Consider the following 72,089-nt stretch of genomic DNA (forward strand, 5'->3'; position numbering starts at 1 on the left):
GACATCGCCCCAACCTCCATCGGTTCTCCGCCGTCCGAGCAGACCCTCTGGGGACTAGGAGCTGCCATTGCAGGAATCTTTTCATCATTAACCCTGGCACGCAGTCTCCTGTCCACATGTATAGCTAATTGCATGGCTTCACTTTCACTTAGACGAGCAAGAAAAAAACATTTTAACGCCGAATCATTCCATTTCACTTCTGAGGACCACCTGACCCCTGCTTCAAACGTCTCAGCTCTGTCTCAGCAGATGAGACTTGATCAGGATCGTCATACAATAGCCCCATAGCAGAAAAAAAATCCTCCACTGACCTAAAACACAGATCATTAGGTTGGAGAGAAAAGGCCCACCCCTGTGGTACCTTGCACAAAAGTGACATGATAAACCCAATGCGCTGTGATTCATTCCCAGAGGACCTTGGTCTCAAAAGAAAATATAATAAACAAGCATTTTTAAAGGAAAAAAAATCTTGTTGTTTACCATAAAAAATATCAGGCAGTCCTACCTTGGGTTCCACAAAATGCGCTCCAGAGCAGCTACTCACGTGTTGCCGGAGCTCGGACACCTCCAGAGACAATCCCTGCAGGCGTTGAGCCAAATCTTGAACAGAAACCATACTGATCCCCGGATTTATTTCCTTAAAGTTTTTGTTTGGGCTGGACTTACTGTTATGATCTGCAACATAGGCTAAGGAAAGATGGGGAGAGCTGTCCCTACAGTAAGACTAAGCTGAGCCCCTACGTTGTAGCGGGCAACCTGTTCCTTGTGAAGAGACCCGCCTTCATCCTCAGCTAGTCTGAACGGAGACCTATAGAGAAAGGGAGGGATCCCTAAAAGAACTAAGGACTGGGACAAGGTGGGACACCTCCTAGCAGAAGTTGTTGCAGAGCAAAAAGATAAACTGACAAAAAGTACTAGAGGTCCCGGAGGACCAAGCGAACTAGACAGAGATAGGCACAAAAGCACCTGGCTAAAGAGACAGTCAAAACAACACTGAAGTCCAGCAAAGCCAGAAGGGTGGAGCTGGAATATATAGGCAGATGGTCACGTGACCGCAAAACACAAGATAGAAACTAAAACAAACAGGAGGGTTCTAACAGGCATCACACGTTACTCGTAGTGGTGATCGCGAGTGTTGAACACCGTCTTCCATTTGTCTCCCTGGCGAATTCGGATCAAGTTGTATGCTCCACGAAGATCGAGTTTAGTGAAGGTTTTAGAGCCTTTAAGGTGATCAAACAACTCGGAGATGAGAGGCAGAGGGTACTTATTCTTAATAATTATTTGATTTAGCCCCCTATAGTCGATACAAGGCCGAAGAGAGCCGTGCTTCTTCTTGATAAAGAAGAATCCTGCTCCAGCTGGAGATGTGTATATCTGGATAAATCCCCTAGCAAGATTCTACTCAATATATTCAGACAATGCACAGGTTTTGGCCAGCGACAGGAGGTAGATATGTTCACGGGGAGGTGAAGCTCCGGGGATGAGGTCGATGGGACCGTCATACGGCCTATGAAGAGATAGTTTCTCGGCCCCTTTCTTGTCAAAGACGTCAGCGTATGACCAATAGGATGTCTGCAAGCCAGGTAGATTTGATGGAGTAGACGGAGGTCAAGCGGGACAAACGGAAACCAGGCAGGTTTTGTGACACTCCTGAACCCAGTGGAGTACCTCTCCAGAACTCCAGTTTAAGACCGGCTCGTTTCTCCGTAACCATGGCAGACCTAGAAGCAACGGATGAGAGAGGTCCGAGTACAGCATTCCTACCTGGAGAACCACAGGCACGATGACGAACAACATGGACTCGGAAAGGGGCCTCTCATCCACCGAAGAAACCGCCAACGAAACCGGGAGACGTTGGATCGGAATCTGATACACAATGGCTCCACAATGGCTTGGTGGATAAGATTCCCTGCAGCACCAGAATCCAGATAAGCACCTCTCCAAGCAATCCTAGTCTCTGGAGTTTCCCGGTCAGGAGCGGATTACAAGCTCCGAACTGCCCCAATAAAAGCATCTTCCCTCGGCGCGGCGGACCTCCTGGCGGTTTTTGACCATCGTCACCTGGTTAACTTGCATATACTCAGGGGTGGATGCAGAGGCTTGTTGCGAGACTGGTTTTTGAAAGGTAGGTGCAAGGCATAGAGGTCTTTCTCATGGACCCCTCCTTGAAACGCACCTAGAACCCGATGTCAATCTGCGTGGCCAAAGATACTAGGTCATCCAAAGAAGAGGCTATGTCACGACCGGCCAATTCATCTTTGATCCGCCCAGAAAGGCCCTCCCAAAAGGTAGCCACCAGAGCCTTGTTATTCCAGGCGAGTTCAGACGAGAGGTTGTGGAAACGTACAGCGTACTGGCCCACTATGAGGTTCCCTTGGCGCAGATGGAGGAGAGAGGAGGCTGTCAAGGACGCACGACCAGGCTCAAAACCCTCCGGAATGCCTCAAATGAAGCATGGAGATTAGACACCAGATGGTCCCCCCTCTCTCATAGGGGGTTAAGCCACACCAGCGCTTCTCCTGTGAGACATGATGAAGGCCACTTTGGCCCAGTCAGATGTAAACTGATGAGCCAAGAGCTCGATGTGCAGTGTGCACTGACTTACGAAACACCAACATAGGGCAGGATCACTGCCAAAACGTGAAGGAGCAGACAGTCGGGGTCCAACACCGCCACTGGATTGCGATGCCACCGGAGTTGTTACCGCTTGGGTAGAGGCAGGCACGGGCAGGGTAGTTAGTGCATCCAGGCCTGTGCAAACTGTTACAGGGCTGGGTGGAGGAACCACTGTGTCGTGTAACAAGGAGGGACCGGAGGGGCATAACTAGGGACCTCACCCAGACCGACCTTGGCTATACGGCGGCTATTCAACTCTGTGAACCAAGGAAGGACCGGGAAGGTGGACCAAGTGCTACTCCGGGACCAACCTCATGTGAGAGCAGGCAACTCCCACGGGACTGGTGGCGGGCGCCGACAGGCACGGCAGATAGGCAGGTGGATGAGCACAGCTGGTAGGCAGGCAGGTGAACACGGCTGTTAGGCAGATGGACACGGCTGGTAGGCAGGCAGGTGAGCACGGCTGATAGGCAGGCTGGCGGACTCGGTTGATAGACAGACTGGTGGACACGGCTGATAGACAGGCTGGCGGGCACGGCTGATAGGCTGGCATGCAGCACTGGGACCTGAGGGCTGACAAGAGTGTTAGCAACAAACTTTCATCAAAAAATGCATCAAAAACGCTACGTGTGAACATAGCCTAAGGTATGGAGGAGCATTTTTGTTTTTGGTTATTTATTTTGCCTTATATATAAGTCAATGCCCTGGAAAGGATGTTCCTTAACATATTTCCCAGGAAAATCCATTTTGGTTTCGTTTTTGCATGTTTTATTGTGAGCCTGTAAAAGTGGAGTAATACCCTGACAACATTGTTCACAGCACTGACCTGAAAGTCAGGATGCTTCCAGGGGTCTTCCCCATGCTGTTCCCAAGTCATTTCAGTACTATTCCCTCGATTTGGGCAATTTTTAGGCCCCCTGCAGACCTTCGGGGGGGCGCCAGAAAAATGCTTGCGTTTCCCATAGACTTACAGTACATTGGGCTCGTTGCTCGAGTCGAGCTCCAGAGCATTACAATTTGCTCGACCTGAGCATCGAGTACCCGAGCATTTTAGTGCTCGCTCGTCACTAATGATCACTGAATCTAATCCACAATTACAGAGCAATAAATTATCATCACATGCTCTTATCGACTCTGAAAGATTAGTTTTACAATGGGGACTTACTTTCTCCCAATGCAACCAATTGATAAGTTTATTTTACTAAAGGATCTTTACCCCATCTGCAGGAAAATCATATTGCAAGCTTTACATCACAAACCAGAATTACTTCCTGATCCATCTTCGGTAGTGTTGAGCGAGCATGCTCGACTCTGCTCAGTACTCGCCCGAGCATCACGCTACTCGGGATGTTCGGCGAGCACCGAGCATTTCCGGGTTACTCGGGCGGGAGCTCGGGTCTCCGCCCTGCATGTTTGGCGCTCTTTACAGAGCCAATGAACATGCAGGGATTGCCAGCCCGTCACTGTAATGCTGCAGCCATGTTGGTTGTGGGCATTACAGTGATTGGCTGGCCGCACAGCGTCACCTCGAGTATTTAAAACCGGGCGCCGCCATCTTGGACACAGTCGCTCCGGATCAGACAGTGTAGGGACAGCGCTGCTGATTTAGGGAGAGATATATCCTGCAAAATAGTTAGTGTAGGGTCTGTAAAGGCTGCCAGATCAAACAAACAGTCCTTTTCAGGACTAATATCCATCCCAGATACCAGGCAGGCAGGCTGTATAGGAGACACAGTGGTTATACCAGCAAACGCTGTATTACAGTCCTGTGTGCTCCTGTTGCTGAAATTGCTGGACTTAGCACCAGGTGTCGGGGGCCAGGAAAAATCCTTATTTTCATCTAAATCCTCCTTTTTTTTTCCTCCTTCACACTGTACAAATACCCGTCTTATTAACCTTTTGGTGTCCCCCCCCCCCCAAAAAAAAGCGTGTCTCTGATTTTTCAGACACAAATATAACTGTTGAAAATAGTCTGGTGTAGGCTAGAGAAACAGAAGTGTTGTTTTGCACTTCCACGGTTCAAACCTCTGTGTTATCCATTTTGGGCCATTTGTATCTAAAAAAAAAAACAGTTTGAGTGTGTCGCTCACTGTTCAGCCGCAAATATCTCTGTTTAAAAAAGTGTGGTATACCCCAGTAAGCAATAACTGTGGTTTTGCCATCCCACGGTAAAAAATCTCTATTATTCAGCTTTTGGTATTTTTTTCCGTAAAGAAAAACAGTAGTGTCTCCTGATTGTTGTGACACAAAAATATATCTGTTGAAAATAGTGTTGTGTAGGCCCGACATTCCAGTGTGGTTTCGCAGTTCCACGGGTCAAATCGCTGTACTATCCAGTTTTGGGCCTTTGGTATCTAAAAAAAAGCAGTTTGAGTTTGTCGCTCACTGTTCAGCCGCAAATATCTCTATTTAAAAAAGTGTGGTATACCCCAGCAAACAATAACTGTGGTTTTGCCATCCCACGGTAAAAAATCTCTATTATTCAGCTTTTGGTAGTTTTTCCATAAAGAAAAACAGTAGTGTCTCCTGACTGTTGTGACACAAAAATATATCTGTTGAAAATAGTCTTGTGTAGGCCCGACATCCCAGTGTGGTTTCGCAGTTCCACGGGTAAAATCGCTGTACTATCCAGTTTTGGGCCTTTGGTATCTAAAAAAAAAACAGTTTGAGTGTGTCGCTCACTGTTCAGCCGCAAATATCTCTATTTAAAAAAGTGTGGTATACCCCAGTAAACAATAACTGTGGTTTTGTCATCCCACGGTAAAAATCTCTATTATTCAGCTTTTGGTAGCTTTTTCCGTAAAGAAAAACAGTAGTGTCTCCTGACTGTTGTGACACAAAAATATATCTGTTGAAAATAGTCTTGTGTAGGCCCGACATCCCAGTGTGGTTTCGCAGTTCCACGGGTAAAATCGCTGTACTATCCAGTTTTGGGCCTTTGGTATCTAAAAAAAAAGCAGTTTGAGTGTGTCGCTCACTGTTCAGCCGCAAATATCTCTATTTAAAAAAGTGTGGTATACCCCAGTAAACAATAACTGTGGTTTTGCCATCCCACGGTAAAAAATCTCTATTATTCAGCTTTTGGTAGTTTTTTCCATAAAGAAAAACAGTAGTGTCTCCTGACTGTTGTGACACAAAAATATATCTGTTGAAAATAGTCTTGTGTAGGCCCGACATCCCAGTGTGGTTTCGCAGTTCCACGGGTCAAATCGCTGTACTATCCAGTTTTGGGCCTTTGGTATCTAAAAAAAAAACAGTTTGAGTGTGTAGCTCACTGTTCAGCCGCAAATATCTCTATTTAAAAAAGTGTGGTATACCCCAGTAAACAATAACTGTGGTTTTCCTCTTCCACGGATCTAATCTACTCTTTATTACCCTTTTTCCATTGATAGTGCAAGTGTAAGCTATTTTACTTCATTTACAATGGGCAAAGCGCGTGGCAAGGGACGTGGAAGTGGACATTCTGGTGATGGCTCGTGCAGAGGACGGGGCCGTGGCCAAGGTGAAAATGTGCCACAACCAACAGCCACATCTTCTCGCTCCCACTTCTTGACCGAATTACTAGTGAAGCACAGAACAACACCAGTATTGAGAACTGATCAGTGTGAACAGGTTATTAATTGGATAGCAGATAATACTTCCAGTTACCTGGGCACCACCATCTCTGGTCTGTCTTCCACATGGTCAACTCTTAGAAGCCATGAGTCTCGACCGCATACTCCTCCTCACCCTGATGCTCCTTCCTCCCACCATGCCGAGTGTCGTCAGACAGCAAGTGATCCCACACTTGGACATTCTGAAGAGCTGTTCACTGGTCCATTTCCATATTTGGGCCTCTCGCCTGATACGCTTGAAGTGGTGGAAGAGGAGATCCCATGTTGCGATGCCCAAATATTTGAACAGCCACGGCCACAGGAAGTCGACGTTGGCAATCTGTCACAAGAGGTGGACGATGACGAGACACAATTGCCAGGAAGTGAGGAGGAGGATCGTGGTGCGCAAGTGGAAGAGGAGGAGGTGGTGGATGATCTAGTAACAGACCCAACGTGGAAGGGGGACATACAGAGTGAGGCCAGCAGCACACAGGGGGAGGGAGGCAGAGTACCCCAACAGGCAGGAAGAAGCAGTGTGGTGGCCGCAGACAGAAGGCAGGCAACCGTTCCCCGTAACACCAACACGAGGGACGTTGCCAGTACAAGCGGTAGGTCTTCCAGAGTCTAGAATTATTTTAAAGACTCTGCTGATAACCCCAAAAAGGCCATATGTTCCACCTGCCATGCCAGCATCAGCAGGGGTGACAAAACTACCAGCCTGACCACCACCAGCATGATCAGGCACATGGCAGCAAAGCACCCGACTTTGTGGGGCGAAACCCAGGGTCCACGACCAGTGTCAGCGGGTGTCACCACTGCTTCTTCCACTGTTGTGCGTGCAATAAAACCCCCTGTTGTGTGTGCAAGGCAATCCCCTGTTTATACTGCATGTAAAGATGCCCCCTCCTCTCAGTCTTCACTTGTTATGGCAGTTTCTCAAGAAACAGCATCAATGTCCACGTCCACGTCCCACCACAGCGTTCAATTGTCCATATCCCAGACCTTTGAACGAAAGCGAAAATTCGCAGGTAATGCCCCACAGGCCACAGTCCTAAATTCGCACATTTCATTACTGCTTGCATTGGAAATGCTGCCTTTTAGGCTGGTGGAGACGGAATCCTTCCGCAATCTTATGGCGATGGCCGTCCCTCGGTACTCGGTCCCCAGCTGACACTATTTTGCCCGGTGTGCCATCCCCGCACTACACAAGTACGTGTCCCAAAGCATCTGCCGTGCCCTCAACAACGCAGTTACTGGGAGAGTCCACCTGACAACGGACACGTGGACAAGTGCTTGTGGCCAGGGACGGTACATCTCTCTGACGGCACACTGGGTAAACATAGTGGAAGCCGGGACCCAGTCGGACGTTGGGACGGAACACATCCTCCCCACACCGAGGATTGCGGGCCCTATGTCAGTCAGAGTTGCCCCCACAGTGTACAGCTCCTGCGCATCCTCCTCCTCCTCATGTTCAGCCTCCATCTCAGATATCACCACATCAGTTACAAGCTGGAAGCATTGCAGTACTGCCTCCGCCAAGCGGCAACAGGCTGTGCTGAAACTCATAAGCTTAGGTGATAAACCTCACACTGCTTGTGAGTTGTGGACAGCTGTGAAAGAGCAGGCAGATCTGTGGCTGAGACCGCTGAACCTACATCCCGCATGGTCGTGTGTGACAATGGCCGTAACCTGGTGGCGGCTCTGAGGCAAGGAGAGATCACACACGTACCATGCCTGGCTCATGTGCTTAACCTCGTGGTTCAGCGGTTTCTTAAATCGTACCCCGAGTTGCCAGATCTGCTCGTGAAAGTACGCCGCCTGTCAGCTCATTTTCGCAAGTCGGCTACAGCTTCCGCCGCCCTTGCTGTGTTGCAGCAGCGTTTGCAGCTTCCGGCACACCGACTGGTGTGTGATGTCCCCACATGTTGGAACTCTACCCTCTACATGTTGCAAAGGATTTGTGAGCAGAAGAGAGCAGTTGTGGAGTACCAGCTGCAACAAGGCCGTCGATATTCAGGTCAGACTCCACACATAAGACCCATAAGCATCCCACTTTTCTGTCTTTTGCAACGCTCTCTGCAGAGAATTAAAGAGGAGGCATTGCAGCCAGAGTATGATGAGATGGATCAAGAAGCCGTAGCGGGCGATTACACACAGCCCAGCCTCATCTCATCCCAATGTGCATTAGGGGACAATGAGGGAGAGGAGGAGGAGGAAGAACAGGAACTGCTATCATGCGTTGTAGACGGTAGTACATGTACAAGTGTCATACCGTCGGTTCAGGGTGGGTGGCCTGAGGACAGGGGGGAGGAGGAAGAGGAGGAGGAGGAGGAGGAGAGCATGGTCAGTCGTCATCTTGGTGAGGACACGGAAATCTTGACCGTTACCAGTCTGGCACGCATGGCTGACTTTATGTTACGCTGCCTTAACCGTGACCCTCGCGTTGTCAAAATGTTGGGTGACAGTCATTTCTGGTTGGTGACACTTGTAGACCCTAGTGTTGAGCCACCCCCGTAGTGTTCGAGTTCGGTTCGGTTCGTCGAACACCCGTGTGTTCGCCGAACTGTTCGTCGAACTGTTCTTCGAACACCTTCGAACACCGTTAAAAACAATGGCAGGCAAACAAAAACACATAGAAACACATAGAAAACACCTTCAAAGGTGTCCAAAAGCTGACAAACTGCTCAGAAGACACAACTAACACATGGAAAAGTGACAAGTACATATAGTCATGCGAAAAGAAAAGAGGTGGAGGAGTAAAAGGAGGGGGAGACACAGATATAGGCATGTCATGCCCTTCTAAAATCCAAAAAGTGAGAAGCCGAGACGGCCAGTCCGCTCCTGCCCGTGCCACCTCCGTGTCGCCGGGTTTGTGCCAGAGCCGCGGTGAACCCTGACGGCCAGCCCCCCTCTCCCAATACTGGTGCCTGTCCGCTGGTGGGTCGAGAGAGCCCCCCTGTGGTGGAGGCAGCTCTAAGCTTTTTAATTTAAATTGTCCCTCTAATTTGAATGAATACACTTTAAATCCATTTACAAGGATCTATTGGAGGGCAAGTCTCATGCCAGCAGCCGCGTAATTCCAGCTCCAGTAGCGTCCACTAAAGCTGCTGCAGTTAAAAAGCTTTTATAAGGATCGAGCTCGGCTGTCCACCGCAAGGCATCCTAGTGCCAGTCCCAGCCCCTATGCCTTGGGGTGCCTCCTGATGCTCTTCACTAAGTATCCCGTGGTCCCGAAGCATTTCCTTTGAAAAAATTAAGTGTCCAAACTACAGGTGGTGTAGCTTGCTTAACAGCCGGGATAATCCGCTGACTAGCAGACACTGCTACTAGGCACAAAGTATTTCCTGGGCTAGATGCAGTTAAAAATTTGTAAGTAGATACTCTCGTTGGATGCTGAGAAAGCATTCCATAGAGTCTCCTGGCACGCCATATATGATTCTCTTAAAAAGCTTGGGGTAGGGGTCTAGGGGACCCTTTTATAGCCAAAATCACGGCCCTGTATCACAATACGTCACCTAGGCTGAAGATAAATGGAACTGTAGCACCGAGGGCTCGGTTGCTACAGACGTATTGCACCTCACCCAGAGGTGTGATATCTCACTCTCAGATAAGGATGGAGTGTGGATCAGGACCCGACACCTGCATGCATTACACCACATTGCCGTGGGGCAGGGCGACCAATATGCCCCTGAGATGGGCACGACAGTCCCTGTCCCTGGCTGGAGTGGGGGGAGGGAACACTGAGGAAGGGGAACCCTGCAGTGCAGGAGCAGGGAGGAAGCAGTTCCTGGGTGCATTGAGAAGGGAGTATAAAAGGTGGGCACCATCTTAGTTCAGTGCAGAGAAGTCTGAGCAGAAGTGGCAGGGAGCAGGGGCTCTGCATGAGCTCTGCTCCGGAGGCGGGCCTAGTAACAGAGGCCCAGGCCTGCAAGAGGGAGAAGGAAGGAAGAGGAGCGGAGAAGGCTCCAGGAACGAGGAATGAAGGGATCCCAGGGGTGCGGACGGGCGAGTCGCCACCGCACGCCCGAATCCACCTGCGTGGAGGGGTCAGGCCAAAGGGGGAGACCGGTCCCCGAACTAGTGGAGGCAGGAAACGACCCTCAGCTAGAAACCGGAGGCTCTGACATTTTATGTGGCGCAGCCCCTTGCTCCACCCGCTAGGAAGGCACCACATAGGGTCAGGGAAACTGGCGCCAAGTTTACCAAGAGGAGGCCCGAGGCAGCCGGACAGAAGTGTTGGTAAGAAAGGCCAGACAAAGGACACACAAAGGGGGTCCTGTGAAGCGCTCCAAAGTTATCTGGGAGTTGTCTGAGCCCCTCACCTGGTGAGCACAGTACGACGTGGGCAGCCGTTACCTGCAGACGTGGTCTGGATAATAAGAACTGTGAGTAAGGGCCCTGAACTGCATCACTGACTCCGTGTCGTTACTGCTGCTGCCCTGCACCATCACCCCCATCCTCCGCATACACTGCCCTGAGGCTATACTCCTCCCGTGGGGAGTTATGCTACGCTCTGCTGCACCCACAACACCAGCCTTAGCGGTCTGCCCTGTAGCGGCGGTTCACTCTGACCGCAATCCACGGGTGGCGTAGTCAGACATTTAAACATCAAAACCACATAAATAGTTCCGCCACTGGTTTGACCGCCCTGAGCCACGGAACCGGATCGCCGCCACGAAGACTACAACCACCAGCATCCACCAAAAAGGGTCCGGCTCCGGGTGTCCCAAGGCCAAGGGGGTGCGTCAGAACATTTTCATCACCTTTCACAATCACCAATGGGACAAGGCAGGGATGTCCTCTGTCCCCTCTCTTATACATCCTAGTGACGGAGCACCTGCTCTCATCAATTCGCCATAACCCCAATATTAGGTGGATTGAGGTGGGAGGCACCGAGTACAAGAGCTCTCTATTTGCTGATGATGTCCTAGTATATATCACTCAATCACATATATCCATCCCTGCTGTTATGGCTGAAATAGATCACTTTGTTACATGGTAAAATTTTAAAATCAATGCAGCGAAGTCTGAGGCCCTCGATGTCTCCCTCCCTAAATCCATATAGGATTCCATCCAGTCCAACTTTCCCTTTGCCTGGCCCTCACAGGGTATCAAATACTTAGGAATTCCTATTCATAGAGACCTCTCCCATCTATGTTATCTTAATTTTGGGCCCTTTATTGAACAATTCCATACAGACCACGGTTGGCAAGTTAGAACTGTAAGATTCACTACGTGAACCACTGGTGTTTTGTGGAAAAGCACATGTACACCGCGTTCCAAATTATTATGCAAAAAGTGTTTAGGAGTGATAAGGGAAGAATTTGTTTGTTTGTCAGTTAAACTCATTGATGGTGATGTGTGTCAGGGCTCTTTATATCACTGTAAGCAATTGCAGACACCTGTGCTAATTAGTTTGGCAGGTGTGTCCAATGAAAGGCAAGACTACTTAAGAAGGCTCTCTCACATTATTAAGCAGCCTACATTTTCTGCCAAAATGGGAAAGAAAAAGGATGTGTCGGCTGCTGAGAAGCAACAAATTGTGGAGTGTTTAGGTCAAGGCATGACTACAATCAACATTGTGCGATGATCAGGATGAAGTGTCTTGGCAATCAAGAAGTATGTAGCTGATTCACAGTACACACGTGTGCGTGCTGATAAGGGCAAATTGAGGACTCTTTCCTACAGGCAATTACGTCAGGTTGAAACAGCAGCGGCAAAAAAGCCTTGTCATAGCAGCAGACAAGTTTTTGAAGCTGCTTGTGCCTCCAACGTCCCCCGAACAACAAGATGCAGGGTCCTTCAGAGGTTTGCAGCTGTGCATATGCCATCCTGTCGACCTCCTCTATCCACTTCACACAAGCAGAAACGGCTCCAGTGGGCCAAACATTACATGAAGACTGATTTCAAAACTGTTTTGTTCACGGATGAGTGCCGTGCAGCGCTCGATGGTCCAGATGAATGGAGTGGAGGATGGCTGGTTGATGGACACCCCACGCAAACACGGCTACAGCGCCAACAAGGAGGAGGTGGAGTAATGTTTTGGGCTGGAATCATGGGGAGAGAGATTGTCGGCCCCTTTAGGATCCCTGAAGGCGCTAAAGATGAACTCCATAATGTATGTGGATTTTCTCAAACAGCACTTCCTGCCATGGTTCAAGAAGAAGAACCGTGTATTTCACAGCAAGATCATTTTTCTGCATGATAATGCACCATCTCATGCTGCACATAAAACATCTGCATCTCTGGCTGATATGGGCATAAAAGGGGACAAACTTATGGTGTGACCCCCATGCTCCCCTGACCTCTACCCCATTCAGAACCTTTGGAGCATCATTAAAAGGAGTGTCTATGATGGCGGGAGGCAGTTCACATCTAAGCAACAGCTCTGGGAGGGTATTCTGTCCTCATGCAAAACAATTGAAGCAGAAACCATCCAAAACCTGACAAATTCAATGGACGAGAGAGTTCAGAAGCTCCTTTCGAACAAGGTGTCCTATGTGAAAATGTAACATCACCTAGAATAAAGTTTTGAGTTGAAAACTGTTTGATTTCAGTTTCTAACAACCTGCTAATGCTTATAATTTCAAAAATGACCATTTTTTTGGTCTTTATTAAAATGAAAAGGTTGATCGAAAAGTTTGGGGGATCTAAGAGTGTGGCAACCCAGTAGTCATGATTACTTCGAATTCTGACAATATGAGGGTCATGCTGCAGGTAGTGCAGCAAGAAGGCACTTATGTGTCTTGCGCATCTCGGAGCCCCAAAATTATTTTCCGGGCTAGATGCAGCTAAAAATTATTTTTAATTTTAAATCTGGTGAAGCTTATTATAGATGGCCTAATAGGATCAGTGCTGCACACTGCTACAAAGCCCAAATTATTTTCCAGTCAAGATACAGATAAACATGATTAGTAATTTGAAAGCTTAAAACGGTTGGTAGGGTGATTTTAACCAATCATCAAGCTTTTACTCTCCCCAGGATGACACAGGGGTAGAAAAGTCGTTTCGGATCCATGATTTGTTCATCTTTATGAACGTGAGTCTGTCTACATTATCAGTGGAGAGCCGCGTGCGCTTATCTGTCAGCACACCACCAGCAGCGCTGAACACACGTTCAGACAGAACGCTGGCTGCGGGGCATGACAAGATCTCCAAGGCGTAAGTGGCTAGCTCCGGCCATTTATCCAGATTGGAAGCCCAAAAAGAGCAAGGGTCCAGTGACACAGTCGTGGCTTCAATGTTTACTTGGAGATACTCCTGTACCATTGTCTCTAGGCGTTGACTATGTGTCAGACTTCTTGTCTCCTGTGGCCTTGCAAAGGATGGGCTAAAAAAGTGGTGAAATGATTGCGCAAAATTGATGTTACCAGCAGATACTGTGGTTCTGTTACGGTTTGAGTGCTGAACACTTGACGGTCCCACGGTTGGCAAGTTGGAACTGTGAGATTCACTACGTGCACCACTGGTATTTTGTGGAAAAGCACATGTAAGATTCTGCAACCGTCTCTGCTGATACTCCTGCATGCGTGCATCCCTTTCTATGGCAGGAATAATTTCTGCAAATTTACTTTTGTACCGGGGATCTAACAGTGTGGCAACCCAGTAGTCAGGATTATTTCTAATTCTCACAATTCGAGGGTCATGTTGCAGGTAGTGCAGCAAGAAGGCACTCGTGTGTTGCGCATCCAGGAGCACCAAGTCCCTGTTGTGTTGGTGGCGAGGTAGCAATCATGCTTCCTTCCTCTGTCCTCTCCCCCCAACCTCGCACAACAGAAATGTGATCAAGGTCTCCCTCATCTGATGAGTCTTCCATCAGTTCGTCCTCCACTTCTTCCTGGGCTCCTGCACCTTCCTCACTAGTTTGGCTGCTACCATGCGCCCTGGTAAAATCATCTCCCCCACCCTCACATGCCTGCCGCCTTGGTGCTGCCAACCGTCTGGACCTTGCAGATGTTAGCCCTTCCGCATACAACTCCTCCTCCTCTACTTCCTCCACCTCCTCCTGTGCCACCACCTGACTCCGAATTCTGTTTAACATGTGCTCCAGCATGTAAATCACCGGAATAGTCATGCTGATAATGGGATCGTCAGCACTAAACATCTTCGTCGCCATTTCAAAACTGTGCAGAAGGGTGCATAGGTCCCTGATCTGAGACCACTCCTCCAGCGTGATTTGCCCCACCTCTGAATCTCGTTGGCCCAGGCTATACGTCAGAACGTATTGCACCAGGGCTTGTCGGTGCTGCCACAGTCGCTGCAACATGTGCAGAGTTGAATTCCACCGGGTAGGCACATCGCATTTTAGCCGGTGAAGTGGCAGGCCCAACGACTTCTGTAGAGATGTAAGTCGCTGAGCTGCGGGATGCGAACGGCGGAAGTGAGCACACAGCGACCGTGCCCTCTGCAGAAGGCCATCTAGTCTGGGATAGTGGGCTAAAAATTGCTGGACAACCAGGTTCAACACGTGAGCCATACAAGGCACGTGTGTGACATTGCCCCGGCGAAGGGCCGCACCCAGGTTTGCAGCATTGTCGCACACGGCCTTCCCTGGTTTCAGGTCCAGTGGAGACAACCATTCATGAAATTGGTTCTCCAGAGCTGACCACAACTCCTCAGCTGTGTGACTCACATTTCCCAGACATTTCAATGTAAAAACCGCCTGATGACGTTGAGCCCTACTGCCAGCATAGTAAGGAGGTGTGCAGGATCCCTTCTGCGCAGTTAGAAAGCTTGTGGCATGACCAGACAGGCTTTGGGTGCAGGTGGAAGACCGAGAGGAGGTTGAGGAGGCAGAAGCAGTGGAGGAAAAATGACATAAAGAGGATTGACGCACAACTCGTGGGGACGGCAAGACTTGGACAGCAGCCCCTTGTCCTGCTGTCACCATAGTTACCCAGTGCCCAGTCAGCGACATGTAACGCCCCTGTCCATGCCTACTCGTCCAAGTGTCTGTGGTGAAATGCACCCTGTCACACACAGAGTTTCTCAAAGAAGCTGTGATGTTGTGTGCGACATGCTCGTGGAGCGCAGGCACACCTTTCTTTGAGAAGTAGTGCCGACTGGGCATCTGGTACTGGGGCACTGCGACGGACATAAGGTCTCGAAAATCCTCTGTGTCCACCAGGCGGAAAGGCAGCATTTCTGTAGCCAAGAGCTTGCAGATGGTGAAATTCAACCTCTTAGCTTTCTCATGGCTAGGAGGAAATGGTCTTTTACTTGTCCACATCTGAGGGACCGAGGGCTGGCTATTGTGCTTAGACGGGGTTGATAAGGGTGTCCCCGGCAAACTGCCGGTCTGTGAGGAAGATGCAGGCGGACATGTTAGGTTGCCTTGATCCAAAGGTGGTGCTATCGATGTCGGACAGCGCTCAAGACCAGCTGGTGTTACCACCTCCAAAGAAAATGATGACCTGCCAATCACGCTGGCTGTTGCGGGTAAAGAGGTGGCAGGTCTGCGCCCCAAAACAGGTGTGACTGCTGTCCCCCCAGTCACAGAGGATGAAGAGGCCGCGGATGCACAAGATATGGCAGACGGTGGTTGGCCCGGCCGGCTAGACCGCATTGTAGCACACTGAGCTTCCCACTGCAACTTATGCTTCATGTCCATGTGCCGGTTCATGCATGAAGTACTCAAACTATGTATTTTTTGGCCTCTACTTAGCTTTTGCTGACAAATGTTACAGATAACACGAGTTGGGTCATCTTTATCGATCTGAAAAAATGCCCAGGCTATGCAAGGCTTAGCACCCATGCGACCTGAAGAGCCACCACGACTTGTGGTGAGAGGCAGAGTTGTGTTTGAGGATGCAGTTGTTGACGTGCTTCCAGTACTACGTCTCTGTCCAGGAAGGCGCAACCTGACCTCGTCGTCACTAGCATCTTCCTCCACCTCCTCTGCTGACCTCATCTCCTGGCTGACTGTGGGTTGACAGTAAGTGGGATCTCCGACCTCATCATCATCACCCTGTGCGTTATCACACCCGTCGTCCTCAGAGCCAACCTGTTCCTGCCCTGACAAAAAACTAAAGTTTTCGCTCCAATCAGGTATTTGAGTCTTATCATCGTCTTCCTCATTGTCTCCACCAACAGGAGTTACAGTTTGGGAATGAGGGTCTACATTATGGTCAGAACCTTCTGCGTCTGGTCCTGGATCCGACTCATAAAGATTCTGGGCATCAGTGCAGATCATTTCCTCGTCTGGATTCACAGAAGCGCTGGAGTCGACCTCTGATTCCCAGGCTATAGTATGAGTAAACAGCTCTGCAGACTCAACCATCTGTTCTACCTCATACTCAGACGGGCAGCTGGAGATTTGGGAGCTGTGAGGAAGCAAGTGCGATTTGGGTGACACCTTTGAGGACTGGAGTATTTGTGATGTTGAAGTTGATGTGGAGGAGAGCCCACTTAAAGGAGCACTTGATATCCATTGAAGCACCTGCTGTTTTTGTGCCTCATCTGGAATTTGTAGCGATTGGCGTGGCCGTAAGAAAGGGATCTTATCACATTGTCCGCTAAAAGAAGTAGACATTTTAGTTTGGCTGGAAGATGGTCTTTCTTCTGCACCTACCCCACGGACACAACCTTTTTTCCCCTTCCCAACACGCCTATTCCCCTTTCCACCAGCAGCAGGCCTTTTTCCACTCATTTTGGTGGTTAACTAATTCACAACTCTGGAGTTGTTTGCACAAAAAAACAATGGATGGTAACCGAGCAGAGCTGAGTGGCCAAACTGTGGTATTAGGCCAAAACTATTGGCTGGGTTAGATGCAGAAAAAAATTATTTTTAATTTGCAACCTGATGGAGGTCAGTATAGATGGACTAATAGACCAAGTCCCACACACCGCTAGAAGCCCAAATATTTTTTCAGAGCTAGATGCAGAATTTTTTTTTATTCAATTTGCAACCTGATGGAGGTCAGTATAGATGGACTAATAGACCAAGTCCCACACACTGCTAGAAGCCCAAATATTTTTTCAGAGCTAGATGCAGAAAAAAATTATTTTTAATTTGCAACCTGATGGAGGTCAGTATAGATGGACTAATAGACCAAGTCCCACACACTGCTAGAAGCCCAAATATTTTTTCAGAGCTAGATGCAGAAAAAAATTATTTTTAATTTGCAACCTGATGGAGGTCAGTATAGATGGACTAATAGACCAAGTCCCACACACCGCTAGAAGCCCAAATATTTTTTCAGAGCTAGATGCAGAAAAAAATTATATTCAATTTGCAACCTGCTGGACGTCAGTATAGAAGGACTAATAGAACAAGTCCCACACACTGCTAGAAGCCCAAATATTTTTTCAGAGCTAAATGAAGAAAAAAATTATTTTTAATTTGCAACCTGATGGAGGTCAGTAGAGATGGACTAATAGACCAAGTCCCACACACTGCTAGAAGCCCAAATATTTTTTCAGAGCTAGATGCAGAAAAAAATTATTTTTAATTTGCAACCTGATGGAGGTCAGTATAGATGGACTAATAGACCAAGTCCCACACACCGCTAGAAGCCCAAATATTTTTTCAGAGCTAGATGCAGAAAATTTTTTTATTCAATTTGCAACCTGATGGAGGTCAGTATAGATGGACTAATAGACCAAGTCCCACACACTGCTAGAAGCCCAAATATTTTTTCAGAGCTAGATGCAGAAAAAAATTATTTTTAATTTGCAACCTGATGGAGGTCAGTATAGATGGACTAATAGACCAAGTCCCACACACCGCTAGAAGCCCAAATATTTTTTCAGAACTAGATGCAGAAAAAAATTATATTCAATTTGCAACCTGCTGGACGTCAGTATAGAAGGACTAATAGAACAAGTCCCACACACTGCTAGAAGCCCAAATATTTTTTCAGAGCTAAATGAAGAAAAAAATTATTTTTAATTTGCAACCTGATGGAGGTCAGTATAGATGGACTAATAGACCAAGTCCCACACACTGCTAGAAGCCCAAATATTTTTTCAGAGCTAGATGCAGAAAAAAATTATTTTTAATTTGCAACCTGATGGAGGTCAGTATAGATGGACTAATAGACCAAGTCCCACACACCGCTAGAAGCCCAAATATTTTTTCAGAGCTAGATGCAGAAATTTTTTTTATTCAATTTGCAACCTGATGGAGGTCAGTATAGATGGACTAATAGACCAAGTCCCACACACCGCTAGAAGCCCAAATATTTTTTCAGAGCTAGATGCAGAAAAAAATTATATTCAATTTGCAACCTGCTGGACGTCAGTATAGAAGGACTAATAGAACAAGTCCCACACACTGCTAGAAGCCCAAATATTTTTTCAGAGCTAAATGAAGAAAAAAATTATTTTTAATTTGCAACCTGATGGAGGTCAGTATAGATGGACTAATAGACCAAGTCCCACACGCTGCTAGAAGCCCAAATATTTTTTCAGAGATAAATGAAGAAAAAAATTATTTTTAATTTGCAACCTGATGGAGGTCAGTATAGATGGACTAATAGACCAAGTCCCACACACTGCTAGAAGCCCAAATATTTTTTCAGAGCTAGATGCAGAAAAAAATTATTTTTAATTTGCAACCTGATGGAGGTCAGTATAGATGGACTAATAGACCAAGTCCCACACACCGCTAGAAGCCCAAATATTTTTTCAGAGCTAGATGCAGAAAAAAATTATATTCAATTTGCAACCTGCTGGAGGTCAGTATAGAAGGACTAATAAAACAAGTCCCACACACTGCTAGAAGCCCAAATATTTTTTTCAGAGCTAAATGAGGAAAAAAATTATTTTTAATTTGCAACCTGATGGAGGTCAGTATAGATGGACTAATAGACCAAGTCCCACACACTGCTAGAAGCCCAAATATTTTTTCAGAGCTAGATGCAGAAAAAAATTATATTCAGTTTGCAACCTGATGGAGGTCAGTATAGATGGACTAATAGAATGATGCTATGCCCAAAAGATTTTACTTCACTAGGTGCAGTAAAAAAATTGGTATTCTATACACAGGTGGTATATCTTGCAACACAGATAGGCTACTCCACTGACTAACACACTCTGCAATAGGCCAAAAAGGATTAGCTTTGCTAGATTCAGCCAAATGCTGTGAAAAAAACTTGCACAGCACTGGCACAGACCTGCCTGGCAAAAACTGATAGGAACTGATGTAACCTAGTCCTGAAAAGGACTCCAATTACAATTAGTCTTTACTCCCACAATCTATCTATTTAAGAGCACAGACCTGCCTGATAAAAGTCGTAGGAAATGCTGTAACCTAGTCCTTAAAAGGACTGCAATCACAACTATTCCCTACTCCCAAGCTATCTGTATATTTGTGCGAAAATTGGCTTGAAATTAACAAGGTATAGAGCACACAGCAACAGCGGTGCCGTCTAACACGCAGCTGCAGCAGTGAGAAAATGGTGGCGACGGGGAAAATGGCTTGGTCTTATAGGGCAAGGACATGTGACATACACTGCCAATCACACATGCCCTTGCTTGTGTGAAAAAAAGCACTTCGCTCCGTGTGTGCGCTGCTGATAGGCTGACAGATTGCACCTCCCCACTGCAAATGCGGGAAAGAGAAAAAAAAATGGAGATCTTCATTGTTCCTGCAGAGATCCATCCCCTGCCCCTCCCCCCGCCCCGCTGTACACTCAAACTGCGTATTAACATTAATTTTCATCATTACTGAGAAAAAATCCAGTTATGATTTTGGTGCACGAACAGTTATCGAACATAACCTCGAACAGCCGAATTTTTCTCAAATTGTTCGTGTTCGCCGATCGGCTCGAACACCGCCCAAAACAGCTCGAATTTGAGATTGGCGAACAGTTCGAGTAGAACAACGCTCATCTCTAGTAGACCCCTGCTACAAGGAGAACTTTCACTCTCTTATTCCTGAGGTGGAGAGGTCTACAAAAATGGGGCAGTACCAGAAGGCCCTTGCTGCAGAACTGTTAAAAAAATTCCCATCTGAACACGCTAGCGGCAGAGGTCACATTTCGTTGCCCAACCAAGGCGTACAGGCGAGAGAGATGCAACTCCAATCCAGCAGAGGCAGGGGAGCACTGTCAACATTCTAGGACTGTTTTCTGAGACCTGCAGAGCTTACAGGCCCTGAGGCGCGGGTTACTCTCACAAGGAGTGGAAAGTTTCAAAAGATGGTGAGGGAGTACCTTGCCGACCGTACCAGCGGCCTCCGTGATTCCTCTGTGCCTTTTAATTATTGGGTATCCAAGCTGGACACTTGGAATGAACTCGCTCTGTACGCCTTGGAGGGCCTGGCCTGCCCTGCCGCTAGCGTGTTATCGGAGCGTGTTTTTAGTGCCGCTGGGGGAATTATAACTGATAAGCGCACTCGCCTGTCAACTGACAATGCTGACAAGCTGACCCTTATCAAAATGAACAAGGGCTGGATTGGGCCAGACTTCTCATCACCACCAAATGACAGCAGAGTAACATAAAGTCAAATCCACTGTGTTATTTCGGGAGGTGTATTCACATGCACCGCTTCACACCCACACATGGGTATACGCTTCCTCGTTTCGGCTGTTTTATCTTCTTCTCCTTATCCTCAGCCTCCACCACCACTATACCACCAGGGTGCTAGCATTGCAAGTTCCTTCATCCTTATTTTTGGCAGCTTTTGCTTGCAAGGCATAAGCAAATACTATGGGAGACCCACTCCCCAATAATGGGACTTATGTTTGTAATATGCTGTACTGCATGGCTCTTGTAAGGGGCATTGCAAGTTGCTCTGTCCTAATTTTTGGCAGCTTTTGCTTGCAAAGCAAAAGCAAATACTATGGGAGACCCACTCCCCAATAATGGGACTTATGTTTGTAATATGCTGTACTGCATGGCTCTTGTAAGGGGCATTGCAAGTTGCTCTGTCCTAATTTTTGGCAGCTTTTGCTTGCAAGGCACAAGCAAATACTATGGGAGACCCACTCCCCAATAATGGGACTTATGTTTGTAATATGCTGTACTGCATGGCTCTTGTAAGGGGCATTGCAAGTTGCTCTGTCCTAATTTTTGGCAGCTTTTGCTTGCAAGGCACAAGCAAATACTATGGGAGACCCACTCCCCAATAATGGGACTTATGTTTGTAATATGCTGTACTGCATGGCTCTTGTAAGGGGCATTGCAAGTTGCTCCATCCTATTTTTTGGCAGCTTTTGCTTGCAAGGCATAAGCAAATACTATGGGCCACCCACTCCCCAATAATGGAACTTATGTTTGTAATATGCTGTACTGCATGACTCTTTTAAGGGGCATTGCAAGTTGCTCCGTCCTAATTTTTGGCAACTTTTGCTTGCAAGGCATAAGCAAATACTATGGTACACCCACTCCCCAATAATGGGACTTATGTTTGTAATATGCTGTACTGCATGGCTCTTGTAGGGGGCATTGCAAGTTGCTCCGTCCTAATTTTTGGCAGCTTTTGCTTGCAAGGCATAAGCAAATACTATGGGAGACCCACTCCCCAATAATGGGACTTATGTTTGTAATATGCTGTACTGCATGGCTCTTGTAAGGGGCATTGCAAGTTGCTCCGTCCTAATTTTTGGAAGCTTTTGCTTACAAGGCATAAGCAAATACTTTGGGACACCCACTCCCCAATAATGGGACTTATGTTTGTAATATGCTGTACTGCATGGCTCTTGTAAGGAGCATTGCAAGTTGCTCCGTCCTAATTTTTGGCAGCTTTTGCTTGCAAGGCATAAGCAAATACTATGGGAGACCCACTCCCCAATAATGGGACTTATGTTTGTAATATGCTGTACTGCATGGCTCTTGTAAGGGGCATTGCAAGTTGCCCTGTCCTAATTTTTGGCAGCTTTTGCTTGCAAGGCATAAGCAAATACTATGGGAGACCCACTCCCCAATAATGGGACTTATGTTTGTAATATGCTGTACTGCATGGCTCTTGTAAGGGGCATTGCAAGTTGCTCCATCCTAATTTTTGGCAGCTTTTGCTTGCAAGGCATAAGCAAATACTATGGGACACCCACTCCCCAATAATGGGACTTATGTTTGTAATATGCTGTACTGCATGGCTCTTGTAAGGGGCATTGCAAGTTGCTCCGTCCTAATTTTTGGCAGCTTTTGCTTGCAAGGCATAAGCAAATACTATGGTACACCCACTCCCCAATAATGGGACTTATGTTTGTAATATGCTGTACTGCATGGCTCTTGTAGGGGTCATTGCAAGTTGCTCCGTCCTAATTTTTGGCAGCTTTTGCTTGCAAGGCATAAGCAAATAATATGGGAGACCCACTCCCCAATAATGGGACTTATGTTTGTAATATGCTGTACTGCATGGCTCTTGTAAGGGGCATTGCAAGTTGTTCCGTCCTAATTTTTGGAAGCTTTTGCTTGCAAGGCATAAGCAAATACTATGGGACACCCACTCCCCAATAATGGGACTTATGTTTGTAATATGCTGTATTGCATGGCTCTTGTAAGGAGCTTTGCAAGTTGCTCCGTCCTAATTTTTGGCAGCTTTTGCTTGCAAGGCATAAGCAAATACTATGGGAGACCCATTCCCCAATAATGGGACTTATGTTTATAATATGCTGTACTGCATGGCTCTTGTAAGAGTTATTGCAAGTTGCCCTGTCCTAATTTTTGGCAGCTTTTGCTTGCAAGGCATAAGCAAATACTATGGGAGACCCACTCCCCAATAATGGGACTTATGTTTGTAATATGCTGTACTGCATGGCTCTTGTAAGGGGCATTGCAAGTTGCTCCGTCCTAATTTTTCGCAGCTTTTGCTTGCAAGGCATAAGCAAATACTATGGGAGACCCACTCCCCAATAATGGGACTTATGTTTGTAATATGCTGTACTGCATAGCTCTTGCAAGGGGCATTGCAAGTTGCTCCGTCCTAAGCTTTTGCTTGCAAGGCAAAAGCAAACACTATGGGAGACCCACTCCCCAATAATGGAACTTATGTTTGTAATATGCTGTACTGCATGGCTCTTGTAAGGGGCATTGCAAGTTGCTCCGTCCTAATTTTTGGCAGCTTTTGCTTGCAAGACATAAGTAAATACTATGGGAGACCCACTCCCCAATAATGGGACTTATGTTTGTAATATGCTGTACTGCATGGCTCTTGTAAGGGGCATTTCAAGTTGCCCTGTCCTAATTTTTGGCAGCTTTTGCTTGCAAGGCATAAGCAAATACTATGGGAGACCCACTCCCCAATAATGGGACTTATGTTTGTAATATGCTGTACTGCATGGCTCTTGTAAGGGGCATTGCAAGTTGCTCCGTCCTAATTTTTCGCAGCTTTTGCTTGCAAGGCATAAGCAAATACTATGGGAGACCCACTCCCCAATAATGGGACTTATGTTTGTAATATGCTGTACTGCATAGCTCTTGCAAGGGGCATTGCAAGTTGCTCCGTCCTAAGCTTTTGCTTGCAAGGCAAAAGCAAACACTATGGGAGACCCACTCCCCAATAATGGAACTTATGTTTGTAATATGCTGTACTGCATGGCTCTTGTAAGGGGCATTGCAAGTTGCTCCGTCCTAATTTTTGGCAGCTTTTGCTTGCAAGACATAAGTAAATACTATGGGAGACCCACTCCCCAATAATGGGACTTATGTTTGTAATATGCTGTACTGCATGGCTCTTGTAAGGGGCATTGCAAGTTGCTCCGTCCTAATTTTTGGAAGCTTTTGCTTACAAGGCATAAGCAAATACTATGAGACACCCACTCTCCAATAATGGGACTTATGTTTGTAATATGCTGTACTGCATGGCTCTTGTAAGGAGCATTGCAAGTTGCTCTGTCCTAATTTTTGGCAGCTTTTGCTTGCAAGGCATAAGCAAATACTATGGGAGACCCACTCCCCAATAATGGGACTTATGTTTGTAATATGCTGTACTGCATGGCTCTTGTAAGGGGCATTTCAAGTTGCCCTGTCCTAATTTTTCGCAGCTTTTGCTTGCAAGGCATAAGCAAATACTATGGGAGACCCACTCCCCAATAATGGGACTTATGTTTGTAATATGCTGCACTGCATGGCTCTTGTAAGGGGCATTGCAAGTTTCTCCGTCCTAATTTTTCGCAGCTTTTGCTTGCAAGGCATAAGCAAATACTATGGGAGACCCACTCCCCAATAATGGGACTTATGTTTGTAATATGCTGTACTGCATAGCTCTTGCAAGGGGCATTGCAAGTTGCTCCGTCCTAAGCTTTTGCTTGCAAGGCATAAGCAAATACTATGGGAGACCCACTCCCCAATAATGGGACTTATGTTTGTAATATGCTGTACTACATGGCTCTTGTAAGGGGCATTGCAGGTTGCTCCGTCCTAATTTTTGGCAGCTTTTGCTTGCAAGGCATAAGTAAATACTATGGGAGACCCACTCCCCAATAATGGGACTTATGTTTGTAATATGCTGTACTGCATGGCTCTTGTAAGGGGCATTGCAAGTTGCGCCATCCTAATTTTTGGCAGCTTTTGCTTGCAAGGCATAAGCAAATACTATGGGAGACCCACTCCCCAATAATGGGACTTATGTTTGTAATGTGCTGTACTGCATGGCTCTTGTAAGGGGCATTGCAAGTTGCTCCGTCCTAATTTTTGGCAGCTTTTGCTTGCAAGGCATAAGCAAATACTATGGGACACCCACTCCCCAATAATGGGACTTATGTTTGTAATATGCTGTACTGCATGGCTCTTGTAAGGGGCATTGCAAGTTGCTCCGTCCTAATTTTTGGCAGCTTTTGCTTGCAAGGCATAAGCAAATACTATGGGACACCCACTCCCCAATAATGGGACTTATGTTTGTAATATGCTGTACTGCATGGCTCTTGTAAGGGGCATTGCAAGTTGCTCCGTCCTAATTTTTGGCAGCTTTTGCTTGCAAGGCATAAGCAAATACTATGGGAGACCCACTCCCCAATAATGGGACTTATGTTTGTAATATGCTGTACTGCATGTGACGCGCCCCCTGGGCCGTGTGTACACGTGTGTGCGATACCCGATGCCGGATCTCTGGGGTCTGTCGTCTCCGTGGCGGTGTCCCGGTCCCGTGGCTCAGGCTGGTCAAACCAGTGGCAGTCTTTCTTAGGTTTTGAGGTTAATTGTCCGACTGCACCACCCGTGGATTGCGGTCAGGGAGTACCACCGCTGCGAGGCAGAACGCTGAGGCTGGTGTTGTGTGCGCAGCAGAGAATGGGATAACTCCCCACGGGAGGAGTATAGCCTCAGAGCAGTGAGTGTGGATGATGGGGGTGATGGTGCACGAGTGCAGCAGGAACGACTCCGAGTCTTTGCAGTGCAGTTCAGGGTCTTTACTGATGATTATAAGGTAGACCCTCCCGGGAGTACTGGCTAGCATAAGAGGCCTGGTCAGTCTGTGAGCAAGCAGAAGTTCCCCTGGCCAGGTGGAGTTGTAGGCCTCCCCGTCTGTCTGCACTCTTCTTGGCTACCTTGCTGTAAGCGGGTAGAAGTAGCCCACGTCCCTGAGTGTACCGTGTAGTGCTCACCCGTATGGCTGGTGACTTGGGGCCTTCTGTTAGCCTCCGCTCCACGACGGCGGTGCTGGTCCCTTGCTTGTGACTGAGCCTCCGGGCTTCTATGGCCAGAGGACCTGAAATCCCCTGCCGGCTGGTTTCTGCTGCTGGATATATAAGTCCTGACAGCCTCGGACTCCTGTGTCCGGTTCCTATTGTCTTCTGCCAGGGAGAGCTCTGCTCAGCTTCCAGCCCCTAGTCTTTAGCTCCTAGCTCCTACAGAGCTCCTTGCTGTTACTTTCCCTTGCTCTCACTCTGACTCTGACTGTTCTCTGTTCTCTGACTCACTCAACCCCGCCCCAGATCCAGTTTATAAGGGCAGAATTCTCCCCTCCCAGGACTGGGGCAGGAGGATGTTGCATGTTTAAGGGATCCTGACCAGGAAACCTCCCACTTGCTCTCTGACGTAATATCTCTATTACTGTGGTGACCAGACCCCTGGGGTGCCACACATGGCTCTTGTAAGGGGCATTACAGTTCCTCATAATTTTTGGAAAGCCTTAAATTCACTGCTTAGGCCAACAGTGCACAGGAGACCCAGTTGCTAAAAATGGAAAAAAAAGGTTTAGTTAACGCCCTCTGACCTCCATGTCATTTCCATGGGGCATTGGAGTGCCTCGAAATTTTTGGTAGGCTTTGCACTCACTGTATGCCCTATAACTGTGTCGCCGAACCGCTCCTTTTGTTACAGAAACATATCCTACAAGATATATCTGGTTGACTGGCCTGATATTGATGTGAATGGTCCCTGTTCCTCTTGCTCTTTCTCCTTTGCCACTACCTCATCCATCATTTATCACCTGAAGCTTTGTTTTAACGGGAGTCATAGAACTTGGATAGTAGCAGGAAAACGTCCAGCAATCCTCGGAGGAGGTAGGATATGCGCCAAAACGCTGACCACCTCAGGCCTAGCCGCTACTACATACATGCGCTTGCATTACAACAAAACAAAGCAGATGCTAACTTCTATCATCCTCATCATGCTCCTCACCTTGGCACTCTCAACTCCCCTGATGGAGAAGCCAGGGCCCACTGGAGGAGTCTGATAGTCCGGTGGGCTCGGCCAATGCTGCCCTAAAGCAGGCCAGGCTAAGAAAAGTGTGGGAAAGGTTACCGGGACAAATAGGGGTGGCTGGGGACCGAGTATGGACACCCGGCCACCAGGCGGCTGGGGACTGAGTATGGATACCAGGCCGCCGACACAGCCATGGCGTGGTGGCCAGATTCCGCCTCCACATGCCTAAAAGGCCCAATTTAAAGTGCAAGCAAGCAAGCAGTATGGTATTGCAGCCTGGGGGTGGGTGGGTGGCAGACTGCATACTTGTGCTTGCATTGCAAGGAATGGGAGAGGTACAATTGAACACTGCCCTGGGACAAGGACTTGAATGGGGATAGTTGCAAGTCTGCAATGACAGGTGCAAGGTGGGAGGCATCTTTGCATGTACCATGAACAGGGGTTTGGCATGCACACACTACAGCGGAATAGGCTCTCCTTCCCACTAAATGCACTGGGGAGGGCACAGGTAATGTTTTGGTATACACGCTTAATCTTATGTATAAGGCACAACAGGACTAATAAGGGCGGCTGGGGATTGAGTATTCATACCTCGCTGCCGAAGCAGCCATGAGGTAGTGGCCAGCTTCGGCCTCCTCCAAATTAAAAGGCCCCATTTCAAGTGCAAGCTAGCAGTATGGAATTGCAGTCTGGGGGTGGGTGGGTGGCAGGCTGCACACTTACACTTGCATTAAAAGAAAACAGCAGATGCTAACTTCTGTCATCATCATCATGCTCCTCACCTTGGCACTCTCAACTCCACCGATGGAGAAGTCAGGGCCCACCGGAGGAGTCTGGTTCTCTGGTGGGCTCGTCCAATGCTGCCTAAAGCAGGCTGGGCTAAGAAAAGTGTGTGGGGGGATGTTCCAAGGAGAAATAGGGGCGGCTGGGGACCGTTTATGGACACCCGGCTGCCCCCAGGCGGCTGGGGACCGTGTGTGGACACCCGGCCGTGGGGCAGCTGGGGACCGAGTATGGACACCCGGCCGCCGGGCGGCTGGGGACTGAGTATGGATTCCAGGCCGCCAACACAGCCATGACATGGTGGCCAGATTCCGCCTCCACATGCCTAAAAGGCCCAATTTCAAGTTCAAGCAAGCAAGCAGTATGGTATTGCAGCCTGGGGGTGGGTGGGTGGCAGGCTGCATGCTTGCACTTGTATTGCAAGGAATGGGGGCGGTACAATTGAACACTGCCCTGGGACTAGAACTTGCATGGGGATAGTTGCAAGTCTGCATCTTCTGATGCGGCAAGGATCACTTATGATGGGCACACTTTTAGACAGTGACCTGGGAGTCAGAGATGCTTCCAGGGGTCTTCCCCATGCTGTTCCCATGTTTTCAGCACTTTATGCATGTGTCACACAGCACATGGCCAGATAAGGTTGTAAAATGTTAAAATGACATTTCCCGGTGAATGCATTTGTCATAGTTGAAAGCAATACAAAAGTGCAAAAACGCATAAAAAATGCTACTTGTGAACATAGCCGAAGGTGTGGAGGAGTATTTTTGTTTTTGGTCATTTATTTTAACTTACACACAAGTCTTTTCCCTGGAAAGGATGTTCCTTAACATATTTCACAGGAAAAAAGTTTCACTTTTGTTTTTGAACGTTTTATTGTGAGCCCGTAAAAGTGGCTTAATACCTCTGACCACGTTGTTGACAGCAGTGACCTGGGGGTCAGAAATGCTTCCTGGGGCGATCCCCATGCTGTCCCCATGTCATTTGAGCACTGTCACTATCGTTTTGGGCACTTGTTAGGCTTTTAAAAGACTGCCGGGGGTGCCTCCGCAAAAATGCTCGAGTCTCCCATAGACTAACATTGGGCTCGTTGCTCGGGTTGAGCACCCGAGTATCACGGCGAGCTCGGCCCGAGCTTCGAGCACCCGAGCATTTTAGTGCTCGCTCAACACTAATCTTCGGCCATTGATAGACAGATCTTTCTGGATCTCCTTGATCTATTGTGTTACAATGAGACACCAACAGGTAGGAAACGTTTCCCACATGAATCTCCATCTTTGAGCACTCCTCCCCTATCTTTGATTACAGAAGTTGAGACTTTTTTTGATGTCATCAAACCCAAAATTCAGAATCTACCTTTAGATCATCTCAGGGATCAGAACCTGACTTTATCTGATAGACAGGCTCTTTATAATTTACAATTCAACAACATGTTTCTTATTAAAGAAGCAGATAAAGGGGGTAACATGGTCATTTGGTGGGTAGATATGTATCTATATGAGGCATTGAAACATTTCAACAATCCAAGAAATTATCTGAAACTACCTTTGGACCCTACTCAGGTATTTAACAACAAGCTTGAATGTTTATTGTATGCAGCACTTGGTCAGGGCATAAATAATAAACAGGAGAAATATTACATTTTTGTGAAAAAACAATCATACCCACCTTTTATTTACTGCCCAAGGTGCACAAAAATCTTGAGTGTCCCTCCGGAAGACCTATAATCTCAGGTATTGGTAGTCTTAGTGAGAAGGCTGTGTATTTATATTGATTTTCTTCTACAGACATTTGTTTTACAATTACCATCTTACTTGAGGGATTCCTCACAACTTATTAAAAAAATACAATCAGTACATATACCTATGGAAGCTTTTTTTAGCTACCATTGACGTTGAGTCTCTTTATACCAATATCACTCATGATCATGGTATTTCAGTTGCTGGGTATTTTTTGGAGCAACAAAACAATAGTGATAGAATGCATGACTCTTTCCTCCTCAATTTACTTAAGTTCATTCTTACTCATAATTATTTCATCTTTCATTTTTGCTTTTACCATCAAGTATCTGGTACAGCGATGGGAGTACGTTGTGCCTCCTCCTTCACTAGCTTCTTCCTGGGGTAGTGGGAGGGGACACGTGTACCCATTAGCATCTTTCAAAACCCATGTTTTGCATTGGTTTCGTATCATTGATGACACTTTTTTTTATTTGGACTGGAACCAGGGAGTATTACAAGGATTTTTATAAAATTGTTTAATACCAATTCCTTAGATATCCATCTTACCTATAATATTTCTTCTTCTTCAGTTGAGTTTTTGGACCTCAAGCTCTCTTGTCAGGGTGATATGATCTGTACTGATTTATTCTGAAAAACCACAGCTACGAACAGCTTATTGGACTACCGGAGCTTTCTTCCATGCCACCTTAAGAATGGTATACCTATTGGTCAGTTCTCTAGACTAAGATGTAACTGTTCCCAACATGATGACTATGAAACTCAGACTTTGGATAACCCCTGGCACGAAAACAGGCAGTAAAATTTTTCACGTATTGTTTCACATATTTATCAGAAAATTGATGCCACATCATATGATACTCTACTGAACCCACCAACATGTCCTCTGGATGACCGATTAAGACTTATTACTACATATAACAACCAGTGGGAACAGATTAAAAAGCTCTTTAATACACATTGGAAAATCCTAAAAAGGATGTTAGGATCTCCAATTTGCTACCTCAGTCAGTACCCTGTGCTTAGTGCCAGCCATGCACCCAATCTCTGTGATCGCTTAATGAAAAGCCATTTTGTGAGACCAACTACTAGAACTCAGTCAGGATTCAGGCTCAGTGGTTGTGACCCATGCAGTGATTGCAATGTCTGTGGCTTTATGGATTGTACTACTGTCTTTTTTTAAATCCTATTGATCAATGTAAACACAAATTGAAGAATTTTATTAATTGCAAAACGCACAATGTCATCTATGGCCTGGTGTGTTCATGCCCTAAAGTCTATGTGGGACAAACGTCCCATGAACTGCGAAAAAGTATGCAACAGCATATATCTAACATCAATTTGGATTTAGATAAATGCAAAACATTATCCTCAGTTGCTGCTCATTTTCTACAGGTACATGCGGGAAAAGATCGGGACTGTCATATTATCTGTTTACAAAAGATCTTGTGTATCCATAGATGCGACCATCAGGGTGAATTACTTAGACTAGAATCTGGATGGATCTATAAACTAACTTCTGTAACCCCTTCAGGGATTAATAAAGAACTTCATTTCACAGGCTTTCTCATGACCTGATGTGGGTCTTCCATGCACCTGAATCCAACAGGGGGAATCCCTTGGCCCTCATGGGCCTTGGCATTCCCTAACTTGCATGGGTTCATTGTGTCCATGTATTAAATTATTTCTTTTTCGCTTCCTTGGTCTGAGGATTGTGGCTTTCTAATTATATTTGCCTTATAGGATTTTAGCCACACATTTATATCTTGTGGGGACCCTTCCACACGTCTTTCCCTGCCTTTTCCTTGCCCCAGGCTCCATTTCCCTTTCCTTTCCCCTTTCTTTCCCCACATCCCCTTCCCTCTTACATTGGTATACCAAGATTGACCTTATCTGCGGGATGTTAACCGCATCCACGACCCCTTTTTCCTAATGGAACATCAATCCTCTTGTGTCTCTGATTACTCACTGATCAGTTCTCCGGCAGTTCAGCTAGCATAGCTCTATACTTCTGGGCAGTGACATGCACCGTGCTTACTTCTGGTTCCTTTGGAACACATAGAACTCTTTTGCGCATGCGCCCTATCCATGGCGGATCCAACATAATGTATGGAGAACGCTGCGCACAGGTGTTGGCATTACGAGTTTCAGAAAATGTCAACAAAAGCAAAAAAATGTTCTTACAAATTTCCAATTTTTTCCCCCACTTAAATAAATAATAAAACATCAAACATCACTGCTCTAGAGGAGATCTGCATGGAGGAATGGGCCAACATACCAGCAACAGTGTGTGCCAACCTTGTGAAGACTTACAGAAAACGTTTGACCTCTGTCATTGCCAACAAAGGATATATAACAAAGTATTAAGATGCACTTTTGTAATTGACCAAATACTTATTTTCCACTAAAATTTGAAAAAAAATTCTTTCCGAATCAGACAATGTGATTTTCAGGATTTGTTTTCTCATTTTGTCTCCCATAGTTGAGGGCTACCTGTCATGTCAAATACAGGCCTCTCTCATCTTTTTAAGTGGGAGAACTTGCACAATTGGTGGCTGACTAAGAATACTTTTTTTTCCCCACTGTATGGATTACTAATTCAATCCAGAAAAAAATTTGAATGCTTTTTTGGAGTGTTATATACCACAGAATTGTACCCCGGAGCACATAATACTCTATGGATGAGTAAGTGAATATAGAAAAAATGTTTAACGCTTTTTTGGAGTGTAATATACCACTGAATTGTACCACAAAGCACGTAATACACTATTGGTGAGTAATTGAATCCAGAAAAAATTTTGAACGCTTTTTTTGAGTTTTACATACCACTGTAAAATAACAATAAGCATGTTAAACTGTATGGATGACCAATTGAATCCAGGAATTTTTTTTTGACATAAATATTTTGAAAGTGTAGTTGAAGCACTTATACATTCATGAAGACTTGCAGAAAGTGAAAAACCAGAAAAAATTATAAGAAGGGTCATTCAGGCATCCACAGACCCCTGAAAGGCAACAATTGGCTGACCTCATTAAAATATTTTTAAAGTGTTGGTGCTATAGTTCTACACTCATAAATGCTTTGCACAAAGTGCAAAGCCAGGAAAATATTCTAAGTAGCGTCACCCATACACCCTTGAAAGCAACAACTGGAGGGCCTCATTCAAATATTAAATATTAAAAACACTGCTGTCATCTGGTGGTGTGGAAAAGTGGGGGCTAATCCAGGCTTTGTTCATTTTTATGAGAGTGAGCCTGCCGCACTAAAAACCTGCTCAGACAAGACACTAGCAGCTGGGCAGCACAACACCTCCAAGGCATAGAGGGACAGCTCATGCCAGGTGTCCAGCTTTGAGACTCAATAGTTGAAAGTCGCAGAGGAATTAGGGAGTACTCTGGTTTAGTCGGCCAGGAATTGCTTGACCATTTTTAAAAACTTTCCCTCCCTGTCAAAAGTACTCGGTCATCAAACCCTGGATGCTGTTGTTATAATATGCAACATGTACTAAAGAAAGATAGGGGAAAGCTGTTCCTACAGTAAGACTAAGCTGAATCCCTACGATGTAGTGGGCTGCCTGTTCCTAGCGAACAGACCCGCCTAAGTCCTCGGCTAGTCTGAACGAAGACCTATAGCATAAGGGGAGGGGTCCCTAAAAGAACTAAGGACTGGAACAAAAATGGAACACCTCCTAAACAGAGAACCTGTTGCAGAACACAAAAAGACAAACTGACAAAAAGGTACTAGAGGTCCCAGAAGGACCAAGCGAACTGACAGAGAAAGGCACCGAAGCACCTGGCCTGAAAGACAGTCAAACAACACTGAAGTCCAGCACAGCCAGAAGGGCGGAACTGGAACATAAAGGCAGGTGGTCACGTGACCGCAAAACACAAGATGGAAAAAACAAACAGGAGGGTTCTAACACCTGTCATGGTGTCATGAAATTGGCCCAGACCTTTGACAGTGTACCCCTGCCTCTTCTGTGAGTCTCCCTCGACTCTCTACCTTGGTTGGGCAAGGAACCTTGCCCCCTGCCACTAGCGTAGCCTGATAGGAATTTTTTTAACATATTTTCCACAATGGCCTTCTGGTATAGCACCATTTTAGAAGACCTCTCCGCCTCAGAAAAAATAGATGCAAAGTTCTCCTTTAAACTTGGGCCTCGCAGGGTGATCAACCAGTACTCTTTTTGGCCAAGATGAATGTAACACGAGGGTCATGGGAAAGGCAACGGTCATAAAGTTGGCCATATGTGCCAAGCTCCCTACAGCCAACACTTCCCTGTTTCCACTATGATGACAACTCTCCATCTCCTCATCCTCCCTCTCTTTCGCCTCGTTCCCATCCTCAGACCATCCACATAGGAGAGACGGGACGAAGGTTGTGTGGGTACTAGCATCTGTTGCACTACCCACTGACTCCTGTTCCTCCTCCTCCTCAACCTCCACCTCTTCATTGTTACCAAATTCGTGCTGAGCAGATGAAATGAGGCTTGACTGGCTACTATCTCCCTGTCTCATGTCTTCCTCCATCTCTACCTGGTCCGCATACATAGCATCATGTTTAATTGTGAGCAACGACTGTTTAAGTAGGCCCAGAAGTGGGATCGTCATGCTGATTATAGTGTCATCGCCACTCACCATCTTTGTGGAGTCCTCAAAGTCTTGGAGAACCGTACAAATGTCAGACATCGATACCCACTGTATAGTTGGTATGTGCAGAGGCTGACCAGAATACAGACAGGCGAGTTGGAGCTAGAACTCAACATCTGACCTCTGCTGCTCACAAAGCCTTGCCAGCATGTGTAGTGTGGAGGTCCAGTGCGTGGGCATGTTGCACACCAGTCAGTGAACTGGTACTTGCATGCGCTGCTGCAGCAGTGCCAGAGTGGTAGCAGCTGTAGCCGACTTACAGAAATGGGCGTTGATGCGGCGTACCTTAACCAGAATCTCTGGCAAATCTGGTTATGTTTTCAGAAAATGCTGAACTACCAAGTTGAGCAAGTGTGCCAAGCATGGTACATGTGTGAGCTTGCCAAGCTTCACAACATCACCAGGTTACACCCATTATCACACATCACCATGCCTGCTTGTAGGTTCAGCAGCATGGTCTGGTCTGTTATTCTTTTAAGAAACTCTGCTGCTGTGTGCAGTTTGTCTTCTAGACAAATTAGCTTCAGCAGAGCCTGTTGCCGCTTTGCTGAGGCAGTGCTGCAGAGCTTCCGGCTGATGTGGATGACGTGCTCTGAGATAAAATATCGGAGATTGAGGATGAGAAGGGGGGGGTGAAGGAAATGGTGTAGGAGGTGGAGGAAACCCTGATAGAAGTAGGGTCAGCAATCCTCAGCTTTGGAAGCACATGTGCCATGTCAGGGTGGAACTCAGCCCCAGCCTCTGCAATGTACAAACAGTGTGGCATCAGGGAAATGTAGCGTCCCGGGCCACAAGCGCTTGTCCACGTGTTGGTTGTTAAGTGGACAATCCCAGTAACCGCGTTGGTAATGGTATACCAGGAGAAAAAGTGGAGTCGGGGACTGAGTACTGAGGGACAGCTGCCGACATGAGTCGGCTGGAATGTAGCCATGTCAGCCGCCATGTCATCAAGCCTAAACGGCAACATTTCCGTGGTAAGCCACCTGGAAATGTGTCCGTTTAGCACTTGGGCTTGTGGGTGGGTGGCTGGAAACTTTATCTTTTGTTCCAAGGCCTGGAACAGCAGAACATAGTGATGGGACAAGGATTTGGAAGTGCCTGATGATGGTGCTGCACCATTGATGCAGGCCTCGCTCTGCATGCCTGCTTCCCAGATCAGGTCGGTGACTTTGTCATCCACCACCTCGTCTTCCACCGCCGCAGCCTGGTCCTCCAGACTTGGTGACGTAACAGCAACCTGACTTATTGGCACCTGTGTCTCATCATCATCTTCTTAGACTAAGTCGCCATTCCCCACCTTCATTTTCTTGTAGCTGTGGCTGCTCTAAGTTTTGTGCATCACTAAACAGCGTGTCCTCCTGTCCCTCTTGAAGCATGCAAGTTGAGAGGTCACAAACAATTAATAATATTGTAACAAGCTCCTCAGAGTGTCCTAGTGTGGGATCACTAGTCTCCTGGGACTCAACATGGTGGGAGAAAGGAGGATCAGGGTGAGGATTAAGTGATCCAGACTGTAGACTGGTGAGAATGGACGGTGTGGAAGACTGGTTGGTGCTGCCAAGCATGCTGAAAGCATTATCTGCTTTCCAATCAACCACCTGTTCACAGTTCTCTGGCTTCAGAAGTGGTGTATCATGCCTCTCAGCAAAGTGGGATAGGAACGCTTTTTGGTGTGTTATATGCCACAGAAATGTACCCCAAAGCATGTAATTCTCTATGGATGAGTAAGTGAATACAGAAAAAAATTTGAAAGCTTTTTTTGGAGTGTTATATGCCACAGAAATGTACCACAAAGCATTTAATACTCTATTGGTGAGTAATTGAATCCAGAAAAATGTTTCAACACATTTTTAGAGTGTTATATAACACCAAAATGTTCCACAGAGCACATAATACTCTATGGTTCACAATACTGTAATTTTTTTCACACAAAAAAAAATTATTTGGTCAACTGCGGCAGCTATAAATATAGCAACAGACTAGAGGCTTTATTCAGCCACTCTCCCTGCTCCTGCAACTCTCTCTCCGTTCCTTGGTTAAATGAAGAATGTATCTGATACAAACAGCAAAACACAAGATTAGCCCTTAAAAGGACTGTTAGTATGATGGTTCAGCGTCAGCACCAGTATCAACACTACAGGACTCTGATTAATTATACTGTGCACACACATGCCTGAAAAAGCACTCTCTCCCTCAAATAAGAACCATCACAGAGCTGTGCAATGACGTCAGTGTGTTGAACCTGGCGGCACCTGTCCTTTTATCACCCCTGATGATGTAATATGGCCAGCCAATCACAGTAATGGCTCTACCAAGAATACTACGGTATTACAATGACTCACAGGCAATCCCCGCATGCTTATTGGCTGAGTAACAGGCGCCATACATGCGGGTCGGGGATTCAAGTTTGAAATCTAGCACAGGCTAATGCACCATGTAAATGCTTTGCACAATTTTTATGTTCTCACTATATCAGCAAATCACTTACAGATGCAAATTCAAACAATGGAAGGACATAATGGTAAATTTTTATCCAAGTGATAAAGTCTACTATTTCGCAATATAATTCCTAGTCTAGTCTAGTCCAACTGGAAATGCTGCTTGATCTGTGTGTGTGTGTTTCAATCTGCAGGACTATGTGAATATTTGTAAGGTCACGTCCCTACCTCAGACATCCGTAGTAAGTGATACACAATTGTTAAATAGTACCATTTAATCACATTTACGACACTTCAGCACTAATAGATTTAGGTTGTGTGCCCACAATGAGTTTTTGGTGCTTTTTTGATGCTGCGTATTTTTGCTGCATCAAAAACACAGCATCTAACAGTTCCAAAGCAAAGTGGATGGAATTTATAGAAATCTCATGTTCACTGTGCTTCTTTTTAACTCAGCGTAAACTCACATGCGGCGCATGCTTCAAATCTGCAATATTTCAATTTCTCATCGGGATACACTGAGTTTTATGTGCAGATTTTCCTCGCAGACTTGCCTTAGATGCGGAGAGTCTATGTACAAAAAATGCACATGCGTTTATTTGCATGTTTCCACTGCGTAAACACTAGTGATGAGCGAGCGTGCTCGTTTAACCCTTTCACCGAGCACGCTTGGGTGCTTGCCGAGTATCTTCGGCGTGCTCATATATTATGTTCCAATCCCTACGTCTGCATGATTTACAGCTGTAAGACAGCCTGAACACATGCAGAAATTGCCTATTTGTTAGGGAATCCTCACAAGGGACAAAAAACACAGTTTCAAAAACGCGATAAAAATGCATGTTAAAAAATGAACTAAAAAACGCAATAAAAAAATGCAAGTTACTTAATTTACCTAATAGGTAAAATAGGTGCCTTAAGCTACATTCCTACGATGGGAATTTTGTGAATTTTTGATGTAGCAAACCTTCTGCACCTATTAAGTAAATTAGGTAAATTGTGTTTTTTCACTGCTTTTTTGAATGCGTTATTTTTAGTTGCATTTCTATCCCATTTTCACGCTGCTTTTTTTGTCTCTTGTTGGTGTGCCATGTTTTAAATAAAGCTGCTTTGTTTTTGATACTTCCTGGTATTTGGCTTTGACAAAACTTTATTGATATAGTCATGTGCGGATTAAAATACCTTTTTGATGTATTTCTTACCTGCGGATTTTCCGTATGTAATGCAAGTCTATGGGAAAAATCTGCCCATAAAATTCAGTGTAACTGCAAGTGAAATTGACATGCTGCGGATTTAGAACACGCACTGCAGGTCTGTTTACGCTGAGTAAAAACAAAGCACAGTAGGCGTGAGAGTACTATAAATCCCATCCATTTTGCTGGAACAATCAGGCGTTGATTTTTGAGTCAGCAAGAATAGGGCAGCGTTAAAAACCCAAAATCAATTAAAACCAAAGGTATCAAACATAAAAAAGAATCAAATGTTGCAGAATACATGCAGAATGACAAGTAAATAAAACACACATGACTTAATTAAATCATTAACTTGTACTAAATATCTTCCATATAGATAGCTACAGTGCCTTGAAAAAGTATTCACACCTTGTGAACTTTTCCACATTTTTTCACCTTACACTTTTTTATGGATTTTATGTGATATACCAAAACAAAGTAGCAAGTATTTGTGAAGTGTAAAGGAAATGATACATGTTTTTATATAAATCTTAAAATTGTGACATGCATTTATATTCAACCCTGCCATAGTCTGATACCCCTAAATAAAATCCTGAGTTACCAATTGTCCCCAGAAGTCACATATTTGAGTCCACCTGAGTGCAAGTTATTCTTAGTATATCTACAGCTGTTCTGTGAAGGCCTCAGAGGTTTGTTTGAGAACATTAAGGATCAAACAGCATCATGAAAACCAGGTGGGAGAATCTGTCTACAGGACAACTATTGGTCATATACTCCTCAAACCAGGCCTTTATGGAAGGGTGGCAGAAATAAAGCTATTTTTGAAAGCAAGCCATAAGAAGTCTCGTTTGCACTCTGCAAAAAGTCATGTAGCGGACACAGCTAACATGTGGAAGAAGGAGCTCTGGTCAGATGAGACCAAAGTAGAATGTTTTGGGCTAAATTTAAAACTTTATGTGTGGCTGAAAATTAACACTGCACAGCACCCTAAAAATACAATTCAGCAGGGACAGGGTAGCTTGACAGAGTTGATGGAAAGATGGATGGAGCTAAATAAAGGGTAATCCTGGAGGAAAACTGTTAGAGACTGCAAAAGACTTGATACTGGGGTGTAGGTTCACCTCCCAGCAGGACGACCCTAAACATACTGCCAGAGCAACAATGGAATGGTTTAGATCAAAGCATATTCATGTGTGTGAATAATCCAGTCACAGTCCAGACCTATATTTCATTCAGAATCTGTGGCAAGACTTGAAAATTCCTGCTCACAGACACTTCCATCTAATCTCACTGAGCTACAGATAATTTTCAAAGAAGAATAGGCAAAAATGTCAGCCTCTAGATGTGCAAAGCTGCTAGAGACCAACCCCAAAAGACTTGCAAGTAGTAATTAAAGCAAAAAGTGGCCCTACAAATTATTGACTTATGGGAGCTGAATTCAAATCCAGGTCACAATTTTCATATTTATATTTTTAAAATACCTCGAAATCCATTGATTGTTTAATTTATAATTCATAAATACTTGGTACTTTATGTTGGTATTTGACATCAAATCCAAATAAAAAACATTTAAGTGTGAATACTTTTTCAACGCACTGTAGTCTTAAATATACAGAAAGAATGATAGTCAAGCACCCCTGAGTCTACAGTGAGCAAGGCCAATGCTATAAATACATTATACAATCAATTGGTAGTATAGAGCTGGGTTGAGTACCTAGAGGGTTGCAGAGAATAAAAACATATCCAAAGACCTAGTAAAACAGGGGCCACTTAATAGTCTAAAAACCTGCCAAGGTGAATGTAATAGTCACCATAATCAAGCTCAAATCTTTAGAGTCAAGGTAACACACAGGCCATTGTCAGGTCAAGAGATAATAGAAAATAAGGAGAAGAAGTGGTGAATGCATGAAGAAAATAAAGGGAGGGGGGAAGCAGTCAAGCCGAAAGATCTTCAGTGCTCCCAAGTTACTGGCTAAATTGTCTCCTTACATGTTATTTAAAAAAGAATTAAAGACACTCTCCCCAAAATCTCAGTGTTCCCAATAAAAAATGATTTAGTCTTGAAAAAATAAATGTGGCTTAAGAATTGACATATTTAGTACTGCCGCTATACCAGTGTATCATTGTGTATCCAAAATGGTGAATACAGAAAAACAAACAAACACCAGAATTGCTGCTTTAGTTTATTTCGCCTTGCAAAAATAACTTTAGTGTAGATATGAGTATGTACAATCATTTAAATAAATGATTGTACATACCCATATCTACACTAAAAAGTGATTTTCATGTGCAAGTAGTAAAATGTAAAAAATTATATCAATTGTATATTATTGTAAATGTACTGCCCCGTACTATAAACTTTAACATTATTTATCCTGTATTTTGCACGGAGAAAGTAAAAAAATACAAAAATAATACCAGAATTGCTATATTTTGCTCATCCGGCTTCACAAAAATTGAAATAAAAAGTTATCAAAAAGCTTTTTGTACTTTAAAAATAGCACCAGGGATAACAACAGTTTGTCCTACAAAAAATAAACCCTTCCACAACTCTGTATGGATATAGTAATATAGTGAACCAGTAGATAAATGTTTTTTTTTAAAGATTTTTTTTTTCTTGTGAGTAGAATGATATAAAAAATTGTACAAATTAGGTATTGTTATTATCGTATTGACCTGTAGAATAAAGCTAATAGGTTAATTAACTGAACAATGAACAATTTAAAATAAATAATAAAATAAATTACAGAAGCGTTTCTTTTGTATATTACACCTCCAAAAAAAGTGTAATTAAATTTTCAGCAGAAAGCCATATGAATCAAAAAATGATTTCTCTGAAAACTAAATCTTGTCCCTTAAAAATACTCATACAGCTCTACTGACATAAAACATAGGGATCATACAAACACAAAAAAAGTGTATTATCATATAAAAGTAATAAAACATAAATAAAACCATAAAAACGTTTGTATTGTCATAATTGTGCTGAACCACAGAATAAAGCTAACTGTTTATTTGTGCAACACGTGAATAGCGGAAAATTTATATAAAAAACCAGAACTCTCCCCCCCCCTATTTCTCCCAATAAAGGGAAGTTTGGTGATAAGTTACATGCACCCCAAAATCCTGTCAGTGACAAATATAACTCATCCTGAAAAAAAACAAGTCCTCATACAGATGTGTCAACAAAAAATTTAAGGAAATACCATGGCTCTTGGAATGAGACAATAAAAAAGGAAAAAAATGTAGCTTTTTCCAAAAAGCCTAAAATGGGAAAATCCTTAAGGGGGTTTTCTCATAAACAAAGTTCATTTTAATCAATTGATCTTGGAATAATAATAAGTTCCACAATTGGATGTGTTTGAAATATATGTTCCAGAACGGAAATAATCTTATAAATGTGCCCTGCTGTGTAGTGTGTAATGGCTGTGTCTCACCATGCAGGAACATGGTCTTATCATGCGATAACTCTTGGGCAGGGGAGGACGCAAAATAGTATACAGACATTACAGCAGGGGATCACAGCTGAATGTGATCTTATGGTTTTGTAGCCCATTCCAGCTTTTTGCAGGTCTATGATCTTGTCCCTGACATCCTTAGAAAGCTCTTTGGTCTTGCCCATGCTGTAGAGGTTAGAGTCTGACTGACTAATTGAGTCTGTAGACAGCAGTCTTTTATACAGGTGACTATGTAAGACAGCTGTCTTTAATGCAGGCACCGAGTTCATTAAGAACGTCAAACTAGTCTGTAGGAGCCAGAACTCATAATGGTTTGTAGGGGATCAAATACTTATTTCTCACTGCAAAATGCAAAAAATTAAATTTATACAATGTGATTTTCTTGATTTTTTGGGGGATATTCTATCTCTCAATTTTTAAATTATCCTACCCTTAAAATTATAGACTGTTCATGTTTTTGTCAGTGAGCAAAATTACAAAAACAGCAAGGGATCAAATACTTATTTTCTTCACTGCATATATATATAGGGCCCTGTGATGTGCCAGGGAGGGGGGTAATATGATAATTAAGCATATAGGCGGGAATTTGGGGGAATAATAAGTACATAGGCAGGGATTGCTTGCCGTTCCCCAAACGCCAAGCGTGTACAAAATAGAATTGATTAAAGCGCTTTTCTCAGCAATCAAACCTCTACAATGGGCAATACAGGTATGTATAGATTTACTTTTCTATACCCTGTATGGCCCTAGTAGAGGTCTGATAACTCCAAAGTGGTGACAGATTCCCTTTAATCATATACAGTGGTGGCCAAAAGTATTGGCACCCCTGCAATTCTTTTCAGATAATACTCAGTTTCTTCCTGAAAATGATTGCAATCACAAATTCTTTGGTATTATTATCTTCATTTAATTTGTTTTCAATGAAAAAACCCAAAAAGAATTGTCCTAAAGCCAAATTGGATATAATTCCACACCAAACCTAAAAAAGGGGGTGGACAAAAGTATTGGCACTGTTTGAAAAATCATGTGATGCTTCTATAATTCTTGTAATTAACAGCACCTGTAACTTACCTGTGGCACCTAACAGGTGTTGGCAATAACTAAATCACACTTGCAGCCAGTTAACATGGATTAAAGTTGACTCAACCTCTGTCCTGTGTCCTTGTGTGTACCACATTGAGCATGGAGAAAAGAAAGAAGACCAAAGAACTGTGTGAGGACTTGAGAAACCAAATTGTGAGGAAGCATGCGCAATCTCAAGGCTACAAGTCCATCTCCAAAGACCTGAATGTTCCTGTGTCTTCCGTGCGCAGTGTCATCAAGAAGTTTAAAGCCCATGGCACTGTGGCTAACCTCCCTAAATGTGGACGGAAAAGAAAAATTGACGAGAGATTTCAACGCAAAATTGTGCGGATGGTGGATAAAGAACCTCGACTAACATCCAAACAAGTTCAAGCTGCCCTGCAGACCGAGGGTACAACAGTGTCAACCCGTACTATCCGTCAGCGTCTGAATGAAAAGGGACTATATGGTAGGATACCCAGGAAGACCCCACTTCTTACCCCGAGACATAAAAAAGCCAGGCTGGAGTTTGCCAAAACTTACCTGAGAAAGCCTAAAATGTTTTGGAAGAATGTTCTCTGGTCAGATGAGACAAAAGTAGAGCTTTTTGGGAAAAAGCATCAACATATAGTGTACAGGAAAAAAAAGAGGCATTCAAAGAAAAGAACACGGTCCCTACAGTCAAACATGGCGGAGGTTCCCTGATGTTTTGGGGTTGCTTTGCTGCCTCTGGCACTGGACTGCTTGACCGTGTGCATGGCATTATGAAGTCTGAAGACTACCAACAAATTTTGCAGCATAATTTAGGGCCCAGTGTGAGAAAGCTGGGTCTCCCTCAGAGGTCATGGGTCTTCCAGCAGGACAATGACCCAAAACACACTTCCAAAAGCACTATAAAATGGTTTGAGAGAAAGCACTGGAGACTTCTAAGGTGGCCAGCAATGAGTCCAGACCTGAATCCCATAGAACACCTGTGGAGCGATCTCAAAATGGCAGTTTGGAGAAGGCACCCTTCAAATATCAGGGACCTGGAGCATTTTTCCAAAGAAGAATGGTCTACAAATCCAGCAGAGCATTGTAAGAAACTCATTGATGGTTACCGGAAGAGGATGGTCGCAGTTATTTTGGCTAAAGGTTGTGCAACCAAGTATTAGGCTGAGGGTGCCAATACTTTTGTCTGGCCCATTTTTGGAGTTTTGTGTGAAATGATCAATGATTTGATTTTTGCTTCATTCTCTTTTGTGTTTTTTCCTTGCAAGCAAATTAATGAAGATAATAATACCAAAGAATTTGTGATTGTAATCATTTTCAGGAAGAAACTGAGTATTATCTGACAGGATTGCAGGGGTACCAATACTTTTGGCCACCACTGTATATACAGTACAGACCAAAAGTTTGAACACACCTTCTCATTTAAAGATTTTTCTGTATTTTCATGACTTTGAAAATTGTACATTCACACTGAAGGCATCAAAACTATGAATTAACACATGTGGAATTATATACTTAACAAAAAAGTGTGAATCAACTGAAAATATGTCTTATATTCTAGGCTCTTTAAAGTAGCCAAATTTTGCTTTGATGACTGCTTTGCACACTCTTGGCATTCTCTTGATGAGCTTCAAGAGGTAGCCACCGGAAATGGTCTTCCAACAATCTTGAAGGAGTTCCCAGAGAAGCTTAGCACTTGTTGGTCCTTTTGCCTTCACTCTGCGGTCCAGCTCACCCCAAACCATCTCGATTGGGTTCAGGTGTTTTGACTGTGGAGGCCAGGTCATCTGGCATAGCACCCCATCACTCTCCTTCTTTGTCAAATAGCCCTTACACAGCCTGGAGGTGTGTTTGGGGTCATTGTCCTGTTGAAAAATAAATGATGGTCCAACTAAACGCAAACCGGATGGAATAGCATGCCACTGCAAGATGCTGTGGTAGCCATGCTGGTTCAATATGCCTTCAATTTTGAATAAATCCCCAACAGTGTCACCAGCAAAGCACCCCCACACCATCACACCTCCTCCTCCATGCTTCACGGTGGGAAGCAGGCATGTAGAGTCCATCTGTTCACCTTTTCTGCGTCGCACAAAGACACAGTGGTTGGAACCAAAGATCTCAAATTTGCACTCATCAGACCAAAGCACAGATTTCCACTGGTCTAATGTCCAGTCTTTGTGTTCTTTAGCCAAAACAAGTCTCTTCTGTTTGCTGCTTGTCCTTAGCAGTGGTTTCCTAGCAGCTATTTTACCATGAAGGCCTGCTACACATAGTCTCCTATTAACAGTTGTTGAAGAGATGCGTCTGCTGCTAGAACTCTGTGTGGCATTGACCTGGTCTCTAATCTGAGCTGCTGTTAACCTGCGATTTCTGAGGCTGGTGACTCGGATAAACTTATCCTCAGAAGCAGAGGTGACTCTTGGTCTTCCTTTCTTGGGGCGGTCCTCATGTGAGCCAGTTTCTTTGTAGCGCTTGATGGTTTTTTCAACTGCACTTGGGGACCCATTCAAAGTTTGCCCAATTTTTCGGACTGACTGACCTTCATTTCTTAAAGTAATGATGGCCACTCGTTTTTCTTTACTTAGCTGCTTTTTTCTTGTCATAATACAAATTCTAACTGTCTATTCAGTAGGACTATCAGCTGTGTATCAACCTGACTTCTGCACAACACAACTGATGGTCCCAACCCCATTTATAAGGCAAGAAATCCCACTTATTAAACCTGACAGGGCAGACCTGTGAAGTGAAAAACATTTCCGGTGACTACTTCTTGAAGCTCATCAAGAGAATGCCAAGAGTGTGCAAAGCAGTCATCAAAGCAAAAGGTGGCTACTTTGAAGATCCTAGAATATAAGACATATTTTCAGTTGTTTCACACTTTTTGTTAAGTATATAATTCCACATGTGTTAATTCATAGTTTTGATGCCTTGAGTGTGAATGTACAATTTTCATAGTCATGAAAATACAGAAAAATCTATAAATGAGAAGGAGTGTCCAAACTTTTGGTCTGTACTGTAGGTATTCCACAACATATTTACACTGCTCAAAAAAATAAAGGGAACACTAACAGAATATAGCTCCAAGTAAATCAAACTTCTGTGAAATCAAACTGTCCACTTAGGAAGCAACACTGATTGACAATCAATTTCACATGCTGTTGTGCAAATGGAATAGACAATAGATGGAAATTGTTGGCAATTATCAAGACACACTCAATAAAGGAGTGGTTTTGCAGGTGGGGACCACAGACCACATCTCAGAACCAATGCTTTCTGGCTGATGTTTTCTTTTGAATGTTGGTTGTGCTTTCACACTCGTGGTAGCATGAGACAGAATCTAAAACCCACAGAAGTTGCTCAGGTAGTGCAGCTCATCCAGGATGGCACATCAATGCAAGCTGTGGCAAGAAGGTTTTCTGTGTCTGTCAGCGTAGTATCCAGAGGCTGGAGGTGCCACCAGGAGACGTGAAGGGGCCGTAGGAGGGCAACAACCCAGCAGCAGGCCCGCTACCTCTGTCTTTGTGCAAGGAGGAACAGGAGGAGCACTGCCTGAGCCCTGCAAAATGACCTCCAGTGGGCCACAAACGTGAATGTGTCTTCACAAACAGTTAGAAACTGACTCCATGAGGGTGGTATGAGGGCCCGACATCCACAGATGGAGGTTGTGCTCACAGCCCAACACCGTGCAGGAAGCTTGGCATTTACCATAGAACACCAGGATTGGCAAAGTTGCCACTGGCGCCCTGTGAGCTTCACAGATGAAAGCAGGTTCACACATGTGAACAGACGTGACAGAGTCTGGAGACGCCGTGGAGAGCAATCTGCTGCCTGCAACATCCTTCAGCGTGACCAGTTTGCAGTGGGTGAGTAATGGTGTGGGGTGGCATTTCTTTGGAGGGCTGCACAGCCCTCCATGTGCTCGCCAGAGGTAGCCTGACTGCCATTAGGTACCGAGATGAGATCCTAAGACCCCTTGTGAAACCATATGCTGGTGCTGTTGGCCCTGGGTTCCTCCTAATGCAGGACAATGCCAGATCTCATGTGGCTGGAATGTGTCAGCAGTTCCTGCAAGATGAAGGCATTGAAGCTATGGACTGGCCCGCCCGTTCCACAGACGTGAATCCAATTGAGCACATCTGGGACATCATGTCTCGCTCCATCCACCAATGTCACGTTGCACCACAGACTGTCCAGGACTTGGCGGATGCTTTAGTCCAGGTCTGGGAGGAGATCCGACAGGAGACCATCTGCAACCTCATCAGGAGCATGCCAGGCATTGTAGGGAGGTCATACAGGCACATGGAGGCCACACACAATACTGAGACTCATTTTGACTTGTTTTAAATACATTACATCAAAGTTGGATCAGCCTGTAGTGAGTTTTTCCACTTTAATTTTGGGGGTGATTCCAAATCCAGGCCTCCATTGGTTAATAAATTTGATTTCCATTGATGATTTTTGTGTGATTTTGTTCTCAGCACATTCAACTTTGTACAGAACAAAGTATTCAATAAGAATATTTCATTCATTCAGATCTAGGATGTATTATTTGAGTGTTCCCTTTATTTTTTTTAGCAGTGTATATCTCCATCTGAACTAACAGTCCTTCTGAGGACTAATTCAGCTGCATATATTACTGATGATAGCAGGAGTTAGGCAAGGTTTGTGGCAGTATATACAGCACATTAGGGTCCATTGCACATCCTGTGCATGTTCTGTCTGCTGTTGCTGTTACATATCCATATGCAGTGCATTGTGAAAGTATTTGGCCCCCTTGAACTTTTCTACCTTTTGCCACATTTCTTGCTTCAAACATAAAGATATAAAATTCTATTTATTGGGGGAAGAATCAACAAGTGGGACACAATCGTGAAGTGGAACGAAATTTATTGGATATTTTATACTTTTTTTTAACAAATTAAAAACTGAAAAGTGGGGCGTGCAATATTATTCGACCCCCTTGAGTTAATACTTTGTAGCGCCACCTTTAGCAGCGATTGCAGCTGCAAGTCGCTTGGGGTATGTCTCTATCAGTTTTTCACATCGAGAGGCTGAATTTCTTGCCCATTCTTCCTTGCAAAACAGCTCAAGCTCATTGAGGTTGGATGGAGGGCGTTTGTGAACAGCAGTTTTCAGCTCTTTCCACAGATTCTCGATTGGATTCAGGTCTGGACTTTGACTTGGCCATTCTAACACCTGGATATGTTTATATTTTTATTTTTGAACCATTCCATTGTAGATTTTGCTTTATGTTTGGGATCATTGTCTTGTTGGAAGATAAATCTCCGTCCCAGTCTCAGGTCTTTTGCAGACTCCACCAGGTTTTCTTCCATAATGGTCCTGTATTTGGCTCCATCCATCTTCCCATCAATTTTAACCATCTTCCCTGTCCCTGCTGAAGAAAAGCAGGCCCAAACCATGATGCTGCCACCACCATGTTTGACAGTGGGGATGGTGTTTTGAGGGTGATTACCTGTGTTGCTTTTACGCCAAACATATCATTCTGCATTGTGGCCAAAAAGTTTGATATTGGTTTCATCTGACCAGAGCACCTTATTCCACATGTTTCGTGTGTCTCCCAGGTGGCTTGTGGCAAACTTCAAACGAGGCGTTTTATGGATATCTTTGAGAAATGGCTTTCTTCTTGCCACTCTTCCATAAAGGCCAGATTTGTGCAGTGTACAACTGATTGTTGTCCTATGCACAGACTCTTCCACCTCAGCTGTAGATCTCTGCAGTTCATCCAGAGTGATCATGGGCTTTTTGGCTGCATCTCTGATCAGTCTTCTCCTTGTTCGAGATGAAAGTTCAGAGGGACGGCCGGGTCTTGGTAGATTTGTAGTGGTCTGATACTCCTTCCATTTCAATATGATCACTTGCATAGTGCTCCTTGAGATATTTAAAACTTTAGAAATCTTTTTGTATCCAAATCCGGCTTTAAACTTCGCCACAACAGTATCTCTGACCTGCATGGTGTGTTCCTTGGTCTTCATGATGCTCTCTGCACTTGAAACAGAACCCTGAGACTATCACAGAGCAGGTGCATTTATACGGAGACTTGATTATACACAGGTGGATTCTATTTATTATTACCAGTCATTTAGGACAACATTAGATCATTCAGAGATCCTCACTGAACTTCTGCAGTGAGTTACCTGCACTGAAAGCAAAGGGGCCGAATAATATTGCACGCCCCACTTTTCAGTTTTTAATTTGTTAAAAAAGTTTAAAATATCCAATAAATTTCGTTCCACTTCATGATTGTGTCCTACTTGTTGTTGATTCTTCCCAAAAAAATTTGAATTTTATATCTTTATGTTTGAAGCCAGAAATGTGGCAAAAGGTAGAAAAGTTCAAGGGGGCCAAATACTTTCACAATGCACTGTAGCTTTACATATCAGGGCTATTTTTTTTTGCTCTTAATCCTGATTATTTGCTTAAAAAGCAATACAGTGCTCCATTTTACTGCTCCAGTTGGTTGTTAGCAGAATACAGGCTGATTTTTGTTCATTTTATTCACATTGCTGTACTGTGTAAGCAGAAACTTTTACTTTTTACACGTGATCGCATATTACTGCAGTAATAATCATGACATTTTTTGGAGCGTGCCAAATTTTCCAATCCATTTAAAGTTAGCCATCTGTCTTTTATTGAACTTATTCACACTTGGCTGCTGACCAATACTATACTACAAGACCACAGCCTACAACCGTGGTCGTCACACGTGATTGCATATTACGGTGGTAACAATCGTGACATTTTTTTGAGCGTGCCAAATATTCCACTCCATTTAAAGTTATCCATCTGTGTTTTATTGAACCTATTCACATTTGGTTGCTGACCAATACTATGCTACAAGGCCATAGCCTAAAACTGGGGTCATCACACATGATCGCATATTACTGGGGAAATAATTCAGACATTATGTGGAGTGTCCCAAATATTACACTCCATTTAAAATGGTAAAGGCGCGTGACAAGGGATGGGGAAGTGCACGTGATGGTGCAAGCAGAGGCCGAGGCCGTGGGCAAGATGAAACTGTGCCTGCTGAGGGAGCACAACAAACACCCACATCATGTTGAACTACCTTCCTGTCCCAATTACTAGGGGACTGCGGAACACCACTCTTGAAGCAACAGCAGTGTGAAAAGGTTGTTGATTGGATAGCAGATAATGCTTCAAGTTACTTTTCAATCACCACCCTGTCTTCCACACGGTCAAGTCTCAGTAGCCATGAGTCTGAACCACATATTCCTCACCATGATCCTACTTCCTCCCACTATCCCGAGTGCCCGGAGACAATTGATCCCACACTTGGACACTCCGAATAGCTGTTCACTTTTACATTTATAGATTCGGCCCTCTAACCTGGCCAGCTTCAAGCGGGGCAAGAGGAGATTGCATGTAGCGATGCTCAAATATTTGAGCAGCCATGGTCACATGAAGGTGTCGGTGGAAAAAGCAATTAGAGGTGGATGATGATGAGACACAATTGCCAGAATGTCAGGAAGAGGACCAGGGTGTGGTAGTGGAAGACAAGGTGGCGGACGATGAAGTCACTGACCTAATCTGACAAGGTGACAAGCAGAGTGAGGACAGTAGCATACAGGGAGAGGGAGGCATAGCACCACAACAGGCAGGAACAAGCAGTGTGGTGGCCACATACACAAGGAGGCATGACTGTTCCCAGAAACACCAACACAATGGAAGTTGCCAGTACAACTGTTAGGTCTTCCCGAGTCTGGTTGTTTCTTAAAGACTGCCCAGATAACCCCAAAAAGACCATTTTCAACATCTGCCAGGCCAGCATCAGTAAGGGCAGCAAAAATACCAGCCTGACCACCACCAGCATGCTCAGGGACATGACAGAAAAGCACCCGACTAGGTGGGCCGAACGTCAGGGTACAGAAACAGTGTCTGCAGGTGACACCACTGTTTCTTCTGCTGTTGTGCCAGGATGGTACACGTCCTCCTGACTCTGAGGATGGCGTGCCCTGGGTCATTCAGGGTTTCCCCTATATTCTACAGCTCCTGCACCTCCTCCTCCTCCATTTCCGAAATGACCACAAGTCGGAAGCTGAGAGCACTGCAGCACTGCCTCGGCTAAGCGGCAACAGGCACTGCTGAAGCTAATATGCTTAGGGGACAAACTGCACACCTCTGAAAAGTTGTTGACAGCTGTAACAGAGCAGGCAGATCTGTGACTGTCACTGCTGAACCTACAGCCAGGCATGGTCATGTGTGACAATGCCCGGAACCTGGTGGCGGCTCTGAAGTGAGGCAACCAGACACATGTACCATGCTTGATCCATGTGCTCAACCTCGTGGTTCAGCTGTTTCTCAAAACCTACCCGGATCTGCCTGATCTGCTTGTTAAAGTACTCCGCGTGTGTGCCCATTTCAGAAAGTCACCTACAGCTTCTGCCATCCTCGCCGTGCTTCAGGAGTGTTTGTAGCTTCCAGCTGGTGTGCGATGTCACCACGCGTTGGAACTCAACTTGCAGATGTTGGGAAGGATTTGTGAGCAGCAGAGGGCAGTTGTTGAGTACCAGCTTCAACACGCCTGTCGGCATTCAGGTCAGCCTCCGCTCATAAGAGCTGATGAGTGGGCATGGATGTTTGACATCTGTGTTATCCTCCAAAACTTTGAGGACTCCACCAAGATGGTGAGCGGCGATGATGCCATAATTAACGTCACCATCCCGCATCTCTGTCTTTTGAAATGCTTGCTGCTCACAATTAAAGAGGAGTCATGTTGAGCGAGCACTAAAATGCTCGGGTGCCCGAAGCTCGGGCCGAGCTCACCGTGATACTCGGGTGTTCGACCCGCGCAACGAGCCCAATATTAGTCTGTGGGAGGCCGAAGCATTTTTGCGGCGGCACCCCCGGCAGTCTGTAGAAAGCCTAAAAAGTGCCCAAAACGATAGTGACAGTGTTCAAATGACATGGGGACAGCATGGGGATCGCCCCAGGAAGCATTTCTGACCCCCAGGTCACTGCTGTCAACAACGTGGTCAGAGGTATTAAGCCACTTTTGCGGGCTCACAATAAAACGTTCAAAAACGAAACTGAATCGGTTTTCCTGTGAAATATGTTAAGGAACTTCCATTCCATGGTAAAGACTTGTGTATAAGGTAAAATAAATAACCAAAAACAAAAATACTCCTCCACACCTTGGGCTATGTTCACAAGTAGCATTTTTTATGCGTTTTTGCACTTTTGTATTGCTTTCAACCGTGACAAATGCATTCACCGGGAAATGTCATTTTAACATTTTACAACCTTATCTGGCCATGTGCTGTGTGACACATGCATACAGTGCAGAAAAGACATGGGAACAGCATGGGGAAGACCCCTGGAAGCATCTCTGACACCCAGGTCACTGCCTAAAAGTGTGCACATCAGAAGTGATCCTTGCCGCATCAGAAGATGCAGACTTGCAAGTCCTTGTCCCAGGGAAGTGTTCAATTGTTCCTCCCCCATTCCTGGCAATGCAAGCGCAAGTATGCAGACTGCCACCCACCCACCCCCAGGCTGCAATACCATACTGCTTGCTTGCTTGCACTTGAAATTGGGCCATTTAGGCATGTGGAGGCGGAATCTGGCCACCACGTCATGGCTGCGTCGGCGGCCTGGTATCCATACTCAGTCCCCAGCTGCCCGACGGCCGGGTGTCCACGCTTGGTCCCCAGCCGCCAGGGGGTGACCGGGTGTCCATACTCGGTCCCCAGCCGCCCCGTGGCTGGGTGCCCACACACGGTCCCCGGCCGCCTGGGGGCTGCCGGGTGTCCATAAACGGTCCCCAGCTGCCCCTATTTGAAGGACGGCCTAACCACAAACACGTGAACAAGTGAATGTGGCCAGGGATGGTCCATCTGACTGACGCCTTCACACTAGGTTAATATTGTGGAAGCGGGGACACAGTTGGACACTGGGATGCAACACGTCCTCCAGACATAGAGGATTGCGGGTCCTGGGTCAATCAGGCTTCAACACAAAGTTCAGAAGGTAGACAGCAGCAGTGGTCGGCCTCCTACACAACGAGTAAATTATTCATGATCATGAGGCCATCCATCTCCTTAGCTTTCTGTTCCTTGGAATGCAAGCGCACGAATGTAGTAGCGGCTAGGCCTGAGGTGGTCAGCATTTTGGCGCATATCCTACCTCCTCCGAGGATTGCTGGATGTTTTCCTGCTACTAACCCAGTTCTATGACTCCCGTTAAAACAAAGCTTCAGGTGATGAATAATGGATGAGGTGGTGGCAAAGGAGAAAGAGCAAGAGGAACAGGGACCATTCACATTAATATCAGGCCAGTCAACCAGACATGTCTTGTAGGATATGTTTCTGTACCAAAAGGAGCGGTTCGGCTACACAGTTATAGGGCATACAGTGAGTGCAATGCCTACCAAAAATTTTGAGGCACTCCAATGCCCCTTGGAAGTGACATGGAGGTCAGAGGGCCTTAACTAAACCATTTTTTCCATTTATAGCAACTGGGTCTCCTGTACACTGTTGGAATAAGCAGTGAAAGGAAGACTTTTCAAAAATTATGAGGAACTGCAATGCCCCTTGAAACAGACATGGATTACAGCGTACTAAAAGCCTTCTACCCATTATTGGGGAGTGGGTCTCCCTTAGTGTGTGCCTATCCATTGAAAAGCAAAAGCTTACTAAAATTAGGAGGAAATGCAATGCCCATTATAAGAGTCGTGGAGGTTAGAGGTAATTAAAAACAACATTTCAATGCCCTTTGGAAGTGCTGTGGAGTTCAGAGTGGTTTAACAAGACTGTTTTACTGCCCCTTGGAAGAGACGTGGAGGACACAGTAGCTTAACAAGACAGTTTTAATGCCCCTTGGAATAGTGGTGGAGGTCACAGTAGCTTAACAAGACTGTTTTAACGCCCCTTGGAAGAGACGTGGAGGTCACAGTAGCTTAACAAGACGGTTTTAATGCCCCTTGGAAGAGTGGTGGAGATCGCAGTGGAATAAAAAAACAATATCAATGCCCCTTGGAAGAGTGGTGGAGGTCACAGTAGCTTAACAAGAGGGTTTTAATGCCCCTTGGAAGAGCTGTGGAGTTCAGAGTGGTTTAACAAGACGGTTTTAATGCCCCTTGGAAGACTGGTGGAGCTCACAGTAGCTTAAGAACACAGTTTTAAGGCCCCTTGGAAGAGTGGTGGAGGTCGCAGGGGAATAAAAAGACAATATCAATGCCCCTTGGAAGAGTGGTGGAGGTCACAGTAGCTTAACAAGATGGTTTTAATGCCCCTTGGAAGAGTGGAGGAGGTCACGGTAGCTTAACAAGATGGTTTTAATGCCCCTTGGAAGAGACGTTGAGGTCACAGTAGCGTAACAAGATGGTTTTAATGCCCCTTGGAAGAGACATGGAGGTCACAGTAGCTTAACAAGACTGTTTTAATGCCCCTTGGAAGAGTGGTGGAGGTCGCAGTGGAATAAAAAGACAATATCAATGCCCCTTGGAAGAGTGGTGGTGGTCACAATAGCTTAACAAGACGGTTTTAATGCCCCTTTGAAGAGTGGTGAAGGTCACAGTAGCTTAACAAGACGGTTTTAATGCTCCTTGGAAGAGACGTGGAGGTCACATTAGATTAACAAGACAGTTTTAATGCCCCTTGGAAGAGTGGTGGAGGTCACAGTAGCTTAACAAGACAGTTTTAATGACCTTTGGAAGAGTTGTGGAGTTCAGAGTGGTTTAACAAGACGATTTTAATGCCCTTTGGAAGAGTGGTGGAGGTCACAGTAGCTTAACAAGACGGTTTTACTGCCCCTTTGAAGAGTGGTGGAAGTCACAGTAGCACAACAAGACGGTTTTAATGCCCCTTGGAAGAGACGTGGAGGTCACAGTAGCTTAACAAGACAGTTTTAATGCCCCTTGGAAGAATGGTGGAGGTCGCAGTGGAATAAAAAGGCAATATCAATGCCCCTTGGAAGAGTGGTGGAGGCCATAGTAGCTTAACAAGACAGTTTTAATGCCCCTTGGAAGAGTGGTGTAAGTCACAGTAGCTTAACAAGATGGTTTTAATGCCCCTTGGAAAAGACGTGAAGGTCACAGTAGATTAACAAGACAGTTTTAATTCCCCGTGGAAGAGACGTGGAGGTCACAGTAGCTTAACAAGACAGTTTTAATGCCCCTTGGAAGAGTGGTGGAGGTCGCAGTGGAATAAAAAGACAATATCAATGCCCCTTGGAAGAGTGGTGGAGGTCACAGTAGCTTAACAAGACAGTTTTAATGCCCCTTCGAAGAGTGGTGTAGGTCACAGTAGCTTAACAAGACGGTTTTAATGCCCCTTGGAAGAGATGTGGAGGTCACAGTAGATTAACAAGACAGTTTTAATGCCACTTGCAAGAGTGGTGGAGGTCGCAGCAGAATAAAAAGACAATATCAATGACCCGTTGGAAGAGTGGTGGAGGTCAGTGTAGCTTAACAAGATGATTTTAATGCCCCTTGGAAGAGTGGTGGAGGTCACAGTAGCTTAACAAGAGGGTTTTAATGCCCCTTGGAAGAGCTGTGGAGTTCAGAGTGGTTTAACAAGACGGTTTTAATGCCCCTTGGAAGACTGGTGGAGCTCACAGTAGCTTAAGAACACAGTTTTAAGGCCCCTTGGAAGAGTGGTGGAGGTCGCAGGGGAATAAAAAGACAATATCAATGCCCCTTGGAAGAGTGGTGGAGGTCACAGTAGCTTAACAAGATGGTTTTAATGCCCCTTGGAAGAGTGGAGGAGGTCACGGTAGCTTAACAAGATGGTTTTAATGCCTCTTGGAAGAGACGTTGAGGTCACAGTAGCGTAACAAGATGGTTTTAATGCCCCTTGGAAGAGACATGGAGGTCACAGTAGCTTAACAAGACTGTTTTTATGCCCCTTGGAAGAGTGGTGGAGGTCGCAGTGGAATAAAAAGACAATATCAATGCCCCTTGGAAGAGTGGTGGTGGTCACAATAGCTTAACAAGACAGTTTTAATGCCCCTTTGATGAGTGGTGAAGGTCACAGTAGCTTAACAAGACGGTTTTAATGCCCCTTGGAAGAGACATGGAGGTCACATTAGATTAACAAGACAGTTTTAATGCCCCTTGGAAGAGTGGTGGAGGTCACAGAAGCTTAACAAGACAGTTTTAATGACCTTTGGAAGAGCTGTGGAGTTCAGAGTGGTTTAACAAGACGGTTTTATAGCCCTTTGGAAGAGTGGTGGAGGTCACAGTAGCTTAACAAGACGGTTTTACTGCCCCTTTGAAGAGTGGTGGAAGTCACAGTAGCACAACAAGACGGTTTTAATGCCCCTTGGAAGAGACGTGGAGGTCACAGTAGCTTAACAAGACAGTTTTAATGCCCCTTGGAAGAATGGTGGAGGTTGCAGTGGAATAAAAAGGCAATATCAATGCCCCTTGGAAGAGTGGTGGAGGCCACAGTAGCTTAACAAGACAGTTTTAATGCCCCTTGGAAGAGTGGTGTAAGTCACAGTAGCTTAACAAGATGGTTTTAATGCCCCTTGGAAAAGACGTGAAGGTCACAGTAGATTAACAAGACAGTTTTAATGCCCCTTGGAAGAGTGGTGGAGGTCGCAGCAGAATAAAAAGACAATATCAATGACCCGTTGGAAGAGTGGTGGAGGTCAGTGTAGCTTAACAAGATGATTTTAATGCCCCTTGGAAGAGTGGTGGAGGTCACAGTAGCTTAACAAGAGGGTTTTAATGCCCCTTGGAAGAGCTGTGGAGTTCAGAGTGGTTTAACAAGACGGTTTTAATGCCCCTTGGAAGACTGGTGGAGCTCACAGTAGCTTAAGAACACAGTTTTAAGGCCCCTTGGAAGAGTGGTGGAGGTCGCAGGGGAATAAAAAGACAATATCAATGCCCCTTGGAAGAGTGGTGGAGGTCACAGTAGCTTAACAAGATGGTTTTAATGCCCCTTGGAAGAGTGGAGGAGGTCACGGTAGCTTAACAAGATGGTTTTAATGCCCCTTGGAAGAGACGTTGAGGTCACAGTAGCGTAACAAGATGGTTTTAATGCCCCTTGGAAGAGACATGGAGGTCACAGTAGCTTAACAAGACTGTTTTTATGCCCCTTGGAAGAGTGGTGGAGGTCGCAGTGGAATAAAAAGACAATATCAATGCCCCTTGGAAGAGTGGTGGTGGTCACAATAGCTTAACAAGACGGTTTTAATGCCCCTTTGATGAGTGGTGAAGGTCACAGTAGCTTAACAAGACGGTTTTAATGCCCCTTGGAAGAGACATGGAGGTCACATTAGATTAACAAGACAGTTTTAATGCCCCTTGGAAGAGTGGTGGAGGTCACAGAAGCTTAACAAGACAGTTTTAATGACCTTTGGAAGAGCTGTGGAGTTCAGAGTGGTTTAACAAGACGGTTTTATAGCCCTTTGGAAGAGTGGTGGAGGTCACAGTAGCTTAACAAGACGGTTTTACTGCCCCTTTGAAGAGTGGTGGAAGTCACAGTAGCACAACAAGACGGTTTTAATGCCCCTTGGAAGAGACGTGGAGGTCACAGTAGCTTAACAAGACAGTTTTAATGCCCCTTGGAAGAATGGTGGAGGTTGCAGTGGAATAAAAAGGCAATATCAATGCCCCTTGGAAGAGTGGTGGAGGCCACAGTAGCTTAACAAGACAGTTTTAATGCCCCTTGGAAGAGTGGTGTAAGTCACAGTAGCTTAACAAGATGGTTTTAATGCCCCTTGGAAAAGACGTGAAGGTCACAGTAGATTAACAAGACAGTTTTAATGCCCCTTGGAAGAGTGGTGGAGGTCGCAGCAGAATAAAAAGACAATATCAATGACCCGTTGGAAGAGTGGTGGAGGTCAGTGTAGCTTAACAAGATGATTTTAATGCCCCTTGGAAGAGTGGTGGAGGTCACAGTAGCTTAACAAGAGGGTTTTAATGCCCCTTGGAAGAGCTGTGGAGTTCAGAGTGGTTTAACAAGACGGTTTTAATGCCCCTTGGAAGACTGGTGGAGGTCACAGTAGCTTAAGAACACAGTTTTAATGCCCCTTGGAAGAGTGGTGGAGGTCGCAGTGGAATAAAAAGACAATATCAATGCCCCTTGGAAGAGTGGTGGTGGTCACAATAGCTTAACAAGACGGTTTTAATGCCCCTTTGAAGAGTGGTGAAGGTCACAGTAGCTTAACAAGACGGTTTTAATGCCCCTTGGAAGAGACGTGGAGGTCACATTAGATTAACAAGACAGTTTTAATGCCCCTTGGAAGAGTGGTGGAGGTCACAGTAGCTTAACAAGACAGTTTTAATGACCTTTGGAAGAGCTGTGGAGTTCAGAGTGGTTTAACAAGACGGTTTTAATGCCCTTTGGAAGAGTGGTGGAGGTCACTGTAGCTTAACAAGATGGTTTTACTGCCCCTTTGAAGAGTGGTGGAAGTCACAGTAGCACAACAAGACGGTTTTAATGCCCCTTGGAAGAGACGTGGAGGTCACAGTAGCTTAACAAGACAGTTTTAATGCCCCTTGGAAGAATGGTGGAGGTCGCAGTGGAATAAAAAGACAATATCAATGCCCCTTGGAAGAGTGGTGGAGGCCACAGTAGCTTAACAAGACAGTTTTAATGCCCCTTGGAAGAGTGGTGTAAGTCACAGTAGCTTAACAAGATGGTTTTTATGCCCCTTGGAAAAGACGTGAAGGTCACAGTAGATTAACAAGACAGTTTTAATGCCCCTTGGAAGAGTGGTGGAGGTCGCAGCAGAATAAAAAGACAATATCAATGACCCGTTGGAAGAGTGGTGGAGGTCAGTGTACCTTAACAAGATGATTTTAATGCCCATTGGAAGAGAGGTGGAGGTCACAGTAGCTTAACAAGAGGGTTTTAATGCCCCTTGGAAGAGCTGTGGAGTTCAGAGTGGTTTAACAAGACGGTTTTAATGCCCCTTGGAAGACTGGTGGAGGTCACAGTAGCTTAAGAACACAGTTTTAATGCCCCTTGGAAGAGTGGTGGAGGTCGCAGGGGAATAAAAAGACAATATCAATGCCCCTTGGAAGAGTGGTGGAGGTCAGAGTAGCTTTACAAGATGGTTTTAATGCCCCTTGGAAGAGTGGAGGAGGTCACGGTAGCTTAACAAGATGGTTTTAATGCCCCTTGGAAGAGACGTGGAGGTCACAGTAGCTTAACAAGATGGTTTTAATGCCCCTTGGAAGAGACATGGAGGTCACAGTAGCTTAACAAGACAGTTTTAATGCCCCTTGGAAGAGTGGTGGAGGTCGCAGTGGAATAAAAAGACAATATCAATGCCCCTTGGAAGAGTGGTGGTGGTCACAATAGCTTAACAAGACGGTTTTAATGCCCCTTTGAAGAGTGGTGAAGGTCACAGTAGCTTAACAAGACGGTTTTAATGCCTCTTGGAAGAGACGTGGAGGTCACATTAGATTAACAAGACAGTTTTAATGCCCCTTGGAAGAGTGGTGGAGGTCACAGAAGCTTAACAAGACAGTTTTAATGACCTTTGGAAGAGCTGTGGAGTTCAGAGTGGTTTAACAAGACGGTTTTAATGCCCTTTGGAAGAGTGGTGGAGGTCACAGTAGCTTAACAAGACGGTTTTACTGCCCCTTTGAAGAGTGGTGGAAGTCACAGTAGCACAACAAGACGGTTTTAATGCCCCTTGGAAGAGACGTGGAGGTCACAGTAGCTTAACAAGACAGTTTTAATGCCCCTTGGAAGAATGGTGGAGGTTGCAGTGGAATAAAAAGGCAATATCAATGCCCCTTGGAAGAGTGGTGGAGGCCACAGTAGCTTAACAAGACAGTTTTAATGCCCCTTGGAAGAGTGGTGTAAGTCACAGTAGCTTAACAAGATGGTTTTAATGCCCCTTGGAAAAGACGTGAAGGTCACAGTAGATTAACAAGACAGTTTTAATGCCCCTTGGAAGAGTGGTGGAGGTCGCAGCAGAATAAAAAGACAATATCAATGACCCGTTGGAAGAGTGGTGGAGGTCAGTGTAGCTTAACAACATGATTTTAATGCCCCTTGGAAGAGTGGTGGAGGTCACAGTAGCTTAACAAGAGGGTTTTAATGCCCCTTGGAAGAGCTGTGGAGTTCAGAGTGGTTTAACAAGACGGTTTTAATGCCCCTTGGAAGACTGGTGGAGGTCACAGTAGCTTAAGAACACAGTTTTAATGCCCCTTGGAAGAGTGGTGGAGGTCGCAGTGGAATAAAAAGACAATATCAATGCCCCTTGGAAGAGTGGTGGTGGTCACAATAGCTTAACAAGACGGTTTTAATGCCCCTTTGAAGAGTGGTGAAGGTCACAGTAGCTTAACAAGACGGTTTTAATGCCCCTTGGAAGAGACGTGGAGGTCACATTAGAATAACAAGACAGTTTTAATGCCCCTTGGAAGAGTGGTGGAGGTCACAGTAGCTTAACAAGACAGTTTTAATGACCGTTGGAAGAGCTGTGGAGTTCAGAGTGGTTTAACAAGACGGTTTTAATGCCCTTTGGAAGAGTGGTGGAGGTCACAGTAGCTTAACAAGATGGTTTTACTGCCCCTTTGAAGAGTGGTGGAAGTCACAGTAGCACAACAAGACGGTTTTAATGCCCCTTGGAAGAGACGTGGAGGTCACAGTAGCTTAACAAGACAGTTTTAATGCCCCTTGGAAGAATGGTGGAGGTCGCAGTGGAATAAAAAGACAATATCAATGCCCCTTGGAAGAGTGGTGGAGGCCACAGTAGCTTAACAAGACAGTTTTAATGCCCCTTGGAAGAGTGGTGTAAGTCACAGTAGCTTAACAAGATGGTTTTTATGCCCCTTGGAAAAGACGTGAAGGTCACAGTAGATTAACAAGACAGTTTTAATGCCCCTTGGAAGAGTGGTGGAGGTCGCAGCAGAATAAAAAGACAATATCAATGACCCGTTGGAAGAGTGGTGGAGGTCAGTGTAGCTTAACAAGATGATTTTAATGCCCCTTTGAAGAGAGGTGGAGGTCACAGTAGCTTAACAAGAGGGTTTTAATGCCCCTTGGAAGAGCTGTGGAGTTCAGAGTGGTTTAACAAGACGGTTTTAATGCCCCTTGGAAGACTGGTGGAGGTCACAGTAGCTTAAGAACACAGTTTTAATGCCCCTTGGAAGAGTGGTCGAGGTCAAAGGGGAATAAAAAGACAATATCAATGCCCCTTGGAAGAGTGGTGGAGGTCAGAGTAGCTTAACAAGATGGTTTTAATGCCCCTTGGAAGAGTGGAGGAGGTCACGGTAGCTTAACAAGATGGTTTTAATGCCCCTTGGAAGAGACGTGGAGGTCACAGTAGCTTAACAAGATGGTTTTAATGCCCCTTGGAAGAGACATGGAGGTCACAGTAGCTTAACAAGACAGTTTTAATGCCCCTTGGAAGAGTGGTGGAGGTCGCAGTGGAATAAAAAGACAATATCAATGCCCCTTGGAAGAGTGGTGGTGGTCACAATAGCTTAACAAGACGGTTTTAATGCCCCTTTGAAGAGTGGTGAAGGTCACAGTAGCTTAACAAGACGGTTTTAATGCCCCTTGGAAGAGACGTGGAGGTCACATTATATTAGCAAGACAGTTTTAATGCCCCGTGGAAGAGTGGTGGAAGTCACAGTAGCTTAACAAGACTGTTTTAATGAACTTTGGAAGAGCTGTGGAGTTCAGAGTGGTTTAACAAGACGGTTTTAATGCCCTTTGGAAGAGTGGTGGAGGTCACAGTAGCTTAACAAGACGGTTTTACTGCCCCTTGGAAGAGTGGTGGAAGTCACAGTAGCACAACAAGACGGTTTTAATGCCCCTTGGAAGAGACGTGAAGGTCACAGTAGCTTAACAAGACAGTTTTAATGCCCCTTGGAAGAATAGTGGAGGTCGCAGTGGAATAAAAAGACAATATCAATGCCCCTTGGAAGAGTGGTGGAGGCCACAGTAGCTTAACAAGACAGTTTTAATGCCCCTTGGAAGAGTGGTGTAAGTCACAGTAGCTTAACAAGATGGTTTTAATGCGCCTTGGAAAAGACGTGAAGGTCACAGTAGATTAACAAGACAGTTTTAATGCCCCTTGGAAGAGTGGTGGAGGTCGCAGTGGAATAAAAAGACAATATCTATGCCCCTTCGAAGAGTGGTGGTGGTCACAATAGCTTAACAAGACGGTTTTAATGCCCCTTGGAAGAGTGGTGGAGGTCACAATAGCTTAACAAAACGGTTTTAATGCACCTTGGAAGAGACGTGGAGGTCACATTAGATTAACAAGACAGTTTTAATGCCCCTTGGAGGAGTGGTGGAGGTCACAGTAGCTTAACAAGACAGTTTTAATGCACCTTGGAAGAGCTGTGGAGTTCAGAGTGGTTTAACAAGACGGTTTTAATGCCCCTCGGAAGAGTGGTGGAGGTCACAGTAGCTTAACAAGATGGTTTTAATGCCCCTTGGAAGAGTGGTGGAAGTCACAGTAGCTCAACAAGATGGTTTTAATGCCCCTTGGAAGAGACGTGGAGGTCACAGTAGCTTAACAAGACAGTTTTAATGCCCCTTGGAAGAGTGGTGAAGGTCACAGTGGAATAAAATGACAACATCAATGCCCCTTGGAAAAGTGGTGTAGGTCACAGTAGTCTAACAAGACAGTTTTAATTCCCCTTGGAAGAGTGGTGTAGGTCACAGTAGCTTAACAAGATGGTTTTAATGCCCCTTGGAAAAGACGTCGAGGTCACAGTAGATTAACAAGACAGTTTTAATGCCCCTTGGAAGAGTGGTGGAGGTCGCAGTGGAATAAAAAGACAATATCAATACGCCTTAGAAGAGTGGTGGAAGTCAGTGTAGCTTGACAAGACGATTTTAATGCCCCTTGGAAGAGTGGTGGAGGTAACAGTAGCTTAACAAGACAGTTTTATTGCCCCTTGGAAGAGTGGTGGAGGTTGCAGTGGAATAAAAAGACAATATCAATGCCCCTTGGAAGAGTGGTGGAGGTCACAGTAGCTTAACAAGACGGTTTTAATGCCCCTTGGAAGAGTGGTGGAGGTCACAGTAGCTTAACAAGATGGTTTTAATGCCCATTGGATGAGATGTGGAGGTCAGAGTGGTATAACAAGACAGTTTTAATGCCCCTTAATAGAGTGGTGGAGGTCACAGTAGCTTAACAAGACGGTTTTAATGCCCCTTGGAAGAGTGGTGGAGGACGCAGGGGAATAAAAAGACAATATCAATGCCCCTTGGAAGAGTGGTGGAGGTCACAGTAGCTTAACAAGACGGTTTTAATGCCCCTTGGAAGAGTGGTGGAGGTCACAGTAGCTCAACAAGACGGTTTTAATGCCCCTTGGAAGAGACGTGGAGGTCACAATAGCTTAACAAGACATTTTTAATGCCCCTTGGAAGAGTGGTGGAGGTCGCAGTGGAATAAAAAGACAATATCAATGCCCCTTGGAAGACTGGTGGAGGTCACAGTAGCTTAACAAGACAGTTTTAATGCCCCTTGGAAGAGTGGTGTAGGCCACAGCAGCTTAACAAGAGGGTTTTAATGCCCCTTGGAAGAAACGTGGAGGTCACAGTAGATTAACAAGACAGTTTTAATGCCCCTTGCAAGAGTGGTGGAGGTCGCAGCAGAATAAAAAGACAATATCAGTGACCCGTTGTAAGAGTGGTGGAGGTCAGTGTAACTTAACAAGACGATTTTAATGCCCCTTGGAAGAGTGGTGGAGGTCACAGTTGCTTAACAAGAGGGTTTTAGTGGCCCTTGGAAGAGCTGTGGAGTTCAGAGTGGTTTAACAAATGGTTTTAATGCCCCTTGGAAGACTGGTGGAGGTCACAGTAGCTTAAGAACACAGTTTTAATGCCCCTTGGAAGAGTGGTGGAGGTCGCTGGGGAATAAAAAGACAATATAAATGCCCCTTGGAAGAGTGGTGGAGGTCACAGTAGCTTAACAAGATGGTTTTAATTCCCCTTGGAAGAGGGGAGGAGGTCACAATAGCTCAACAAGACGGATTTAATGCCCCTTGGAAGAGACGTGGAGGACACAGTAGCTTAACAAGACAATTTTAATGCCCCTTGGAAGAGTGGTGGAGGTCACAGTGGAATAAAAAGACAATATCAATGCTACTTGGAAGAGTGGTGGAGGTCACAGTAGCTTAACAAGACAGTTTTAATGCTCCTTGGAAGAGTGGTGTTGGTCACAGTAGCTTAACAAGATGGTTTTAATGCCCCTTGGAAAAGATGTGGAGGTCACAATAGATTAACAAGACAGTTTTAATGCCCCTTGGAAGAATGGTGGAGGTCGCAGTGGAATAAAAAGACAATATCAATGCCCCTTGGAAGAGTGGTGGAGGTCACAGTGGCTTAACAAGACAGTTTTAATGCCCCTTGGAAGAGTGCTGTAGGTCACAGTAGCTTAACAAGATGGTTTTAATGCCCCTTGGAAAAGACGTGAAGGTCACATTAGATTAACAAGACAGTTTTAATGCCCCTTGGAAGAGTGGTGGAGGTCACAGTAGCTTAACAAGACAGTTTTAAAGCCCCTTTGAAGAGCTGTGGAGTTCAGAGTGGTTTAACAAGACGGTTTTTATGCCCCTTGGAAGAGTGGTGGAGGTCACAGTAGCTTAACAAGACGGTTTTAATGCCCCTTGGAAGAGTGGTGGAAGTCACAGTAGCTCAACAAGACGATTTCAATGCCCCTTGGAAGAGACGTGGAGGTCACAGTAGCTTAACAAGACAGTTTTAATGCCCCTTGGAAGAGTGGTGGAGGTCGCAGTGGAAAAACAAGACAATATCTATGCCCCTTGGAAGAGTGGTGGTGGTCACAATAGCTTAACAAGACGGTTTTAATGCCCCTTGGAAGCGTGGTGGAGGTCACAGTAGCTTAACAAGACGGTTTTAATGCCCCTTGGAAGAGACGTGGAGGTCACATTAGATAAACAAGACAGTTTTAATGCCCCTTGGAAGAGTGGTGGAGGTCACAGTAGCTTAACAAGACAGTTTTAATGCCCCTTGGAAGAGCTGTGGAGTTCAGAGGGTTTAACAAGATGGTTTTAATGCCCCTTGGAAGAGTGGTGTAGGTCACAGTAGCTTAACACGACGGTTTTAATGCCCCTTGGAAGAGTGGTGGAAGTCACAGTAGCTCAACAAGTCGGTTTTAATGCCCCTTGGAAGAGACGTGGAGGTCACAGTAGCTTAACAAGACAGTTTTTATGCCCCTTGGAAGAGTGGTGGAGGTCACAGTGGAATAAAAAGACAATATCAATGCCCCTTGGAAAAGTGGTGTAGGTCACAGTAGATTAAAAAGACAGTTTTAATGCCCCTTGGAAGAGTGGTGTAGGTCACAGTAGCTTAACAAGATGGTTTTAATGCCCCTTGGAAAAGACGTCGAGGTCACAGTAGATTAACAAGACAGTTTTAATGCCCCTTGGAAGAGTGGTGGAGGTCGCAGTGGAATAAAAAGACGATATCAATACCCCTTGGAAGAGTGGTGGAGGTCAGTGTAGCTTAACAAGACGATTTTAATGCCCCTTGGAAGAGTGGTGGAGGTCACAGTAGCTTAACAAGATAGTTTTAAAGCCCCTTGGAAGAGTGGTGGAGGTCGCAGTGGAATAAAAAGACAACATCAATGCCCCTTGGAAGAGTGGTGGAGATCACAGTAGCTTAACAAGACAGTTTTAATGCCCCTTGGAAGAGTGGTGGAGGTCACAGTAGCTTAACAAGATGGTTTTAATGCCCCTTGGAAGAGACGTGGAGGTCAGAGTGGTTTAACAAGACGGTGTTAATGCCCCTTAATAGAGTGGTGGAGGTCACAGTAGCTTAAAATGACAGTTTTAATGCCCCTTGGAAGAGTGGTGGAGGTCGCAGGGGAATAAAAAGACAATATCAATGCCCCTTGGAGGAGTGGTGGAGGTCACAGTAGCTTAACAAGACGGTTTTAATGCCCCTTGGAAGAGTGGTAGAGGACACAGCAGCTTAACAAGAGGGTTTTAATGCCCCTTGGAAGAGGTGTGGAGTTCAGAGTGGTTTAACAAGACGGTTTTAATGCACCTTGGAAGACTGGTGGAGGTAACAGTAGCTTAAGAACACAGTTTTAATGCCCCTTGGAAGAGTGGTGGAGGTCGCAGGGGAATAAAAAGACAATATCAATGCCCCTTGGAAGAGTGGTGGAGGTCACAGTAGCTTAACAAGATGGTTTTAATGCCCCTTGGAAGAGTGGAGGAGGTCACAGTAGCTTAAGAAAATGGTTTCAATGCCCCTTGGAAGAGACGTGGAGGTCACAGTAGATTAACAAGATGGTTTTAATGCCACTTGGAAGAGACATGGAGGTCACAGTAGCTTAACAAGACAGTTTTAATGCCCCTTGGAAGAGTGGTGGAGGTCGCAGTGGCATAAAAAGACAATATCAATGCCCCTTGGAAGAGTGGTGGTGGTCACAATAGCTTAACAAGACGGTTTTAATGCCCCTTGGAACAGTGGTGGATGTCACAGTAGCTTAACAAAACGGTTTTAATGCCACTTGGAACAGATGTGGAGGTCACATTCGATTAAGAAGACAGTTTTAATGTCCCTTGGAAGAGTGGTGGAGGTCACAGTAGCTTAACAAGACAGTTTTAATGCCCCTTGGAAGAGCTGTGGAGTTCAGAGTGGTTTAACAAGACGGTTTTAATGCCCCTTGGAAGAGTGGTGGAGGTCACAGTAGCTTAACAAGACGGTTTTAATGCCCCTTGGAAGAGTGGTGGAAGTCACAGTAGCTCAACAAGACGGTTTTAATGCCCCTTGGAAGAGACGTGGAGGTCACAGTAGCTTAACAAGACAGTTTTAATGCCCCTTGGAAGAGTGGTGGAGGTCGCAGTGGAATAAAAAGACAATATCAATGCCCCTTGGAAGAGTGGTGGAGGTCACAGTAGCTTAACAAGACAGCTTTAATGCCCCTAGGAAGAGTGGTGTAGGTCACAGTAGCTTAACAAGATGGTTTTAATGCCCCTTGGAAAAGACGTGGAGGTCACAGTAGATTAACAAGACAATTTTAATGCCCCTTGGAAGAGTGGTGGAGGTCGCAGAGGAATAAAAAGACAATATCAATGCCCCTTGGAAGAGTGGTGGTGGTCACAATAGCTTAACAAGACGGTTTTAATGCCCCTTGGAAGAGTGGTGGAGGCCACAGTAGCTTAACAAGATGGTTTTAATGCCCCTTGGAAAAGACGTGGAGGTCACAGTAGATTAACAAGACAGTTTTAATGCCCCTTGAAAGAGTGGTGGAGGTCGCAGAGGAATAAAAAGACAATATCAATGCCCCTTGGAAGAGTGGTGGTGGTCACAATAGCTTAACAAGACGGTTTTAATTCCCCTTGGAAGAGTGGTGGAGGTCACAGTAGCTTAACAAGATGGTTTTAATGCCCCTTGGAAGAGACGTGGAGGTCACATTAGATTAACAAGACAGTTTTAATGCCCCTTGGAAGAGTGGTGGAGGTCACAGTAGCTTAACAAGACAGTTTTAAAGCCCCTTTGAAGAGCTGTGGAGTTCAGAGTGGTTTAACAAGACGGTTTTAATGCCCCTTGGAAGAGTGGTGGAGGTGACAGTAGCTTAACAAGACGGTTTTAATGCCCCTTGGAAGAGTGGTGGAAGTCACAGTAGCTCAACAAGATGGTTTTAATGCCCCTTGGAAGAGATGTGGAGGTCACAGTAGCTTAACAAGACAGTTTTAATGCCCCTTGGAAGAGTGGTGGAGGTCACGGTGGAATAAAAAGACAATATCAATGCCCCTTGGAATAGTGGTGTAGGTCACAGTAGCTTAACAAGACAGTTCTAATGCCCCTTGGAAGAGTGGTGGAGGTCACAGTAGCTCAACAAGACGGTTTTAATGCCCCTTGGAAGAGACGTGGAGGTCACAGTAGCTTAACAAGACAGTTTTAATGCCCCTTGGAAGAGTGGTGGAGGTCGCAGTGGAATGAAAAGACAATATCAATGCCCCTTGGAAGAGTGGTGGAGGTCACAGTAGCTTAACAAGACAGTTTGAATGCCCCTTGTAAGAGTGGTGTAAGTCACAGTAGCTTAACAAGACGGTTTTAATGACCCTTGGAAGAGACGTGGAGGTCACAGTAGATTAACAAGACAGTTTTAATGCCCCTTGCAAGATTGTTGGAGGTCGCAGCAGAATAAAAAGACAATATCAATGACCCGTTGGAAGAGTGGTGGAGGTCAGTGTAGCTTAACAAGACGATTTTAATGCCCCTTGGAAGAGTGGTGGAGGTCACAGCAGCTTAACAAGAGGGTTTTAATGCCCCTTGGAAGAGGTGTGGAGTTCAGAGTGGTTTAACAAGACGGTTTTAATCCCCCTTGGAAGACTGGTGGAGGTAACAGTAGCTTAAGAACACAGTTTTAATGCCCCTTGGAAGAGTGGTGGAGGTCGCAGGGGAATAAAAAGACAATATCAATGCCCCTTGGAAGAGTGGTGGAGGTCACAGTAGCTTAACAAGATGGTTTTAATGCCCCTTGGAAGAGAGGAGGAGGTCACAGTAGCTTAAGAAGATGGTTTCAATGCCCCTTGGAAGAGACGTGGAGGTCACAGTAGTTTAACAAGATGGTTTTAATGCCCCTTGGAAGAGACATGGAGGTCACAGTAGCTTAACAAGACAGTTTTAATGCCCATTGGAAGAGTGGTGGAGGTCGCAGTGGCATAAAAAGACAATATCAATGCCCCTTGGAAGAGTGGTGGTGGTCACAATAGCTTAACAAGACGGTTTTAATGCCCCTTGGAACAGTGGTGGATGTCACAGTAGCTTAACAAGACGGTTTTAATGCCCCTTGGAACAGATGTGGAGGTCACATTCGATTAAGAAGACAGTTATAATGTCCCTTGGAAGAGTGGTGGAGGTCACAGTAGCTTAACAAGACAGTTTTAATGCCCCTTGGAAGAGCTGTGGAGTTCAGAGTGGTTTAACAAGACGGTTTTAATGCCCCTTGGAAGAGTGGTGGAGGTCACAGTAGCTTAACAAGACGGTTTTAATGCCCCTTGGAAGAGTGGTGGAAGTCACAGTAGCTCAACAAGACGGTTTTAATGCCCCTTGGAAGAGACGTGGAGGTCACAGTAGCTTAACAAGACAGTTTTAATGCCCCTTGGAAGAGTGGTGGAGGTCGCAGTGGAATAAAAAGACAATATCAATGCCCCTTGGAAGAGTGGTGGAGGTCACAGTAGCTTAACAAGTCAGCTTTAATGCCCCTTGGAAGAGTGGTGTAGTTAACAGTAGCTTAACAAGATGGTTTTATTGCCCCTTGGAAAAGACGTGGAGGTCACAGTAGATTAACAAGACAGTTTTAATGCCCCTTGGAAAAGTGGTGGAGGTCGCAGAGGAATAAAAAGACAATATCAATGCCCCTTGGAAGAGTGGTGGAGGTCACAGTAGCTTAACAAGACAGCTTTAATGCCCCTTGGAAGAGTGGTGGAGGTCACAGTAGCTTAACAAGATGGTTTTAATGCCCCTTGGAAGAGACATGGAGGTCACATTAGATTAACAAGACAGTTTTAATGCCCCTTGTAAGAGTGGTGGAGGTCACAGTAGCTTAACAAGACAGTTTTAAAGCCCCTTTGAAGAGCTGTGGAGTTCAGAGTGGTTTAACAAGACGGTTTTAATGCCCCTTGGAAGAGTGGTAGAGGTCACAGTAGCTTAACAAGATGGTTTTAATGCCCCTTGGAAGAGTGGTGGAAGTCACAGTAGCTCAACAAGACGGTTTTAATGCCCCTTGGAAGAGACGTGGAGGTCACAGTAGCTTAACAAGACAGTTTTAATGCCCCTTGGAAGATTGGTGGAGGTCACGGTGGAATAAAAAGACAATATCAATGCCCCTTGGAAGAGTGGTGTAGGTCACAGTAGCTTAACAAGACAGTTCTAATGCCCCTTGGAAGAGTGGTGTAGGTCACAGTAGCTTAACAAGATGGTTTTAATGCCCCTTGGAAAAGACGTCGAGGTCACAGTAGAATAACAAGACAGTTTTAATGCCCCTTGGAAGAGTGGTGGAGGTCGCAGTGGAATAAAAAGACAATATCAATACACCTTGGAAGAGTGGTGGAGGTCAGTGTAGCTTAACAAGACGATTTTAATGCCCCTTGGAAGAGTGGTGGAGGTCACGGTAGCTTAACAAGAGGGTTTTAATGCCCCTTGGAAGAGACGTGGAGGTCACAGTAGCTTAACAAGACCGTTTTAATGCCCCTTGGAAGAGATGTGGGGGTCACAGTAGCTTAACAAGACAGTATAAATGCCCCTTGGAAGAGTGGTGAAGGTCGCAGTGGAATTAAAAGACAATATCAATGCCCCTTGGAAGAGTGGTGGAGGTCACAGTAGCTTAACAAGACGGTTTTCATGACCCTTGGAAGAGTGGGGGAGGTCACAGTAGCTTAACAAGACGGTTTTGATGCCCCTTGGAAGAGCTGTGGAGTTCAGAGTGGTTTACCAAGACGGTTTTAATGCCCTTTGGAAGAGACGTGGAGGTCCCAGTAGATTAACAAGACAGTTTTAATGCCCCTTAGCAGAATGGTGGAGGTCGCAGTGGAATAAAAAGACAATATCAATGCCCCTTGGAAGAGTGGTGGAGGTCACAGTAGCTTAACAAGACAGTTTTAATGCCCCTTGGAAGAGTGGTGTAGGTCACAGTAGCTTAACAAGATTTTATTAATGCCCCTTGGAAAAGACGTGAAGGTCACAGTAGATTAACAAGACAGTTTTAATGCCCCTTGGAAGAGTGGTGGAGGTCCCAGTGGAATAAAAAGACAATATCTATGCCCCTTGGAAGAGTGGTGGTGGTCACAATAGCTTAACAAGACTGTTTTAATGCCCCTTGGAAAAGTGGTGGAGGTCACAGTAGCTAAACAAGACGGTTTTAATGCCCCTTGGAAGAGACGTGAAGGTCACATTAGTTTAACAAGACAGTTTTAATGCCCCTTGGAAGAGTGGTGGAGGTCACAGTAGCTTAACAAGACAGTTTTAATGCCCCTTGGAAGAGTTGTGGAGTTCAGAGTTGTTTAACAAGACGGTTTTAATGCCCCTTGGAAGAGTGGTGGAGGTCACAGTAGCTTAACAAGACGGTTTTAATGCCCCTTGGAAGAGTGGTGGAAGTCACAGTAGCTCAACAAGACGGTTTTAATGCCCGTTGGAAGAGACGTGGAGGTCACAGTAGCTTAACAAGACAGTTTTAATGCCCCTTGGAAGAGTGGTGGAGGTCACAGTGGAATAAAAAGACAATATCAATGCCCCTTGGAAGAGTGGTGGAGGTCACAGTAGTTTAATAAGACAGTTTTATTGCCCCTTGGAAGAGTGGTGTAGGTCACAGTAGCTTAACAAGATGATTTAATGCCCCTTGGAAAAAACGTCGAGGTCACAGTAGGATAACAAAACAGTTTTAATGCTCCTTGGAAGAGTGGTGGAGGTCGCAGTGGAATAAAAAGACAATATCAATACCCCTTGGAAGAGTGGTGGAGGTCAGTGTAGCTTAACAAGACGATTTTTATGCCCCTTGGAAGAGTGGTGGAGGTCACAGTAGCTTAACAAGACAGTTTTAATGCCCCTTGGAAGAGTGGTTGAGGTTGCAGTGGAATAAAAAGACAATATCAATGACCCTTGGAAGAGTGGTGGAGATCACAGTAGCTTAACAAGACGGTTTTAATGCCCCTTGGAAGAGTGGTGGAGGTCACAGTAGCTTAACAAGATGGTTTTAATGCCCCTTGGAAGAGACGTGAAGGTCACAGTAGATTAACAAGACAGTTTTAATGCCCCTTGGAAGAGTGGTGGAGGTCGCAGCAGAATAAAAAGACAATATCAATGACCCGTTGGAAGAGTGGTGGAGGTCAGTGTAGCTTAACAAGATGATTTTAATGCCCCTTGGAAGAGTGGTGGAGGTCACAGTAGCTTAACAAGAGGGTTTTAATGCCCCTTGGAAGAGCTGTGGAGTTCAGAGTGGTTTAACAAGACGGTTTTAATGCCCCTTGGAAGACTGGTGGAGGTCACAGTAGCTTAAGAACACAGTTTTAATGCCCCTTGGAAGAGTGGTGGAGGTCGCAGTGGAATAAAAAGACAATATCAATGCCCCTTGGAAGAGTGGTGGTGGTCACAATAGCTTAACAAGACGGTTTTAATGCCCCTTTGAAGAGTGGTGAAGGTCACAGTAGCTTAACAAGACGGTTTTAATGCCCCTTGGAAGAGACGTGGAGGTCACATTAGATTAACAAGACAGTTTTAATGCCCCTTGGAAGAGTGGTGGAGGTCACAGTAGCTTAACAAGACAGTTTTAATGACCTTTGGAAGAGCTGTGGAGTTCAGAGTGGTTTAACAAGACGGTTTTAATGCCCTTTGGAAGAGTGGTGGAGGTCACAGTAGCTTAACAAGATGGTTTTACTGCCCCTTTGAAGAGTGGTGGAAGTCACAGTAGCACAACAAGACGGTTTTAATGCCCCTTGGAAGAGACGTGGAGGTCACAGTAGCTTAACAAGACAGTTTTAATGCCCCTTGGAAGAATGGTGGAGGTCGCAGTGGAATAAAAAGACAATATCAATGCCCCTTGGAAGAGTGGTGGAGGCCACAGTAGCTTAACAAGACAGTTTTAATGCCCCTTGGAAGAGTGGTGTAAGTCACAGTAGCTTAACAAGATGGTTTTTATGCCCCTTGGAAAAGACGTGAAGGTCACAGTAGATTAACAAGACAATTTTAATGCCCCTTGGAAGAGTGGTGGAGGTCGCAGCAGAATAAAAAGACAATATCAATGACCCGTTGGAAGAGTGGTGGAGGTCAGTGTAGCTTAACAAGATGATTTTAATGCCCCTTGGAAGAGAGGTGGAGGTCACAGTAGCTTAACAAGAGGGTTTTAATGCCCCTTGGAAGAGCTGTGGAGTTCAGAGTGGTTTAACAAGACGGTTTTAATGCCCCTTGGAAGACTGGTGGAGGTCACAGTAGCTTAAGAACACAGTTTTAATGCCCCTTGGAAGAGTGGTGGAGGTCGCAGGGGAATAAAAAGACAATATCAATGCCCCTTGGAAGAGTGGTGGAGGTCAGAGTAGCTTAACAAGATGGTTTTAATGCCCCTTGGAAGAGTGGAGGAGGTCACGGTAGCTTAACAAGATGGT

This window comes from Phyllobates terribilis, unplaced genomic scaffold (assembly GCF_046119375.1).
Source record: "Phyllobates terribilis strain yellow unplaced genomic scaffold, ASM4611937v1 Scaffold_9__5_contigs__length_417890890, whole genome shotgun sequence".
Classification (NCBI taxonomy): Eukaryota; Metazoa; Chordata; class Amphibia; order Anura; family Dendrobatidae; genus Phyllobates; species Phyllobates terribilis.